This window comes from Mesoplodon bidens, assembly GCF_964165515.1.
Source record: "Mesoplodon bidens genome assembly, chromosome: 15".
In the NCBI taxonomy this organism is placed as follows: domain Eukaryota; kingdom Metazoa; phylum Chordata; class Mammalia; order Artiodactyla; family Ziphiidae; genus Mesoplodon; species Mesoplodon bidens.
Genome location: NC_138171.1, coordinates 8,819,888 through 8,891,976, shown reverse-complemented (window position 1 = coordinate 8,891,976; position 72,089 = coordinate 8,819,888). Strand labels below are relative to the sequence as shown.

General features: G+C 44.7%; 1 protein-coding gene across 5 annotated transcripts; it reads right to left on the bottom strand.

The window, feature by feature from the left end:
- Positions 1–32,052: 32,052 nt before the first annotated feature.
- Positions 32,053–70,947, bottom strand: ZNF217 (zinc finger protein 217). 5 transcript variants are annotated; one of them, XM_081256893.1, is made up of 7 exons: positions 70,860–70,947; positions 60,142–60,221; positions 44,122–45,889; positions 40,174–40,290; positions 37,741–39,279; positions 36,149–36,280; positions 32,053–34,251 (listed from the first exon to the last, which is right to left on the bottom strand). In XM_081256893.1, exons 3-6 carry the CDS (start codon positions 45,512–45,514, stop codon positions 36,171–36,173), a joined length of 3,159 nt encoding a protein of 1,052 aa, XP_081113019.1. In that variant the 5' UTR covers positions 45,515–45,889; positions 60,142–60,221; positions 70,860–70,947; the 3' UTR covers positions 32,053–34,251; positions 36,149–36,170. The 5 variants fall into 5 exon arrangements, with proteins under 5 accessions (XP_081113019.1, XP_081113020.1, XP_081113018.1 ...); XM_081256894.1 differs by lacking the exon at positions 70,860–70,947 and having other exon boundaries at positions 60,142–60,320; XM_081256892.1 differs by lacking the exons at positions 60,142–60,221; positions 70,860–70,947 and adding an exon at positions 56,647–56,827.
- Between the last annotated feature and the right edge of the window lie 1,142 nt (positions 70,948–72,089).

Below are 72,089 nucleotides of genomic sequence, written 5' to 3'. Positions count from 1 at the left end.
CAAGAAAGGAGTAAAGTGAAATACTTAAAGTCTTGAGAGAATAAAAAAACAACTAGAATTCCCTACCATGAGAAATTATCCTTCAAAAGTGAAGGAGAAATAAAGGCTTCCTCAGACAAACAAAATTGAGGAAATTTGTTATCCGTAGACCTGCCTTGTAAGAAATGTTAAAAGAAGTTCTTTAGAAGAAAATAAGTCAGAAACTCAGATCTAAGAAAGAAGAGAATCATACCAACAGAGGCAGGAAAAGCTTTTGACAAAATCCAAATTCTAACTATATGGCATTCTATGGACTTCCATGGTGGCGCAGTGGTTACGAATCCACCTGCCAATGCAGGGGACACAAGTTCGAGCCCTGGTCTAGGAACATCCCACATGCCACGGAGCAACTAAGCCCATGCGCCACAACTACTGAGCCTGCGTGCTACAACTACTGAAGCCCACGTGCCTAGGGCCCGTGCTCCACAACAAGGGAAGTCACCGCAATGAGAAGCCCACGCACAGCAACAAAGAGTAACCCCCGCTCACCGCAACTAGAGAGAGCCCACGTGCAGCAACAAAGACCCCCCAAAAAACCCAAAAAACTATATGGCATTCTAAAACAAGCAAAACAATGGAAACAACAAAAAGATCAGTGTTTGCTAGGGGTTGAGATGAATATGCAGCGCACAGAGGACTGATATCACCTCATACCTGTTAGAAAGTTATCAAAAAATACGTGCTGGTGATGATGTGGAGAAAAGGAAATCTTTGTACACCTTTGGTAGGAATGTAAATGGGTACAGCCATCACAGAAAACAGTATGGAGGTTCGTCAAAAAATTAAAAATAGAACTACCTTCCTATCCAGCAATCCCACTTCTGGGTATATATCCAAAGGAAATAGTATCAATCCCTCAAAAAGCCATCTACCCTCCCATGTTCACTGCTGCATCATTTCTAATGGCCAAGATGTGGAAACAATCCAAATGTCCATCAACAGATGAGTGGATAAAGAAAATGTGGTACACGTGTACAATGGAATATTATTCAGCCTTAAAAAAGAAGGAAATCTTGCCATTTGCAACAACTTGGATGGACCTTGAGAAAATCATGCTAAGTGAAATAAACCGAACACAGAAAGAGAAATACTGCATGATCTCACTTATATGGGCTGAGCTATGTTTTTTTTTAAAGAAACATCTTAATGTAGCATGACCACAATGTGTAAAAGAGACCAAAAAAGTGATTTAAAAAAATCATTTAGGGGGCTTCCCTGGTTGTGCAATGGTTGAGAATCTGCCTGCCAGTGCAGGGGACATGGGTTTGAGCCCTGGTCTGGGAAGATCCCACATGCTGTGGAGCGACTGGGCCCGTGAGCCACAACTATTGAGCCTGCGCGTCTGGAGCCTATGCTCCACAACAAGAGAGGCCCGTGCACTGCGATGAAGAGGGGCCCCCACTCGCTGCAACTAGAGAAAGCCCTTGCACAGAAACAAAGATCCAACACAGACAAAAATAAATTAATTAATTTATTTTAAAAAAAATCATTTAGGGCTTCCCTGGTGGCACGGTGTTTGAGAATCTGCCTGCCAATGCAGGGGACATGGGTTCGAGCCCTGGTCTGGGAAGATCCCACATGCCGCGGAGCAACTGGGCCCGTGAGCCACAACTACTGAGCCTGCACGTCTGGAGCTTGTGCTGCGCAACAAGAGAGGCTGCGACAGTGAGAGGCCCGCGCACGGCGATGAAGAGTGGCCCCCGCTCGCCGCAACTAGAGAAAGCCCTCGCACAGAAACGAAGACCCAACACAGCCAAAAATAAATAAATAAATAAATAAAAATCATTTAAATGACGTATCCACAGTAAGTGTTCTACCCAGGTGAGTAGGGGAAATTTCTCAGGGCACAGCTCAGCAACTGACCCCAATTAGCCAAAGTCCCCCAGGACCTGGTCAAGCAACACTTACAACACTTGTAATTTTACTCATTACATGATCGTAATTGATTAATGCCTACCTTCCTCGCTTATATAAAAATTAATAGCTAGCATTTGTAATGGGAGGCACCACATTTCAAATGCTGTACTAAGCACTTTACATACATTATTTTATGTAATCCTGATAAACAAACCTCAGAGGTAAGTACAATTGTCACCCCAATTTTGCAGATGAAGAAACTGAGAACAGAGAGGATAAGTAAGTTGCTCAAGATCAACCAGCTAGGAAGTGGGAGAGCTGAGGTTCAGCTAGGCTGACTGGCTCCAACATCTATGTTCTTGGATGTTCTCTACCAAGGGGTCAGCAGATTGCAGCCCACAGAGCAAATCCAGCCCTCACCTGTTGTTGTTGTTGTTGTTGTTGTTTTTTGGCTGCTTTGGATCTTCATTGCTGCATATGGGCTTTCTCTAGTTGCAGCGAGCAGGGGCCACTCTTCATTGCAGTGCACACGCTTCTCACTGCAGTGACTTCTCTTGTTGCAGAGCATGGGTTCTAGGCACGTGGGCTTCAGTAGTTGTGGCACACAGGCTCATTAGTTGTGGCTCGCGGGCTCTAGAGTGTAGACTTAGTAGTTGTGGCGCATGGGCTTAGTTGCTCCGCAGCATGTGGGATCCTCCCAGACCAGGGCTCGAACCCGTGTCCCCTACATTGGCAGGCGGATTCTCAACCACTGCGCCACCAGGGAAGCCCCATCACCTGTTTTGGTTTTTTTTAAATAAAGTTTTATTGGAACACAGCCACAACCATTTGTGTACTTACTGTGTGGCTGCTTTCACACTGAAACAGCCAAGTTCAGTAGCTAGGACAGAGACGTCTGTGAGGCCCTCTTCATTCCGCACTGCTGCCGTGCCCTTCAAGTCATAGTGACGTGGTTATAACTTGATTTTGCTCTTGGGCCCCCCAAAACCAAAAACATGTACTATCCGGCCTTTTACCAAAAACATTTGCCGGCCCCTGTTACACTGTCACTTGGTCGTAGACTCCATAAGGGTAGGGACCAGAGCCCGTTGGATTCACCGTTGTGCCCCCAAGTTCTAGGACAGCCCATCATGCCTCTCACATCACACATGCTCGAGACAATATTTGTTAAAAGAGCCAACAAATGTGTGAACGAGTCCTAGTTAATACCTCAACATGTGCTAGGTACTGATGCTTACCTAGTAGCCAGACCTGAAGCTAAGAAATGTCCCAGTCCTCACAACAACCCCACACTACCCGTACCCCGTTTTAGAGTTGAGAAGACCCAAGCTGCCCCATATTGCATCCCTCTTGACACGATGGACCTGGAATTCAGACCTAAGCTGTGGTGGGAAAGCCACACTCGTGTAAGCTCCTAGCACGGGGCTTGCCAGACAGCAGGTCCTTTAAAGATGATGGTTTAGTCACCACGTAATGGTCACTGGGCCTAAGTTCTGGGTACGAGCAGTAAGCATCCCTGGGCTTCCCGGGGCCAGCAGGGAGGCCTTGGAGGGATGCAGGATGAGTAACAGAGGAGACAGTTCACCACAAAAGCAAACGTGACAGCAAAGGTCTTTGAAATATGAACGGGTGTCTCATTATCCTCCTAGGTTATCCAGTCCCCTCCTGGTTTTGTTTTCCAGACTCCAGAACTAAGCTCCTCCCCTCCCAAGGAAAATGGAAAGAGTTTGGGAAAACACAGGAGGTTCTAAGATGTAAAAGTGAGTTGCACCCTCAGCCATCCTGCCCGCCCTCATCCTTTGACTGATTCCTTCTCCCGGCTCCCTGTGCCCTGGAGACAGACCCCGGCCTCAGCCGCCTGAGACCCTGCCTGGTCCAGCTCCCCGCCAGCCCAGGACACCCACATAGGCACATCCTCCGGCACATCGCACCCTCCAGCCAAATGGGGTCCTCTCAACGCCCATGTCGGCCTTTGCCGTGACCTGCCTTCTCCTCTGACCCTCAGGCTGGGACAAGCCCCCTGCCCTGTGGTCACCCCTGAGCGGCCCTTTTGCCCTCGTGGTGACTGATGCCACCCGCCTGGCCGCCCTGCTCTGCTGCACCCCCAGTCCCAGGCCCCAGGCCGGTGGATCCGCACAGCCCACCAAGGCCGTGATGGTCCTCCTCCCTCTGTTCTTGCATTGACTCTTGACAGCGTTCGAGAGAGGAGAAGTGTGTCATGTCCAGGGTAGAGATGAAGACACAGGGACCCAGAGGGTTAAACGACGCCTCTGAGATCACACGCCGTGTGAGGTGAGACCCAGGCCTGATCTCAGATCCAGGACTACTGTGTTACAGCTTGAGGTCACCTCAGCTTGCTTCTGTTTCTTTGCCTTCTTCTATCTTTGTCTTGCATTCCTACCTAATCTGTAGGTATTAGACTGAAGGAAAATATAATATGATGTAATATAATATAATGTGTAATATAACATAACATAATATAACATAACAATATATCGTATACAGTTGACCCCTGAATAGCCCTGGACTTTGGGGCGCTGGCCCTCCATATCCGAGGTTCTGCGTTTGTGGCTTCAACCAACCACGGACTCTGCCATACTACAGTATTCACTGTTGAAAAAAACTGTGTATAAGTGGATCCATGCAGTTCAAACCTGTGTTGTTCAAGGGTCAACAGTATATTGTATTAATAATACTATATTATCTTTAATATAGTTTATATAATACACACTAATACTTAACCATTATTGAGCACTTACCCTGTATCGGGTTCTTGACAGAAATTACCTCTCTTAGACTTTACCATTGCCCTAAAAGAAGCATTCTCAACAGGGTAACATCACTTCCAACGGGGGAAAAATCTTAGCTGCTACAACGCTTTGTGGTCCTCCACAAAGTACAAAAACAAATGTACTATGTGTCTGTGGCATTAAAGTTTCATGGAGAGGGAGGCAATTGATGCAGGGGAGTCTAAAAAAGTTGCTCAAAGAGGCAACTTCTTTTCAAAGGTTGAGTCACACTGCCCTAAAATGTAAGTGTTCTCATTAAGCCCATGGTGCCAGCTCAGAGAGGTGAGCTAACTTGCCCAAAGTCACACAGCTCGTGATACGTACATCAAGAATTCAAGCCCATGTCTGATACCAGAAGCCATGCCCTAAAAATGACTTCTGAAAGCCGTCTCTGGACACTAAGTTAGAGGCAACAGCAGGCAGGTCCTGCGAATCCAGCCACTCAACGTGTGGTCCTCAAACCGGCCGCTGCAGCATCACCTGGGAACTTGTTAGAAATGTAGAAATGCAGAGCCTCAGGCCCTGGCCCAGCCCTGCGGGCTGAGAATTCACGACACACCCAGATGATAGTCTGCAGGTTCATAAGCTAAGGGAGCTGGGGTTCCCACGCCCCAAGTGAGCGACCCTCATCCACCTTGAACAGCAGAGAGACAAAGACACCTACCTTGGGCTTCCCTGGTGGCGCAGTGGTTGAGAGTCCGCCTGCCGATGCAGGGGACACGGGTTCATGTCCCGGTCCGGGAAGATCCCACATGCCGCGGAGCGGCTGGGCCCGTGAGCCATGGCCGCTGAGCCTGCGAGTCCGGAGCCTGTGCTCCGCAACGGGAGAGGCCATGGCGGTGAGAGGCCCGCGTACCTCAAAAAAAAAAAAAAAAAGACACCTACCTACACTTGTTCCCGCATCCTAGGTCCCCAGTCCCGATCGGAAACTCCCTTGTCAGACTAATTATACTTAAGGGTGTTCTGTGACTTGCCGTATTCCCCGGAAAAGAAAGAGAAATGAAGTTCTCTTTCAGGTTTGCAGGGTAGATAATGTCAAATATTTACAGAGCAAACATCATTCTAGAGGCGTGCCATTCCCTTCCCGCTGATTAGGGGGCTGTCAATCACGCCTCGCCGAGAGGGCCCATCAGCTCTTCTCAGGAGAATCCACCTGTCAGCTTGGTTGAACTCTGCGTGCCTGCCGAGCTGGGGGGGCACGGGGAGAGGGTTCTGAAGGTGGGTCGTGGAAGTGGGGTTGCTCCAGGGCTGCAGAAGAATGGAATGGCTTGAGGCTGGCCATCCAGTGAAGCTGACGGCATGGGGGAGAGAGGCCTTTGGTGCAGAGGAGAGTGGACCTCTCGCAAACCAGGGGTTTTCAAACCCAAGCGTGCATCTGACCACCTGCAGAGCTTGACAGAACCCTGGCCGGCCCCAGGCTCAGAAGTTTGGGGATGGGAGCCTGAGAATAAGCATGTCTTCCCAGCTCCCAGGTGAGGCCACTGTCCTGAGGACCACTCTTTGAGAAGCAGGTCTGAACCTTCGCTACCCCAGGTGTGGGCCTCAGACCAGAAGCTTTGGTGTCACCCAGGAGCTTGCTCGGAATGCAGAATCTTGACACCTACCCCAGCTACTGAACCGAATCTGAGTCTCAGCAAGATCCGTGGGTGGTAACGATGCACATTAAACTCTGAAAAGCACTGGTTTGTACTTAATTTCACATCAGAATCATCTGTTAAATGCAGATTCCTGGGGCCAACTCTGGATGGAAATATTCAGGATATTTGAGAGACAGGGCCAGGGAAACTGTATTTTTAAGTATCGAGGAGAAGTCTCCTAAAGTCAGCACTGCTGGTCTAAACGGTGCTCTCCAAACTACTGGGGTGATGGCGCTTATACCTATCACCCCAATAGATCTTCACTTAGTCATGTAGAAACAATATACACATCCTATTGTACTAATTTCTTGTGTACACTATGAAGCACCCCAAAACACTTACAGCGTTTTATATATAAATATGAATATACATATGCTTATACATCATTTCCATATTTTTCTACCCACCGCCAGGGAGCTCTTGCCCACCCTCGTTGGAGACCATTGGGATTCACGGTGGAACATTTCCTCTGACCCCCTGCCAACCACTTTATCACACCCCCTCATTTAATCTTCACAACAACCCCACGTGATTGGGATCATCCTCCCCATTTTACAGATGAGAAATCTGCAACTCAGGGTGGGGAAGAGGGCTGCACGCAGTCACAACACTCACAGGTTGCTGCATCGGCGTTGAAACCTGTGTCCGACCGTGTCGTCCGAGAACTTAACCACGATGATCACCGCCCGGGTCCTACGCAGGGCCTCCTAAGACCCAGGTTCAAATGCAAGGGGCTCTTAGGGGCCCCCTTCAGCACCTGGAAGATACTAGATCCTGTGACAACTTTCAGAGGCATAAAGACAGTTCGAGGTTTGATATCTGCCTTCGAGGAGTTTTTCTCCAGATAAATAGACCATTTCAATAAAATAATTTATGATCACGTTTTAAGTCCTAAGACCAATGTATGCAGAGTACGCTGAGCAGAGAGGAGGGGCAGTTATAAGCTTTGTGGAAACCCCTCAGCTTTCCTCCATCATTTTTTTTTTGGAAATATAGTTGATTTACAATGTTGTGTTAGTTTCTGCTGTATGGCAAAGTGATTCAGATATATATATTCTTTTTCATATTCTTTTCCATTGTGGTTTATTATAGGATATTGAATATAGTTCCCTGTGCTCTACAGTAGGACCTTGCTCTTTACCTATTTTATATATAGTGTTGTGTGTCTGCTAATCCCAAACTCCACATTCCTTCCCCGCCCCCTTTGGTAACCGTAGCTTGTTTTCTATGTCTGTGAGTCTGCTTTCCTCCATCATTACCACCACGTCCGTCTCTCATTCTGACTCATGACTGGTTGCTTCACTCCCCCCTCACCACCTTGGAGTCTTTCATGACAAAGCAGCCTGTGTAATCCTTTCAAAACAAAGAATCAGATCACATAGACCTCTGCTCAGAACCATCCTGTGGGGACTTCCCTGGCGGTCCAGTGGTTAGGGCTCCACACTTCCACTGCAGGGGACACAGGTTCAATCCCTGCTTGGGGAACTAAGATCCCACATGCCCTGGGGCGTAGCCAAAAAAAAATGAACAAAATCCACCCCAGTTAGTTAAAACAGAAAAAAATTAAAAGGAGGAAAACAAACAAAACAAAACAAAACAAAACCCTCCTGTGGCCCCCATCTCACTCAGAGGAAAACCCTAAGACCTTACCATGGGCTGCCTGAGCCATCCCTCAGCTGCTACCTCATCTCCCACCACACCCCTCCTCCCCTCTCTAACCATTCGGGCTCCCTGCCCTTCCTCCCTCATGCCCAAGTCACCTCACCACAGGACCTTTGCACTGACTGCTGACTGTTCCCTCTGTCCAGAACACTCTTTCCCAGGGCATGGCTCATTCGTATATATCACTTACATCTCTGCTTAAGTGATACCTTGTCAGTGATGCTTTCCCTCTCTATCCCCTTAACCCACTTTACATGTTTCTTCACAGGACACATTGCCACCTGATGTGATATAATATAGGTATCTGTTTATATCAATGACAATTCTTCCCTTAACCCCAGAAAACACTGGGTAATGTCCAGAGATATTTTTGATTGTCAGGACTGGGGAGTGTTGTTACTGGCATCTGATGGGTGGAGGTCAGGGAGGCTGCTAAACTTCCTGCAGTGCGCAGGACAGCCCCCAGCAGAGAATGACCCAGCCTCACGTGTCAGAAGTGCTGAGGTTGAGAACCATGGTTTACATGCTGATTGTCTCCATGCAGTAAGGGACAGTGCCTGCCACACAGTAGATGCTCAGGAACTATTTGTTGGATGGATGGATGGATGGATGGATGAACAGTGGTTCAGTCTAAGAGCTCAGAAAAGACATTACTCATCTCTAACCTCCTTACCTCCAGCTTCATCCATTCTTCAGCTCTCAGCTTATATGAGCCTTCCTTGATTCACCTACACACACACACACACACACACACACACACACACACACACACACGGTGAGCTTCTACTGGAGGACCTTGTGAGAACACTTCTACTGTCCCCAGTAGCACTGATCCAGAAGGTGATAATTTTTTGTTTGGATGCCTGCTTCACACTGTCTCCTCCACTCAACTGTAAATTCCACGGGAAGAGGGTGGTGTCTGCCCGTTCACCAATTAATCCCCATAGGGCCTAGCAGAGTAACCGCTCCCTACATTTGTTGAATAAATGAAAATAATTCAAGGAAAAGAGCTTTGAAATACAGCAATAAATATATCTGTTGAGCAAATGAATTTGTGGAAGGATTATTTATTGAAACATTAATTCGCCTTGTTCATCCTGAGATATAGAAATAGGGGAAGATATTTCCATTGCCCCCATGCTCTGAGAGCAGCCTGGACCTCTGTGTTTCTTTTCCCTGGGGGGAACGAGTAGGCCTTTGTTTCCAAACAGAAGATGCTACAAGGATCTGGATAGTCCCAGGAAAGAGGAGCTCCAAGGGAGGTGCGTGAGGGGTTGGGGGGGAAGGAGATGAGTGGTCTCTCAGTAGCCCAGCCCTAAGGACCAAGGAATGGAGAGCAGATGGAGGAGATGCAGTGATGCAACATTTCCCCATCACTCCCAGAGGAGCTGATCATCTAGTCAGGGTGCCGGCATGGAAACCTGGGGCTCCCTACAGCAGGATGAAAGGCATCATGTCTTGGTGACTTTAGGAAAGGGCCCCTGTGTTCAATCTCGGGATGGTGAGCCAGTTGGATTTGAAGGAGTAAAGCTACCTTGAGAATATCTCACTTTTAATCACAATGCAATCAAGACGAGAGACCCATTTCCCCAGTTTTGTAGAGCTCCGAAGCTTTGTTTAACTCTAAGGGGGGAAGGAATTCCCCTTAAATAGGACAGAATAGAAATATCCCAACCTCTAGGGAAACAACACCTAACAGATGTATCATGCAAGCCATATATGCTTAATGTTACATTTTCTAGTAGCCACATTTAAAAAAAATAAAACAGGTGGAATTAAATTTAATAATACATTTCATTTAACACAGTATATCCAAAATATTATTTTAACATAAAATCAATATAAAAGCTTATTAATAAATATATATTTTTATTCTAAGTCTTCAAATTCTGGTGTGTATTTTGTACTCACAGCACATCTCAGCTGGGACCAGTCACATCTCAAGTGCCCAAGGGCCACATGTGCCTGGTGACAACTGTATTAGATGCCTCAGTGTTACCGGATGGGAACTTCTAATATATATTGAGGTCTTTTTTATAGTGTAGCATCTGTTTTTCTCTTTCTTCTAATAATACTGCCCACGTTCCTTTTTAGGAAACAACTCTCTATGTTAGTTATTTAATTGCTGGTTGTTTGGTTGGATTGTGTCCCCACCAAAAAAAAAATATGAGGGCTTCCCTGGTGGTGCAGTGGTTGAGAGTCCGCCTGCCGATGCAGGGGACGCGGGTTCGTGCCCCGGTCCGGGAAGATCCCACATGCCGTGGAGCGGCTGGGCCTGTGAGCCAAGGCTGCTGAGCCTGCGCGTCCAGAGCCTGTGCTCCGCAACGGGAGAGGCCACAACAGTGAGAGGCCCGCGTACCGCAAAAAAAAAAAAAAAAAAAAGAAGTTCTAACCCCCAGTCCTTATAAATGTGATCTTACTTGGAAATAGTCTCTGCCAATGTAATCAAGTTAAGATGAGGTCATTGAGTGGACCCTAATGCAATATGACTGGTACCCTCATATAAAAGGGGGAATTTGGACACAGAGACAGACAAGCACAAAGGGAAGATTATGTGAAGAGACACAGAAAGAAGATGGTCATCCATAAGCCAAGGGATGCCTGAGGCGACCAGAAGCCAGGAGGAGGGGCAAGAACAGGTCTTTCCCTAGGGCTTCCAGGGGGAGTGTGGACCTGCTGACATTTTGATTTTGGACTTCTGGTCTCCAGCACCACGAGAAAATTAATTTCTATGGTTCTAAATGACCCAGTTCATGGTACTTTGTGATGGCTTCCCTAGCAAACTAATACACCACATAACAAATTGTCCCAAAATTTAGCAACTGAAAACCACAGGCATGTATGACCTCACAGTTTCTGTGGGCCAGGAATCTAGGTGTGGCTTAGCTGGGTCCCTCTGGTTTAGGATCTCTCACAGGCTACGATCAAGGTACCAACCAGGGCTGTGGTCTCATCTCAAGGTTCAACTGGGGCAGGATCCACTTCCAGGTAAAATCAGTGGCTGTGGGCAGGATTAGTTCCTCGTGGGCTGTGGGATTGAAGACCTCAGTTCTTCACTGGCTGTTGGCCAGAGGCCTCAGTCAGTTCATTGCCATGTGGGATTCTCTTTATGTGGCCCACACATGGCAGCTGCTTCATCACAGTAAGCAAGACAGGGCAATGAGACAGAAGTCAGACTCGTTTGTAACCTAATCATCAGTGTGATATCCCCTCATTTTTGCCTCATTCTATCCATTAGAAGCAAGCCGTTAGATCCAGCCAAATTCAAGGGGAGGGGGTCACACAAGGGCATGAATACCAGGAGGTGGGGATCAGTGGGGCTGTCTCAGAGGCGGCCTACCACGCTCTCCCAGACTGTGCCGAGGCATGGGCAGGTGTGCAGGCCTATCACTTTCTTTCTCAGCCAGGAGAGACTCAATTCACTCCTAGTCCCTGGAACCCCAGAGCTGCCCTGTGTCCTGCCCTCCCCAAGCCCAGTCCTTCAGCTGGTAGTTTGTCGGCTACCCTGTACCATTTCAAAACTGAAGAGTCAAGTTTGTTTCTTGCATCCATCAAATTCTAACGGATAAAGAGTAGAACAAATTTTCCTAATTTACAAAAATAATGAATTATAAACCTTGAGCCCAACCATTGTAAAGCAAATGCCCACCTGCTCAAATGGATGGATGGATGGACGGATGAATGGATGGATTGATTTGAATCTCTATGTGACATGCCCACCAATCCTAATCACTTTCATCTGCCCAAGAAATTTAAGAGCAAGGTCATGATAACATCAAGTTTCCTATTTCAGTTACATTTCTTGGCTTTTATCTACTTGAAGCAGAGTGGCAACAGTGGATGTGTGTGTGTGTGTGAGTGTGTGCGTGTGTGTGTGTGTGTGTACATCCTAGTTTGTTCACATTTATTGGCTTTCTTAGGTATTCTGAAATTAACCAGGCCTGCTAAGGGACATTAGTAAATATTTGGTCATAAAGTGTCTTCAGAGAACCATTTTCTGAGTTAACCACACCCAATAAACTCCTCTTGCATCACTGAAAGCCTTGTCTGGCTGTCAGGCAATGAGATGGTTTTATTGAAAAGACTCACGATGTAGTGAACAAAAGCTTAGGAAATAAACTCTAATCCCCAAAGGAAGACTCAATACAACTCTACTCACAGTAAAATATTCAATTTATGGCTTATATTGAATCCTATGTCTATAATTTACTGCCCTAACTACAAAGGAGTTTTTTTTAATACAAACCAATTTCAATTTATTTTACTATTTTCCTTGCCTCTGTTAAAGCAGAAATAACAAATTTTGCTGAAAGATTCAGAGACAAATGCAATAGACATTTCCAGGGATGCATCTTACAATCACCTGGTTTTCATCAGACTCTGAGTACCTAGGACTGTGTCGGATGCCCTGGGCACCCAAATGGGTACTCTCTTTTTTCACTGGCTTCCCAGGGAGTCCTGATATACACCAAAGACAATAGCTCTTAGGAAAACAATGGTGTGTTTATTCAATAAATATTTTAGGGTACCTACTGTGTGCAAGAATCATTCTAGATGCTGGGGACACAAGAGTCAACAAACTAGACAGCAAAGTCCCTTTCTTTACAGAGCTGTCATTTTAGAAGAGAGAGAGAAAGTAAATAGACATGTAAATATATACACTATAGAAACTGCTCAGGAGCCAGAAAAGTCCTCATTAAGTAAGAAGGTGCTTTGGGGGGAAAGATCTAAAGAAAGTGAAAGGAGGGAGCCATTCACAGATATGGAGGAAGAGTAATCGTGAGGGTTTTGGAGCAGAGTAGTTGATAGTCCAGCTTATAGTTTTAAAGGATCCTTCCGGCTACTGTATATAGAACTGACTCTACGAGTATGAGAGATAAAGAAAATTTAGGTAGATGGCAATTGCAGCCAACCTAGTGAGAGATGATGGTGGTGGACCAGGATGGTAACTGAGGATATGAGAAGACATGACTGGATTTGGGATACAGTTTAAAGTTAGAACAATGGGGATTTGCTCTTACATTAGATTTGGGATGTGACATGAAGACAGGTTTTGAGGATATCTTCAACGTTTTACCCTTAGTAACAAGAATCATGACATTGCCATTTTCTGAATAGAGAAGACAGAGGGAAAATTATGTTTGCAGGATGAAGATTATGAGTTCAGTTTTTCACGTGTCATGTTTGAGATGCTGTATTGATTATCTATTGCCACATAATAAATTTTCCCAAAACTTAGCATCTTAAAACAACAAATATTTATTATCTCACAGTTTCTGTGAGTCAGGAATTTGGGAGCACCTTAGCTGGTGGTTCTGGCTCAGGATCTGTCATGAGGTAGGGGTCAAAATATCAGCCAGGGCTGCGCTCATCTGAAGGCTTGACTAGGGCTGGAGGAGCTGATTTCAAGATGGCACACTCAACATGGCTGTTGGCAGGAGGCTTCAGTTCCTTATTGACTGTTGGCCGGAAGCTGCACTTCCTCACCACATGGGTCTCTCCATAGGACTTGTTGAGTGTGTTCCCACGATGGCAGCTGGCTGCCCCCAGAATGAGTGATTCAAGAGAGCAAGGCAGAAGTCACCATGCCTTTTATGACCTAGCCTCAGAAATCATACGTTGTCATTCCCATAATATTCTGTTAGAAGAAAGTCATCAATTCAACTCACACTCAAGGAGAGAGAAATTAAGCTTCACTCCTTAAGGACATTGTATCAAAGATTCATGAACATTTTTTTAAAACCATCACAAATGCCTATTAGACATTCAAGTGGAGATATTGTACATGCAGCTGGTTATACAAATCTGAAGCTCAGTGGAGAGGTCTGGAATGGAGATACAGCCTGGGAGTTGATAAATGTTCATTATCATTATTATTATATCCTTATGCCATAGCAGTTATGAGCACAAGCTTTGGTGTTAGATCTGAGTTCAAATTCCAAATCATGCACTCACTAGCTACTTGACCTTGATGGCCGTATGCAAACCTCTTGCAGTCACACTCTTCTTCTTTATAAAATACCTAGCTAGTCTTATCTCCAGGGAGCCTTGGTCCACCCAAAAACCCGAAAGCGAGGTAGGCTGGTTTCCCAAAGAAAATACAAATTGCAGCACCAGGATAAAGAGGAAGGAAACTAGACAAAACCAACAGACCCCCATATAGACATTTCAAGTAAAGCAATGCCAACGGATCCCTTTAAAAGATATTTGCACATTGGGATGTGAAACCCTTCTCTGTCCAAAGAAGTTGGTCAAGAGTGTCCTTGATACCCATGAAATAATTGATCTGAGTGGATTTTTATAGTTTTAAACAAAGGAGAGACAGAATTTTAGGGAGGCAGGGAGGAGAAATAGGCATCACACTCAGCCACCAGACCCCGAGAGAGAGAGAGACTACCCCACATTCCCTAAATCCCCACAAGAAGCAGCAGACATCTGTGGGAAAGCTTCAGAACAGCACAAGCTTAGAGAATGAGGATTTCAAGGCGTTTTTACCCAGATATCAAAGGCAGTTCTCCAGCTGTCATCCAAGCCACCATTATAATATTGATCATAATTTTCAAACTATCTCCACCACCGTACCCAGTGGAGATTAGGAAAATTCACAATGGTACTCGAATCCAATGGGTGGGAAATGGGGAAGAAAAGTCACGACTCCAAGAAAACAAAGAAGCTAGTGAGATGCGAGACGGATGATGAGTCCCCGTTTTAGAAAAGTTTAAGATCGCTAAATCTGTAGACACAAAGCTATTCTTTGATTCATTTGAATATAATGGTTGATTCATTTTTTATAATGATTTTATGAATGGGTACTTTTTAATGACGTTTCAGATTTATAAAAAGGTGTTGGAGAGTAATAGAGCGAACACCTCTGTTCCCACCCAGTTAAAGAAAAAGAAAAAAATTTATATAGTTAACAAACCATGTATATTGATTCAAGTCTTTAAAGTATGGCTGTGATAAACATAAAAAAATGAAAACAAGTTATTAAAAAATAAACAGTAGGGCTTCCCTGGTGGTGCAGTGGTTGAGAGTCCGCCTGCCGATGCAGGGGACGCGGGTTCGTGCCCCGGTCCAGGAAGATCCCACATGCCACGGAGCGGCTGGGCCCGTGAGCCATGGCCGCTGAGCCTGCGCGTCCGGAGCCTGTGCTCCGCAACGGGAGAGGCCACAACAGTGAGAGGCCCGCGTACCGCAAAAAAAAAGAAGGCAACGGACCTCATTGAGGTCACATGATTTAATAGCATCATTAGAGGCAAGTGGCCGACCCAGGACCTCAGTTCTCCCTGACCCCAAAGGCCATGTGTTTCATTGTCAGCTGGATAGCAATGCTCCGTAAAATGGTCAGATGCTTAGCTCTCAGACTGGAAAGAATTGAGAAGACTGAGGAGATTCAACTTTGGCAAGAGTGTGGAAAGTGTGGGATTGTCAGACCCTGCTGGTGCACATGTAAATCTGTGCCTCTATGTTGGAAGTGAATTCAGCAATAAAAATTCAAAGGGGATATGCACATATGCAATAACCCGGCAACTCCACCTCTTGGTACCTACCCAAGAGAAACACCGTCATGTGTGCCCTAGTGGACAAAGTGAGGCTGTTTACAGCAGCATGGTGCAAGCTGGCAACAACCTCCAGATCCCTTCGTGGAAGAAGGGCTCACGTGTTATGAATGCAACCACTGGCCGGCTTCGAGGCTGGATGTAAACACGGAATAAGTCTAGGGTACTGACATGAACAATCTCCTCTACGTAATGCTAAAAGTGAAAAATAAGCAAATTACACACACAATAGAGGAGAACAAAGCTATCTGTATTTTTAAAAACCTTACACGTCTATGTAATGCATGGGAAAACATCATGAAAGATACACATCCAACTGCTGGCAGGGATTATCTCTGAGGAGAGGAGTGGATGGGGGAGGGCAGAGAGCTCAAGAGTGACTAGGTTTTTCTGCATTATTTGAATAGTTTACAAGACTATGCATGTTTTCTTGGGAAATGTTTGCAGAGCACTGGGATTAGATAAGGCTCAGTAAAAAGGAGGACCACCATGCAGTGATTCAGAATCCTCCTGACAGCTCATCTCGCTGGAAAAAAAAATGCACATTTTGCACATCTGTACAAAACCTCATTCAGGGGGTTCACTGAAAAAAATGTCCATGAGACCTACTGACCCCTGGTTTAACGGACCTGCAATGAAGGGAAAGCTTATGGTGGATGAACGTGCCACGAGGCCTTTGTTGCCCCTTCCTGGAGAGGTGGGATCTGATTCTACCCCACCTGGAATCTGAGCGGCCTCAGTGACTTGCTTGACTAGTAGGATGCACCAGAAGTGGTGCCCTGGAACCTCCGAGGCTACTCCTAAGAAGCCTGGCTTGCAGCTCTGCCCTTGGGACACTCGCTCTGGGGGAATCCAGCCTCCATGTAAGGACTCTGGCTCCCCGAGATCACCGTGCTGCAGAGGCCACATGGAACAGACGGTGCCAGCAGGGCCCAGCCTTGCAGCCATCTTTGCCAGAACACCAGACACAGAGTGAAGCCACTTTCACTTCCAGACCAGCCCATCCACCAGCCTTCAGGGGATCCCATTCAACACCATGGGGGACAGGAAAACTGCCCAGGTGAGCCCTGCCCGCATGCCTGACCCACAAAATCAGGAGACGTAACATACTGCTTGTGGCTTTAAGCCACTAAGTTTTGGGGTATTTGTCACTTGGCAATAACACGAAGGGGATGCATTCCTATGATCTGGAGTGAAAGTGGGGACCCCAGCTATCCAGGGACCCTGGGAGGGTTCTTCCCGTCAGACCTGATATCTTAAAGTGTGTCCTGACCTTCCACTGAAATAATTTCCTCCCTTCCCTCTTTCCTGCCTTCCCTCTTGTTTCCTTTCCCAATCATTAACTGAGCACTTACTAAATAAGTACAAAGCATGGGACAGACTCTGGGGAAACAAAGATCGGTTAGATTGGGTCCCTATTCTCAAGGGACCATTTCAGTGTGAAATAGATAGACATGCAAATGGTGACAATACATTTCAAAATCATAATAACTACAATGCTACTATTTAGCATGAATTGGCTTTAAATGGATGAACCCGTTTAATCCTCTAAGATGGGTCTGGGTCCCATTATTATTTCCAGCCATCAGATGAGGAGACTGAGACACACAGACATGAAGAGACGCGTCCAAAATCTCATGAATCAGGAGTAACAGAGTCCAAATGTGAACCCAAGCTGCCTGGTTCCAAAGCCACCAAAACTGTTGGGGAGAGAACAGGCTGTAGGGCCCCGAGGGAAGCAGGGAGCCCCTCGAAGATACGATGGTGCCGGCTCAGGTCCAGGTCAAGGTGTTTTGCACGTTTAGGACTGAAGGGCTGGCCAGCAGGTTAGAGATGTAGGCGGAATGTTGACTTGATGGGGTTGGCTGCTGGCTGCGTCCCTCCCGCACAATCTAATGAAAGCACGTGAGGTTTGGGGTGTGAGAGAGAGAGAGAGAGGTCAAAGATGGAGCAAGATTTGCTGGGAAAATCGAGAGTTCAGTTCGGTGAAGTACGTTGGAAATCCACGGATACCTTTCGGTGGCCTGTGGTAAACGAGTCCACTTTTTCAAAGGAGGAGATTTCACTCTTGAAAAAACACCTGCTCGGGAATTCCCTGGATGTCCAATGGTTAGGACTCCAAGCTCTCACTGCCCAGGGCTTGGGTTCAATCCCTGGTCGGGGAACTAAGATCCCACAGGCCACACGGTGTGGCCAAAAACAACAACAACAAAAACACCTGCTCAAACTCATAGGGACAGAAAGTCGATGGGGGCTGGGTTGCCAGGGGCTGGAGAAGGGGAGACAGGGAGTTAGCGTTTAGCGGGCACGGGACTTCAGCATGGGAAGATGAAAAGTTCTGGAGATGCAGGGTGGCAATGGCTGCACAATGATGTGAAAGGACTTAATGTAACAGATGTGTGCCCTAAAAATGGGTAAAACGGTACATTTTATGTTATGTATATTTTACCACCAAGAAAAAAAAAAAACCTGGATTTTTGGAGTCTCTGGAAAAGTTGGAAAGTCTGGCAAGACTGTGGTGCCCCTCCAGGTCCCCACTCACATGTCAGGACCCTCGGACACCCAGGTTTTTGGCTCCGTGGAAGGCCCAGACCAGCTTTCCAGGCAACCTTCCTCCTTCTGGGTGATTCCTTTGCTCCATCCCGTTCCCGAGGCCCAGGAAGTGTCAAGGAGAGAGTCAGGTCTCTGGGGCAGAGGAGGACAGCCGGGCTGGGACCTCAGGCTTCTAGTCTGTCTCTAAGTATGATGATTGTTGTTGCCCCGTGATTAGCCGGCTCTGAGCCAGCATTAACTAGTCACTCATCAATTCCTGAAGCACCTTCAAGCGTGGCCCCACCCTGCACTTGGCAAACAGGCCCCACCAGTCCCCCCTCGGCGGCGTGGGGCTGGGGCTCCTGGCCTGAAAGGAAGAGTGGAAGCAAGGCCACGGGCACAGGGAGCTCTGCGCGTGGCCGGTGTGTGTCTGTGTGCTGTGTGTGTGCGCACACGTGTGTGTCTGTCACCACCACCATCACCACCACCATCATCATCATCATCATCATCATCATCTGAGCTGCACAGACCAGAACACACAAGTCGGAAGCTTGCAAATCTGTTTCATCTGTCCTACATGTGTCTTTTACATTGTGAACCAGTATTTTTTATAAAGGGAGATGTCACGTAAATACCCTGGTTTCTGGCTTCTTTTTAAAAATCTGAAGATTTGGTGACATTGGACTTGCATTCCCACCTGGCACCGGTCAGCCAGAGCTAAGTAGCCACTGCTCCCTTTAAATGGGTCCAGGTCCCCAGGCCGCCCTCCCCAATTCACAGGTACACATGTCCACTCACATCTGAGCCACCTACTGGCCTTAATGGCCTTGGAGTTTGTCACCTCTGCTCTAATCCAATCCCTCCATCTCCCCGGGGATGACCAGAGAGGTTGTGTGGCCCACCCGAAGTCACCCAGCAAGTTGCAATGGAGTTGGGACTGGACCCCAGGCCTCTTGACTTTCAGCTTTCTTGTTGTCACTAGGTATTTATAACTGTGGGGCTTCCAGCATCCAGGACTGTGAGAAATAAACATTTGTCATCTATACCCTCCAGTCCATGGTGTTTTTGTTATAGCGGCCCAAATGGACCTGGACAATCCATTTTAGGATGCTGGGACCTTGAGAAATAAGCCTCCTCTTTACATTCAGATTTTTTTCCTGAAAAATGAAATATAATTTTAAAAAGATGTTTCTGATTAAACAGACTCCAGAAATGACTAAATAGAAAGAGATACTTTCTCTTCCCTCATAAGAAAATTTACGATGATATTTCTATGTATATTGGATTAAATCACATGGCCTTTTATTATGACATTTAAAAATTTATACTCGGCCTCATTTCACAAAGGAGTTAAAACAGAAAGTTGGACATATTTTATGGAAATAATTATTTAACTCAGACTCTGCTTTGTTACTGTAATACTCAAAAAGTTTCTAGGAGAATTATATCTTTAGGGGAACTCACAGGCAGTCTAAAGAGACGCCAGACGTATCTAAAGCAAACAAAAACACTAATTTGGAAAGCTACACACACCTCAATGTCCATAGCAGCATTATTTACAATTGCCAAGATTGGGAAGCAACTTAAGTGTCCATCAACAGATGAATGGATAAAGACATGGTATATATATACAATGGAACACCACTCGGCCATAAAAAAAAAATGAGGGGCTTCCCTGGTGGTGCAGTGGTTGAGAATCTGCCTGCCAATGCAGGGGACACGGGTTCGAGCCCTGGTCTGGGAAGATACCACATGCCGCGGAGCAACTGGGCCCATGAGCCACAACTACTGAGCCTGCGCATCTGGAGCCTGTGCTCCGCAACAAGAGAGGCCACGACAGTGAGAGGCCCGCGCACCGCGATGAAGGGTGGCCCCCACTCGCCGCAACTAGAGAAAGCCCTGGCACAGAAACGAAGACCCAACACAGCCATAAATAAATACCTAAATAAATAAATAAACTTAAAAAAAAGAATGAGATTTGGCCATTTGCAACAACGTGGATGGACCTGGAGGGTATCATGCTTAGTGAAATAAGTCCGGTGACAAATACTGTATGTATGTTATCATTTAGCTGTGGAATCTAAAAAATAAAACAAATGAACGAATAATATGAAACAGAAACAGACTCACAGATACAGGTTACCGGTGGGAAGAGGGAAGGGGAAGGGAAGGGAAGGGAAGGGAAGGGAAGGGGCAAAGTAGGGGGAGGGGATTAAGATGTGCAAACTACTATGTATAACATAAATAAGCTACAAGGGTATATTATACAGCACAGGAAATATAGCTAGTATTTTATAATTATAAATGGAGTATAATCTATAAAAACATTGAATCACTATATTGTACACCTGAAACTAATACAATAAATCAACTGTACATCAAGAAAAATTAATTAATTAATTAATTAATTAATTAAAGAGATGCTAGATCGGGATCAGCAAACTATTTCTGTGAAGGTCCAGATAGTAAATGTTTTAGGCTTTGCCAGCTATAACCGTCCACGTTGCCACTACTCAGCTCTGCTATTGTTAACACAAAAACCACAGACAACATGTAAACAAGTGAGAGTATTGTGTTCTGTTGAAACTTTATTGCAACTAGATGAGAAGATGGATTCAAACCATCATGCTGTAGCCCTTAAACTTATACAGTGATGTCTGTCAATTGTTTCTCAATAAAACTGGGGGAAAAAATTAATAAATAGTCTAGCCTTTGACCCAATAATTCTGCTTCCAAAAAATCTAGCCAGAAGGAAATCTGAAATGTGAAAAAAGCTAAATGCACAAAGATATCCAATGCAATCTTTTTTATAAGCAACGAACACTTGAATCAACTTAATGTAAGTGCTGTGGTCCATATGCTTGTGTTCTTCCAAAATTCATATGTGGAAATCCTAATGCCCAGTGTGATGATTTTAGAAGATGGGGCCTTTGGGAGGTGATTTGTCATGTGGGTGAAGACTTCCAGAGTGGGAGGGTGCCTTATCAAGGAGACCCTAGCCCCTTCCACCATGTGAGGACACAGCGAGAAGTCTGCCACCCAGGAGAGGGCCCTCACCCTGCCACGCTGACCCCCGATCGCAGGCCTCCAGCCTCCAGAACTGTGGGAAATAAAGTTCTGTTGTTTATAAGCCACCCAGTTTGTGGTGTTTTGTTACAGCAGCACAAACAGACCAAGACACTAAGTACAGGGCAGTAGCATCAAAATACACATTTCATTCATCAATGGGAGATGTTACAACCTTCAAAAATTATGGTATGGAGGATATTGATAACTGGGGAAAATGCTTTATTTTATACTTTTAAGTGAGCCAAGGAGGATGCAAATTCGTTTATAAAGTTCAACCTCAAAACGTAACAATTTTTTTTAAAATAATGAAAAGAATCATGGTCACACATTAGCTGCCTCGAAACTGGGAAAGTACGGGTGATTTTCCTTTTTGATGGTCTACTGGGGTGGTGGTTGTTTTTTAATTTATCAGGAAACCCACGTCTTTTCTTTCCAGAGCAACCTGGAGCAACCAGAGAACAGCAAAGCTCTGTGGCCCAGTGGTTAGGTGCGGTGGTGGGGAGGGGATGCTAGTTCCATATTCTGGGTTCAAATCTCAGCACCTCCGCCTCACCAGCTGTCTGCCGGTCACATAAACGCCTCAAGGTCTAGTTTCCTTCCCTGTAAAATGGGAATGATATCAAGTTCCTGTCTCAAAGGGGAGTCACGAGAATTAAATGTCAGTACATAAAAAACAAAAATATGGACTTACATAAAAAACAAAAATATGGAATTACCATGTTGTATACCTAAAACTAATATCATACTGTGTCAACTATACTTCTATTTGAAAAGAAAGAAAGAAGAAAGAAAGGAAAGAAAGAAAGGAAGAAAGAAAGAAAGGAAGAAAGAAAGAAAGAAAGGAAAGAAAGAAAATGCACAGTCCGTTGCAAATGCTCAGGAAAGGTGAACTCTCCTCCAGTCTGGTAGAAACAAGCAATGCACTTAGGGAAATTCAGATGAGTTACTTGCTCTTCGAATCTTGATTTCCTTAACAAGTTTCTCTCAAGCCAAAAGAATTAACACCCTTAGAAGAATGCCTCCTCGAGTCTTAATGAAGTTTTCGCAGATTTGTTTTTCATGAAATTTTCTTTTCTATCCAATTTAAAGGATTACCCTTTAGTCTTCAATCATATTTTTCCAACTGTCTTGCCCTGTCTTTTATGAAATCATGGCAATAGTAAACGCCAACTGTATTTTTTTATCTCCTTAACTGGCAAGATCAAGACTTGATATCCACCCCTATGATGACACCAGTTTTCCAGTGTTATTGGTTAACGAAATTCCAAAAATCTGAGCACTCTGGCCTCCTCAACCCAATGGAAGGTCTTCTTGGACAGTCGCTTTCAGCTGCTTTTGAGATGTTTGTCGTGCACTTGGCTGCCCTCGAGTTAGAAAGCTCTTCCTCGGGGAAGCAGTGCCCTTTCTTTGGGTCCTCATTTGTCTGTGACAACCAGCACAGGGGGAGTAAACCAGGTACCACGCTTGGGCAGCTCTGATGCAGTCGTCAGGCAGACAAGTGGGAGCGTGTGCTGTGAGCCCTTTCCCTCCCATGGAAGAGGTGAGAATCCGCGCTGTGGTTTTCGGAGCTGATGCCTGGTCTGTTTTATATTTGTTGACCCAGCGATCTACAGTCGTTGATTAATTTCCTAAAGTTGGCCTAGAAACCCAGCAGCCAGCCCACTGTTGGTGACTGCGGCCTTTGTTCCCTTACGATTGCTATTCTGAGCGAATACTGCCCCCGTGTGGACAGAGGCTGCATTACCATTGCCTGGGAAATAACCTTTCCGGGGGCCACCGTTTAAGGAAGTGGCTCTAATGGGCTTTCCCTAATAAAACTCAAGTTCCCTCTCTACCTGTCCTCGTGTCTATGTTCTGAGTGTTCCAGAGAAAGTAGTCCAATTAAGTAGAGACTGCTCTAAGATAAGGGTGTGAATTTAGGCTCCACTGCTAAGTGGACACCCCCTCCCAGGTTCAGTTTTCCTTCTTTTTTTTTTTAACATCTTTATTGGAGTATAATTGCCTTACAATGGTGCATTAGTTTCTGCTTTATAACAAAGTGAATCAGCTATACATATACATATATCCCCATATCTCCTCCCCCTTGCGTCTCCCTCTCACCCTCCCTATCCCACCCCTCTAGGTGGTCACAAAGCACCGAGCTGATCTCCCTGTGCTATGCGGCTGCTTCCCACTAGCTATCTATTTTACATGTGGTAGTGTATATATGTCCATGCCACTCTCTCACTTTGTCCCATTTACCCTTCCCCCTCCCCGTATCCTCAAGTCCATTCTCTAGTAGGTCTGCGTCTTTATTCCCATCTTGCCCCTAGGTCCTTCATGACCTTTTTCTTTCTTTTTTTTTTTTTTTTTTAGATTCCATATATATGCGTTAGCATACGGTATTTGTTTTTCTCTTTCTGACTTACTTCACTCTGTATGACAGACTCTAGGTCCATCCACCTCACTACAAATAACTCAACCTCGTTTCTTTTTATGGCTGCAGGCTAAGTTTTCTAATCAATAAAATGGACCCGAAGGCACCACACAAAACTTGTGAGACTGAGATAGAAAAAACAGAAACTAAAACCAAAATACAGCCTATGCTCCTTGGCATGAATAAGGAGTCAATAAACATTCACTATAATCAGTTCTCATAGAGAATTTTATGCCCATATTATATAACAATTTTTAAAATGTTGTAATTAATAGGGTACCAATTCACTGACTAGCACAACAGAAGTCTTGGTGGGTTTTGCCATGAAGGGTTGCCTCAGTGACTATCATTCATTCATTTACTCATTAAATATATATTTAACAATATTTAAAATAAAATATATTTCTTTAGCAACCCCTGTTTATCACTGTTCCAGGCATTCAAGACTCAATCGTAAAGTGCAATTACTATTGTTTAGACCAGAAGTCTGGGGGAAAGTAACACACTAAGAATGGGTTTTCCTATTGAAAAATAAAAGAAAAAAAAGTGTATGTGATATAATAACCCATATGACTAAACAATTCCACTCCTAGGTATATACTCAAAAGAACTGAAAACAGATATTCAAACAGAAACGTGTACGTGCAAGTTCCTAGCAGCACTATTCCCAACAGCCAAAAGGCAGAAACGACCCAAACGCCTATCAACAAATGGAAGATAAACAAATGTGCCGTATCCATACGATGGAATATTATTCAGCCATGAAAAGGAACAAAGCACCGATTCCTGCTATCACATGGGTAAACTTTCAAAACATGATGCTGAGTGAAAAAGCCAGGCACAAAAAGTTCCATATTGTATGATTCCATTTGTATGAAATATCCAGAATAGGTAAAGGCATAGAGACACTTGCATAGTTATAACTACTGATTTTTCAGCTTTTAGAATCAAACTAGATAAGTATGGACAACGTGCTTATGGTTCTTATGGTTCCAGAACCCAGATCAAGTGTCACCAGTCTTGAACACGGAACAGAAAAAGTACAAGTAACATAAATTGAGAAGTGGAAGCAGAGATGTGATGAGACGGGGCAGACACCATCATTATCATCATTTCACAAGAGGGGAGGCAGAAGGTCCGCAGTAGAGCGGCTGTTCTCAACTGAGGGAGGTGCTGCCCACCCCAAGGACACTTGAGAAACATTCTTCTCACGTAACAGGCAGATCCTCCACTTTGGGTAGGGGTGTGGGCAGGAATGCTGACGTTCCGTCTTGCAATAAATGGTCTGTCCCACGCAACACAACTCTGTCCCCCCCAAAATGCCAACAGTGCCCCCACTGAGAAACACTGCAACGGGCAAGCTAAAAATCCTGGCCCAGTGGAATGGAGAGGATTCAAGAGACAAGAGCTAGTCGCCGTATCGCTGGTAATGCCAGTAGAAGCTTGGAAAAACGGTCTTGCATCAGAAGAGCAGCACTGAGGGAGTAGGGAGGTAATGCAAAACCCTCGTTTTTCACTATAAACACTATTTGGCTGTTTTAACCATTTGCATGTGTGATGTTGTTTATTTTTACATAAATGGCCATTTCAACAGTATGGAAAGGGCTATGACATAAGGAAACGCTATCAGCTACAACATTTCACTTGAATTTTTAAATGTTTTCTTATGTCACGTGCCCTTTGGTTTCAAAGACAAATCCAGCTTGGAACTACAGAGCAGCTGCTTGTTTTTCAAGGGAAGAAAATGCATCATTTGAAGCCACATAATTCACATCTCATCTCAACAAAGGAGCACCCACGTTTCTGTTTACCTGACGACGGGCGCCACCATGTGGCAATGATGTGTCCCCAACCTTCAGTCCACACTGCCTGAATGAAGATTCTCAGAGAATTTCTAATTTTGCAGCATTCACACTATTACAAATTTGGTACGTACCACGGAATGGCTAACATGTATCTAATTCACAATTTCAAATTTGCATACAGTAAGACCTCGCTGTGTCAGCTGGGGTCCAGTCAGGCAGATGCTACTTCTGAAAATCTGTAAATTTCTCAACCCCAGGCGTCGTTTGTATTGTAGATGAAAGGAAGCCATCGAGCTGGCTGTGATTTACGATTATTTGCTTTATATTAAGGATCAGCAAAAGGCAATAAAAAGTCATTAGAGGATTCCATTTTCCAATTTGCTACACTTGCCTGCTCACCTTCAAAACTAACCGATAATAATGAGGGAGAGTTAATACAAGTTCAACCAAAAGTTCAAGTCTTGCTGTTGATTTTTGACATTGCCTTACTGCTTCTGGTCGATAAAACCATAGATCTTGTCGTTCTGCAGCTTTGCACCCTGCATCTGTTGGCCACATGATAATGGAAACTCCTTAACCGGCTAACCAGCACCTCTGCAGCCTCTTCAAACCCTGCCCTGGCAGAAAATTCTCTTACTCAAGTGGATCCCACCTACGGATGATCCCTGAAGTGGGTCTTTCTGCCTTCAACCTCCAGAGGGAAGTTGAAAGGGAACAGCAGGCGCAAACCCTCTCAGATCCATGTGCAAGTCTCAGATTAGGTGACACTTCCAGGAAGCCCTCCCGACCTTCCTCATGGGGTTCAGATGCACCGACAGGTGGGGTCTTCCAGGAATGGGAATCAAGTTCAACATGGTGGGATAAGCAGCCCCACAGGGTCTCTACTGTATGAAAGTTCAACTCCACTTGGAGGTAGCCTCAGTGACTCAATGACCATGTCTCAGCATGGAGCTGGAAGTCCAATCATGTTAATCCTCTGCTCAAAGCCCTCAGTAGCTCCCCATCACGCTCAGAGCAAAAGTCAAATCCTTCCAACAGCCAAGCAGGTCTCCATCTCCTCTCTCTTCAGCCACCTGGCCAGCCGGCCACCTGTGCCTTCTTACTGGTCTTGAGTAACCCAGGACCTTTGCACGAGCCACACTAAGCCAGATCTACTTCCGGAAGTTCTTGATGGAGTCACCTTAGAAGGGGGGAGGGGGTGGAGGGAAGAGAAGCAGGGAGACAGGAAAGCAGGATGGGTTCGTAGAGAAAGAGAAGAGGGCGGGAGGGCACAGACTCAATCCGCTCCCCCTGGAGCCAAGAGGCTCCTTCCTCCAGGACTAGATTTCCTTTAATGTTGGGACTTCACCACACCCTCCCCCCACTCTCCAGGATCACTGATTTGAACCTGTACCTTCCTGCCCCACATCCTCCCTGTAAACTAGAAGACAGAGGCATCTCCATCCTGCCCCTGGCTCTCTCTGAAGCCAGCATCTGAGGCAAAGAGGAGAAGACGATGGTGACCAGTTTCTTCTTTTTTTTTTTTTTTTAAATTAAACTGGGTTTGGGGCACTCCTGGAAACAAACATCAAAATAGAAGTGGTGGGCTTCCCTGGTGGCGCAGTGATTGAGAGTCCACCTGCCGATGCAGAGGACGCGGGTTCGTGCCCCGGTCCGGGAAGATCCCACATGCCGCGGAGCGGCTGGGCCCATGAGCCATGGCCGCTGAGCCTGCGCGTCCGGAGCCTGTGCTCCGCGACGGGGGAGGCCACAACAGTGAGAGGCCTGCGCACCACCAAAAAAAAAAAAACCCATATAAGTGGTGTCATTCTACTGCCGAGTTACAGTCACTGAGTAATGAACATAAAGGCTAGCTCGTGGGATGTTGAACTACAAAAATGTTAAATATTTCAATAAAATCACATTAATAGAATCTCATAGTCCCTGCAGCATTTGCAATAACACAAATCACTATTGCTCTGTCTTAGGAAATTTTGTCCCAAATAGTTGAATAGCAAAGCTGGTTGGACAAGTAAACGAAGCTTGTTTACAACAGCGCCACCTGGTGGTGTAGTTTATTTAGCACTTTCCAGGGTTAAAATATCTGGGATCTTGGTCAGTTCCATGGGGAAAATAGTCTTGAATTAATTCAAAGTGTTCGATTATTGACTGTCTTTAAGCACGCACCTCTCAAATGCAATTTGGCAAAAGTGAATTGTGCTCATCGCCTTCCTCATGACTAGAGACTGGTTTGGTCCCAAATGCAATCAAATCCCAGTAACTGCTTTAGCTTACTTAATTCACAGAAATAGTCACACTTCACAAAAACTCACGTAGAAACTATAGCCAGCTACCCATCTCTATGTTAAAAGTACAGACCTAGCTCAACTCCTTTACCAGCCATGGACAGGTTACTTAAATTCTCTGGGCCTCGGCTTCCTCATCTGTCAAATGGTGAGAATAAATTCTCTGCCTTAAGATAATGCATGTAAAGTCCCTTCATGCTTTTCTATTAAGTAAATGCTCAACGAAAAATCAGAAGACATGGATTCTGAACTACTAAAGGTGGTTATTTTAGAGGAGGAAGTTTCACTTTCTACCTTATAGATTTACACGAAGCTTGCTTCTTCATAAAGACATATTGTGCTTGTAGTTTTAAATTAACGGGTTTTTTGTACTGTGGTAAAATACACATAACACAAAATTTACCATTTTAACCGTTTTCAAGTGTAAAACTCAGTGGCATTAAGCACATTTACATTGTTGTGCTTCTATAACCACCCTCCATCTCCAGAACATTTTCATCTTCCCAAACTGACACTCTATCCCCGTTAAACTCTTCATCTTCCTCTCCTACCCCTCACTCCTGGCAGCCACCATTCTACTTTCTGTCTCTGTGGACTGGACTATTCTAAGTGGAATCATGCAGTATTTGCTATTTTGTGCAAAATCAGGGTTTTTTAATGGAGTATACAGAGGGGGCCAACCAACACCTCTGTCTTCTATAAAGCCCTCAGTCAACTGTATTATTCCAAAAGTCCTAACAGTGTGGTCCAGGGACCACCTATGGGTCCAAAAGACCCTTCAGGGGGTCCAAGGGTCAAAAGATCTAATACCAGGAAATTATTTGATTTTCACACTCTCTCTTGAGTGGAGTTTTCCAGAGGCCACATGGTGTGGGATGTCCCCAAAGACTGAATGCAGGGGCAATAAGACACTAGTGACGGTGACAAAAAAAGTGAAACAATGCTATTCTTCTCATAAAATGCTTTTGCCTTGGAAATTTTGCTATCTACCATGAAAAGATGTTATTTATATTAACATGTAGTGGGTTTGGTTTTCCTCATGAATTAAAGTTTTAATTCCGTTTTAAGCTAGAATATGGTAAACATCAATAGGCATAACCCACATAAAAAAAAACTTTCGAGGACCCTGAAGAACTTTTAAGAGTGTAAAGGGATTCTGAAGCCAAAAGTCTTCAGAATGGCCGAATTCTGTCAACCTTTCCTACAATAAATGCTTGGATTGGCATAGACCTATGAAAACTTTTTCTGCATATATAGGTGATTTGTGAATGGCTAAACTTCTCAGATGTGAATAATACCCTTCTCCAGGCACTATCTCTGCTCTCCTGCCACCTATCAAATTCTGCCCTCAAGCCACCTCCACATCCTCACCCTCACAAACACACACACCCAGTAAAAAAGCAATCATTCAAGTACTCCAGACCAAAGCTCTCTCAATCCTAGCTACCGTTTATTCCTCTAAAATACCAGTCCAACCCACAATCAACCTCTCGGTAAAACTCCTCTCACTTTGTATACTGCTGTATAAGCAAAAATAAACTAAGCAGTTGTGAGTGCAAACTAATTTGCTGCCATGGAAATGCTTATGTCAAGGAACTCAGTAATTCATTTCAAAGGTATGAGGTTATTCTGACATAATTCTAGGCAAACACCTCTCCGTCTTTAATGAATTGCCGGGCTAGAATAAACCACATATATTATCCATCCTTCCATCCATCCATCCATTCTGCCAACAAATGTTAAGAGTGCCAAGCTCTGCATAGGCCTGGGGATACGTTGATAACAAATTTCTGCCCTCAGGGAGTTCACCTTCAACTGGGGGGAGACCAACCAAACAAATGGACATTATAATGGCAGGTGGTGCTGAATGCTAGGAAGAAAAATAATGCCAGATCCAGAGACGGAGAGGGCTGGAGAGACTTGGGGGCTGGTGACGTATGAGCACTTGAACGTGGATTATCCAAGGTAAAGGAGGTACCAGGCATGAAACAGCAAGGGCATCACTGCTGAAAGAGGAAGGTGCCTAAGGTGTTCCAGAAGGACAACCAAGTCCCCTGTGGTTGCCGTAATCAATGAGAGGAGGGGATGGGGGAAACCAGGGGTCAGGCCTGGTGAGCAAAGCCATGGCCAGGATTGGGTTTTATACTGCGAGTCATGTAAGATCAGTGCAGGGTTTGAGCAAGGATGGGGTAAAATGAACTCTATTGTAAAAGATAGTTCTGGCAGCCATGTGATTAGCTGGAAGAAGAGATTAAAGAGGGAAGAGGAGAGACTGAAAAGGTGAAGTCATCAAGGTGAAGTTCGTGTCTTGGTCTAGGGTGATGGCAATGGAGGTGATGGGAAACGTCCATATGTCCGGAGATGTTTTGAAGGAAGAGGGAACAAGTTTGCTTAGCTTGGACAGGAAATGAGGAAGAGGAGTCCAGGGTGACTGAAAGGGTTTGGTCCATTCCACAGAGGGAGGAAGACGGGCTGTCATGGGCTGCCATCATTCCGGGCGTGTTGAGCTCAGATGCCAGCTGGGGACCCGGGTGCAGATGTGCAAGAGGCAGCTGTGAGCGACACATCTGGGCTCAGGGGCAGGGCCAGGGCGTGGACAGTCCTGAGGCTGGACCAACGTGGACAGAGCCCTGAACCCTGGGTCCTGCCGGGTCCTGCCATGTCAAGAGGCATGGAAGGCAAAGATCCACCTGTTCCTAAAATCCCTGCTGGGGCTGCTGCGGGTTAAAGTGAAAATCCCTGGGGTGCTGAGGATGGCAATCAGTCCACTGACGATGATGCTTGTGAGGCACGAAGCTCAGGGACACTTTAACCATCATTATGATGAGATTACAGCTGCCCAAACAGAATGTCCAGGAACCTTAGGTAACTTCTCATTCTCACTCTTTGGAGTAAGTGAGAATCACCTGGTGTGCTTGGTAGGCATTCAGGTTTCTTAACCCTGCTCCAGACCTGCCAACCAGAATCCAGGGGAGGTCCGGCTGGGAGACATGCGAGGTGATTCTGATGCTATGGCTACAGTCCATAGGAGCCATAGACGTTCGGGAGTTTGATGTGTGCGTAAAAGTGAGGATGCAATTTCACTGTGACGAATAAGGGTAAAAGGCAGAAAAGAAATGTGATTTTTTTTCTTCTTTGGTATAACTTTTCATAAACTCACGGAAATCTTTTGTCACATGAGTATGTCCCATTCATACTAGGAAGTAGAATCTCACTGAAAGGCTGTACAATTGGATTAGCATCAGGTGCCCAAGTCCCAGACACTGGCACAGAGATGTCACCCAGGCACCACAAACGGCCAAGTTCTGAAAAAGGAAGGGCAGACTTAGGTCTAACCAAGTCTGAAAATGAACCTGAGATTCTGCACTTCTCTCTGACCCTTAGAAAGAGAGCCGAGTGTAACAGAAGAGATGCCTCCCTCGTAACGCCCAGCAAAGCTGTCTGGCCTTGGGATCACATGTGGCCTTCTGGGGACCTCGGGCTCCTCGTCTGTCCAAGGAGGGGGTCGAGTGCAGCCTCTGGAAGTTCAGCTCTCTCACCCTCTTGACATTACACAGCCACGGAGGGCTCTTGCCTTCTTTTTTTTTCAGCACTTGCCTGAGCCGGGCTAAGATATGGTCAGCCTATCCATGCAAAAATTTTGAACTTTAGCTATTTGAGAAACTGTGCAGAAAAAAAGGGTTGAATACATGAAAGTAGTTAACAGTCACACATTGTACGTGTCCAGAGGTGATGCAGTTGAAGTGCGATGAGATGAAGAAGCCCCCACCTCCCCAAAATTGAGATCTACTTTAAACCTCTAGACTTTTACTTACCCGTTTATAGGACTACATATAGAGGCTGGAGACACAGGTTAGATGAAACCACAAATATGCAATAAACCCAAACAAGAAAGTGAGAACTTCTATAGGACAAATGACCCAGTTTCTTCAATAAATAAAATGTCATGGTGTGTGTGTGGGGGGGGGGGGGGGTAGAAGGTTAAGATGAAAATCGGGTTAAGAAACCTATCAACTAAACCAAGTAAGTGGATCTTGTTTGGATCCTGACTGCAACTTACCAGTTGTCAGAAGATGTTTCTGAGACAACCAGGGAATGCAGACAGACATGGAGGTCAGTTATGAGAAATCGTTTTCCGTTTACTTAGGTGTGATCAGGAAAAGCCCTTATCTGTTAGAGATACTTAGAAGTATCTGAGGAATGAAATTAAATCATGTCTAAGATTTGCTTTAAAATACTCAGGAAAGGGGTGGGGAATCACAAAGAGACTGGCAAAGTGTCGCTGGCGAGCACATGGGGACTCATTATACTAATCTATTATTGTGTATGTCTAAAATTACATTTATAAAAAGTTAAAACAAAATCAGAAAGCAGGGACACAATAAAGACCAAAGCCCAAGACTGCAAAACACCAAATCTATATTTACATCCACATATAATAACATAACTTTAAGCTGAAATATATCATAAATAAAACAAGTAATGTCTACGGTTTGACAACTTAAGTATCAACAATTAAAATAAATCAAACTGGAATGAAATAAATACATAAACAAAACTCCAACAGATTGTACCTCTATGATATGTACTGTTGTCTCCAAGAAAAAAAACACACAAAACCAGTAGTATCCCAATAGTTAATACTGATGGACCAAAAAAAAAAAAAAAAAAAAAAAAACATATTTTGGAATACAAGGGCTGTGGAAAGAAAAAAAACTGATATTTTTATGCACTCAGAAATGTGGTTAAAAAGGAGAAGTCTGAAAGCCCCCCAAAATTTCAGCATAACACGAATTGACTTGTTTTCAAATAGATTTGGTGATTTTTTTTTTTAAATACAGATTTAAATTTCAGCCCTCTATCATCATGTATCCCGTTTTAAGATTTATATTTATCATCACAGCAAGCTTTCTGTAACACTCATTGGATTAGGTAAGGATCAGGTCAATCATCTTGCAAATGTGTTAATCTTCAAAAGTAGGCTATAAAAGTGCAAAACTATGAAAACAAAAATCTAGATTATGTACATATGGCTCAGCTTGTGAACAGGAAGAAAGGTAAATAGTGTACACTTTCCTGATACAAAGCACTTCATGATGCCAGCAGACTGATCTCAAACCAGGTCTCCCTTTTCACCTGGGAGTTAAGACTTTTCTATCGAGTAGGTGTCATGTTGCATAATGAAAACAAACAAAAAAACATCAGGATTCTTTGAGGACATTACCCTTGCTCTAATGGAGAAGGGCAGGGCAAGAAAAATTAACAGTGCAAATTTATTTTTGAAACAGTTTTGTTAATGAAGTATTTTGTGGTCGCTAAACCCAGGTACTGCAGAATACACTCAGCCATGGACGGCGGATTAAGAGAACAGAAGTTTAAAACATCTAGTAAGCCAGCTGGTGGCTAGCCTCTCATTAAAACCCAAATTGCATGTACACTGAGAAAAACGCCGCTGCTTCAAAACAACCAAAAATGGGAAGACAACTGAGGTCTCAAAACAGATCACCTCTCCCCTGAGTACCAGAAAACTTGGCCAGCACACACTCCTGCAAAATCCATGTGTCTGTAATTAACCTGAGTGTGTCCACAGTTAACCCAAATGCCAGACACACCAAGACTTCCAAATGCAAACCTAAAATTTACCCCGAAACTTTCATTTCTTTTAAAATTGTTTCCAATATACATATAATTCACATGTACAATTCAGTGTTTATATTTTTATATATAAATTTAGGCAAATGCCAGAAAAACCCAGGAACTGTCCAACAAAAATGATAAATTTGATAGAAAACAAATTTAAGTAACTCCACATACGATTTGGTATGCTTATTCAATGTGTGGCTGGCCTACAGAGGAAATGTTTCCCTGTAGATACACACACTTAAAAATCCCACAAACCATGCCATTCCCTCAGAAAAGGACTGTGGATCTGCATCTTTCTCAGATGACATACTGAAATTTGCAGTAAAAGGGCACCAAATTCAGAATGGCTGATCTCCATACATGCAGCACATATTCATAGGGGGTCAATGCTTCTGTTAACAATTCTGTTAAGACAACAGACTGTGGAGGATTTAACATAATACAAATCATTGAGAAATTCTTTTTTAAAAAACATACATTTTAAATGAAAGAGGACAAGTAGCAGAAACATGCTCAAAGTGATGAGCAACATTAGAGAAAAGAATACACACAGTTTTAAACAAGCAGGTTTACAACATATATTTACAGTTTTACCTGAGGTGCAAGCGTTATATACTTTCTCCCCATCCCACCCCCCAGCCCAAATGATTTCTTTTCAGCAGCGCTCAAGTATGCAAAAAAACTCCACTTCTTATTTGGTCAATTCTAAAAAAAATATTATTCAGGGCAAAATAGAGATGTCCGGTCTCCATTTGTGTACAACCCAACTGTTCCAACTATAGTTTTTATTGCTATTTGGTACAAAAGTTAACAGAACAACTTTACAAAACCGTAGTGTTCTTTATATGTTATATGTACAGTACAATCACAGCTTATTTCAGTAGCTTTCACCATCTGCTTTTTCAAAAGATGAACTAATTCAATTTCATGGAGAGTACACATTTATATCCATCAAGACCTAAGGAGGGGTGGGGGGGAAAGGTTTAAAAATGATTAGGATAAAACTAAATACAGTTTACAAAAACCTTAAAAAAAAAAGTATAATAAATAAATAGAGCTAAAGGGATCTAGAAATGCAATGGGTTCCATTTAAGCTTAAATTTTGTGACCAAAGTCTCGGGAGTCTAAATAAATAAAAGCTGCACTATTTAGGGGGTGCTAATATATACTTAACAGTGATTTAATGAAGATGAGTTAACCAAGAACCAGAATTTGTATCTGACACAGTTGCCAAAGGCAACTGCCACCTATAAGAAACTCTGGAAGTTTATACCCTATGAAAGGGAAAATCATGGCACAGAGTGTAACAGTATTTGTTCAGCCAACACCTATCAAGTTGTATGGCTGAAATTCCCAGCGATGGGCCAGCCACTGAATGAAGGAGACTCCTCCTCAGCTTAGCTTGGAGTGGAAGCCCGATGCACAGGTAAGATGGGCACAAACGGGTAAGAACCACAGCTCAGACGGAACACAAACAGGGAAGCCCCAGTTCCCGGCAAACATTCTGCAGAGATGATATGTGAGCTGGTCCTGAAGTCTCAGAACGAGGTTGTTTGGCAAAGAGGGTGCAGGAAGGATGTTCCCGGGAAGACAGAAATGCAAGCAGAGTAGCCCAGAGGCTGCAGGAAGAGGCCGGAGCTAGATCAACAGGACGGTTCCCACCTGCTGTTACACGCAGTGCAAACAATCTGTTGCTTACAACCTATAAATTTGCTGTTTTCATGTTTTAAGGCAGAGTGTATCTAATCTCATTCCTGTGATGACACCAGTCTCACACCACTGGCATCACCTGAGCGGGAGAGAAGGATGTAGAGCTGCAGAGGCTGACGGGCCCCATGTGTCCCAGTGAAAACAGAAGGAGAAATTCTGCCCTGGTCCGTAAGTCTTTATCTCTGTACCTAGATCTAGCAGGCACTCAGTCAAAAGTCTGCTCCATGGGGATATGGTGGTGGTTTGACAGGACAAGAGTTATCTGGGAGGGAACTACATCAGTCCATGAGCCCCAGTCTTTCCACTCAATTTATTGTTAAAAGCGTCCTAGTGTGACTCTCACACAGACATCATGCCCTCTGCCCAAACTTGGAAGTAACTAAACTAACACGTGTACAGCTCCAAGAACACTGAGGCTTTGGGGTAGCTACCGTTAGATACATTTGCCATGTGAACCAACAAGTCGAAATAAACCTACTTGCTCTGTCCCACTCCCCACCCCCAACAGATAAGGATTTATAAAGGCTTTGAACAAGCTCTTAAACTGGAGGGTTGGGGCACAGGCCTTGGACCGTGCAGACCTACAACCAAAAGTAGGCAGAGTAAGGCGCTGGGCAAGTTACATAATCCAAGTCTCAGTCTCCACATCTGTAAAGTGGGCACAGGACCTCCTAACCCAGGGATCGGCAAACTTTTTCTGTAAAGGGCCAGACAGTTAATATTCTCAGCTTTGCAGGCCATGAAGTCCCTGTCACAACTACCCACCTCTGCTGCTGTGGCACCAAGCAGTCACAGACAATACGTAAAGGAATGGATGTGGCTGTGTGCCAATAAAACTTTATTGACAAAAACAGGTGGCGGGCAGTTGGCTAACCCCTGACCTGATGCTGTAAGAAGGATTAAATGAGCTGATGGCGATAAAACACTTCACTCAACGCCTGGCATGGAACAAATGCTTAGTAACTTCCAGTTGCTATTGTTGTTTTTACCATTATCATCGCCGCTGATATGCAGAGACCGGGAGGACTCTGTTTTAAGACACTTCAAAAGTCAAATTCAAAGCAGTTTTACTTTTTATTATTATACTGGATAAGCTAGATGGTTTATTTTCAATTAAGTAAAATCAATACATTATATGTGCTCACCTTTCATCCCCAAAATAGGAAATCAAGTTTTTTTGTCATTTGGTCGATAATGTGCGTTCCCAATAAAATTCTCATAGTTCCTTTTCTGTAGCATGCTGCTAGATAAGTGTTGATAGGACACAGGCCTTTTTCCTGATTGAAAAAAAAAGCATAAAAGGGCATTTAGAATTAAGTTCAACAGTTAGGTAAGATGTGTGTGGGATGTTAGAAGTCAATTTTCAAAATTCCTAACTGATAATGTGACCAGAACACGTAAGATGCATACATGTTATAAAGTTACTTACAAGGTGAAATGTTTTTAAATGCCATGAGGACATTTCTTAGCACAGAATTTTAAGTCACTAAAGCTAAAATTATCTAAGTGCTAGGTGGTCATTAGTAAAAATTAAAAAGCTAAAAGGAAACAGCAGCATAAGGATTTTAAACCTTTGTGTATCATGAACCAAAACTGTGTGGAGGAGGAGGGAAAAAAAGACTGATTTACTTGCAACACAGAGCCTTTTCTCTTCAAGTAAAGACACAGTTATGACTCATGTCCATTTTAAGTGCCAAGGAGGGGGAAAAAAAGGGACGCTTCTAATCAAAAGGCAGCAAAAATTATCTCTTCATCAGAATTTTTATAAAAGTCACTGGACTGTATGAAAGCAATTGTTTTTTAATTTGCTGTCCCTACCTGATCAACTGGCATCAAGCCATCCTTGTTGACAGAGCATTGTCACCACACAGAATCTTTAATTTGAAATAAATACAAACTGAGAGGTTCAAAATGGATTTGTCCCTTTGGGGCGGACAAACCTGCAGAGTTTATATCCGACTAAAGAAGGCATGTTGGTTTCATCACGTTTTCCAAGGGGGACAGGTCCCCACGACACTCTGATCTACTTTTTTGCAGGCACAGGTATGTGTCAGACACCTCTATGAAACTGTCATGGGTTAGCAAGGGCATTAAAGACACCAAAGTATCTATCAGCGTCATGGACAATATGGGGAAAAACTGTGCTTTTTACAATTCACTTAAATATTTAACAAAGGCTAAAGGCGGCAGTACAGTTCTGTAAGTCTGAACATCAAGCTGTTCAAAAGATGGTTTAACCAGCAGTTCTTAGCCTTCTGCTCTGGTGGATCAAGGACCCTCATGGGTATTTACTGAGCACCCCTGGCACCGCCCTGTGCCGGGCACCTGACAGGGTTACATATCAAAGTTACATAAAACGCATTTTCTGCCCTGAGTGAGTTCACAGTCTAGTAGGGGTGGTGAGACCTGGACAGAAGTACCCCACCTCCGGGCTCCCACCTCCCAGGCTGGGCTGGGCTGGGCTGGAGCGCTGGACGCAACACACACGCGCAAAGGAGAAAACTAGACCACGATGAAGTCAGGTGAGCGGGCGTAAATGACACCTGACATCAGACTCCTGGGTCCTCAAGCGCTTTCCACCATCCTCCCAACCAGGGAGAAAATTAAATTAAAAGAGCGAAATGAAACACTGGGGAATAAGCTTTCGTCCTGCAGGGCTGAGCTTGGGGGCCCCGAACCACTGCCCTGTCTCGGAACGTCTCGCCCTCCCGGAAGCCCCCACCTCCAGGACACCCACCTTCCAGCGCCGACCCGGCCGCAGGGGCCGCGGGGCCGCAGGGGAACAGAGCTCCGGCCGCAGCGAAGGGCTTCTGCGCGGGCAGCACGGCCGCGTCCGCCTCACCGGTGGCCAAGAAGCGGGGCCGCGCAGGCAGCGCGGTGGGCGGCGGGCACGCGCACTCGGGGGGCAGCAGCGACGTGAGGCCACGCACCACATGGAACTTGGGGAGGTCGAAAGGCCGCCGGTAGTGGGGGCCGGGTTGGTCCCCGTCGAGGGCCGGCGCCCCGACCCTCGCCCGTTTGGGGAGCGGCTCGTCCGGCTCGGCGCCGCGGCCGCAGAAGTAGTCCCGGGCCGGCGGCGCCCAGAGGCCGTCATTCCTGGGGGTGTGGTCGCTATAGCCATTGAGGGCGGCGCCCGAGGCGGACTGGGCCGGGGCCCCGGCAGGAGGCTGAGGCTTGGGCTTGGGCTCCAGCCGCTTGGCTTTATCCACGGCTGGGGCCGGGGCCGGGGCCGGGGCCGGGGTTGCGCTGGCTTTGGCGAACATCTCGGAAGGCGGCTGCCGGGCCGCGGCCCCCGGCCCCCCGAGGCTCTGCGGCGACCGGTGGGACTTCAGGTTGCTGGGGGCTAAAGTGCTGGAGTCGATCCCTGAAGTCAGAGGGGCTTTGCCGGGCCCCGGGGGGGTGGGCTTCGCTTTCTCGGACGACACGGGTCTGGGCTGCGCTGGGAAGGCGGGCCTGGGCTTGGGCTTGTAGGGATTCGACAGGGGAGGCACATCTTTCCCCAGTAAAGCTGGGGGGCATCCGGTCCGTCGACTTCGAAGCAGAGACTTGTTCCGACAGTTCCTGTGGCTGTCTGGGTTGTACTTATGCTCTAGTCTCTGGTGCATCGTTAGAACCTCTGGATAAAATGTCTTGAAGGTGCAGAACGGGCAGGTGGTACTCGTGGTCACACTTTTACCCAAAGAAGCTGCCGGGCAGCAGTGGGAAGCCCCGAGGGATAAGTTTAAGGGCTTTTCCTGACAGTCGGCATCGACCTCCACTTTCTTCTCTCTGTGGCCGACCTGGACGTGATGGGCCGCCCGGCCGTCTGGGTGAGGGGCCACGTCCACTTCTGTTCTGCAAGTGAGGTTGTGTGCCTGAGGTTCAACTGCTGATCTCTTTTTTAACACGTCCAAATAAGCAGAGGCAGGATTTTTGCTCAGTTTATCGGCACTGTCATCAGCTGCGTTTTTACTGAAATCCTGAGTATCTTTGTGTACTGCTACGAGGACAGCACTGCCCAGAATGTTCTGAAAGGCAGGGGCCATCCCCTTCAGTTGCTTTGAAGATGGGCTGCCTTTAACATCTTTGGCACCATCAGAACATCTTTTCAGATTTTTGGTTTGCGCACTGTCAGCGGTTAGAAGTGCATCTTCCGTCTCCTGGTTCTTCCCCTCGTTCCTGACTTCAGCAGCAGCATCAGTCTGCTTGTCCTTGTGATGTCTCTCCAGGTGATACCGCAGAGAGGTCTTCTGGGCTGCAGCATAGTCACAAAATTCACATTTGTATGGTTTTTCACCTAAAACAAGAAATGTCACTCTATTACAGAAGTTTATGAAAGGCATCGAAACAAATAAGACAGAGAAAATGGGGTCCTTTCCTTTTCCCTTCTTGTCTATTAATCTTCACATCCAGGATCTGTCATGAGTTGTTTGCTTCATCACCCTTTCTACCCCAAATATTTGAAAATGTGAACACGTCTTTAATTTAAAAAAGTTAAAAGCACACTTTAAAATTATCTCATTTAATCTTCATAACAGCCCTACGGGAGTGAATATTATCCCACTTCTACAGCTAAGAAAATGGGAGCGCAGAAGAGTTAAGTAATTTGCCTAAGGTTGTACGCCAGTGAGCAGAAGAGATGCAAATTCAAGTCCACACAGCCTCCTAAACCATTATGTTACAGCTGCTTCTACAGCCTAAAGAAAAGATTACTGGGAATTCCCTGGCGGTCCAGTGGTTAGGACTCCGCGCTTTCACCGCCGAGGCCGCATGTTCAATCCCTGGTCGGGGAACTAAGATCCCACAAGACGTGTGGCACGGCCCCCCAAAAATTAATTAATTAAAATAAACTTAAAAATAAATTAATGATTGTTAAATATATTCATTGCATTCTAAATCATAAAAATTAATGCGAAAGAGCTGTGGCATTAAAAAATGTTAAAGAGGTTTTAATGAGAGTTAGGATAAAGGAGAAATTAACTTCACAACAAGAACAGTTCAAGTTACAATGACACTAAAGGAATCAAAATGACAGCTACAATCAACAGACTACACATATATCCTTAAGCTAGTCCAAGGATCTAGCAGAATATCTGAATAACACAACAAGAAAAAAAAAAATCAGACACAGAACTACATCATAATCCTCTGAACTAATACATGCTGTAAACAAATCTAAGAAGTTCCTTACCTGTATGTGTTCTGAGATGAATATTGAGGTAATAATTTGAACGGAAAAACTTTCCACAATAACTACATTCTCTTGAGGATGTAAGATGCTTTATTTTTCCTCCATCATCATTTTTATCTTAAAACAGAAACAAAAATAATTCATGTAAGAAGATGGCTCAAGTATGTGAACAGGGCGAGCTGACTCTTAAAGATTCTTGATAGAAGCATTTTTGGAAAGTATAAAATAATTTTTATATGCGGTATTGGCTAAAAACATGCCAAATGTTGCTTTGAGGTTGCCTGCAGTATTAAAGCACGTGTGCATCAGATTTTTTTCTGAGCACAGCAGAGTTCACTGTTAAAGATTCAGTTCTTCATCTACCTCGATCACAGGACCATTTAATAGACTGAAACCAACGGGCAGCTGTCCGCTCTCCCAACAAGTCTGAGACACGCAGAACCTGGCAAACTCAAGCTGGACCTGCACACAGGCTGGAATAACCAGCTTCTTCAGAATAAATAATTTGGAAAACCAAGCCAACACAAATCACCGACTTTCCCAACCACCAGAGGAAAAACTTTTTATCTTAAGCTTAAGCAAGTTACCACTAGAGGGCAGTGAGCACAACTTAATCTTTACAGAAAATAAAAAAGCTTGGCCCTGGGCAAACACCTAGGAAAGTTTGTCAAAATTCAGCAACGTTTTTGGAAAGCAGGTTGTATTATCCACAAGCACTCACACGGGCAAAATGTACCTGACAACTCAAAATCTGTCCCCAAATGACACGGGGTTGAACTTTAAACTTCACTCTCTGCGGCCTGATCAGGACAGGGGAGTAAAGGAAGGTCCTGGGGGGGCCACTAATGAGAGGAGGACACAGCAGCCCTCCCAGATAGTCGTGCTGCAGTTAAAGTACCGGCTCGCCATATATGGGCCTAAGTTCTAGATGAACCTCCTCTTACATTATTAAATTATGTCATATTACATACATCACAATATGACTACAACATAAGTCGGGTCATCTCTTTAAATTTAGCATAACTTGTCCTTTTGCCTTGAAAAACTGTAATTCCCTACTAAATGGCCTCTTCCTGGCTCCTTCCACATTCTGCAGTCTAGATTATAGATTTCACTGATTTTAAAAAGCAACTTATAAGTAAACCACGGTGAGCCTCCAGGTACAATAAAGACAGGACTATATAGGGAATTCCTTGGCGGTCCGGTGGTTAGGACTCCACATTTTCACTGCCGAGGGCCCAGGTTCAATCCCTAGTCGGGGAACAAGGCACGGCCAAAAAAAAAAAGACAGGACTATAAAATCTCTGTCACCCCTAAACTTCCCTGAAGACAATGTAGCCACCTCTAAACCTCCGGACACTCTAAGACAGCAGAGACAACCCTTGATCTAAAAAGGTGTCATGAAGACTTTTAAAAATAATTTACATGAACTATTATTAAAGCTATTTAAAGCTTAAAGTTGAAAACAATAAAGATAAATTATTTACTCTGCTCTTCGATCTTAAAAGTAAATCTAAAGAAAGCCAGGCTGATAGTACATAACAATAAAATAAATCTAGACTAGAAGACCACATCATAATATTAATTCATGAAAGTCCATTCCCTAACGTGGAATGCCCAGCTCTCTGACAATCACACCCAACTCTGTAGCTGAGCTTGCACCCCACTGCAATTTCCTACTTCCAGCTATGTGCCAGGATTTACGGTATGTTGCATCATATCCCCAACGTTATGAAACGCCTTTATTCTAACACAAAGGGCATGAAACATCCACATCTACCTGGTTCCTGCTCCTTCGGCACCACCTGTGATTTTGCTGTGCTGCCCTTTAAAGGACTTTTTATAAATAGGCAGTTGAAATCATCCTTGGGAGGTGGAAGACAAGGGTCAATGAACCAATTTTGTAAACAGGGAAATCAGGGCAAAGAAAGGTTAAGCAACACGAAATGGGTCCCAGAACAAGGCAGTGGGAGAACCAGACTCAACGCAAGTCCTGGCGCTCCCGACTCTCACGGGCTATTCTATCTGCCTGCCGACTGGGCCCAAGCTTTCCACCCAGTTCCGCCCACACCACCTACTGGCAGGATGTGACCGGCTAGCTCATTTCTTTCAGGGCACCGGGACATCTATCTCACAGGCTTCGTTATCTCCCCATTACTGCAGGCCCACGAACAGCACTGCCACTAAGAGGAATCACTTAGAAAACTGGAGGGCTGGTTTAAAGTCGCGTTTATGATGTCATTAAGACACCATGATGCGTTTTCTAGATTTCTGAAAAATGAAGATGATAATAAGCATGCTAAGTGCTCGGTTTCCTGTCTCCCAGGAAACTCTAAACATGCTGAACATTTGACATGAAAACTGCTCCTCTCACATCCATCCTGTGATCAGAAAAAGAACTGGGCACCGGCTTCAGAGAAGATGTATTCTCTGGTCACATTCACCCTGGATCTCACACACGGGGTTCTTAGAGACATCAACACACAGTCAAGTTACAATGCAAGAGGCCAGCATATGTTTAAACCCAAGACCAGTCTGTAAATGATACCGTTTCCCTCAGACTAATTCATGTTCTCATCATTCCTGTGCTGATTATGCAGGGGTTTATTCCGTGTTCTCCAGCAGCAGAATCCTCTGTTCAAACAAAATATTATTAAATGGATAGAGAAGCTGTGGTTTACGTGAAGACGGGCGCAACCTGAACCACAGGTGGAGTCCTCTGCCCTAGATGACGCCCACTGGGACTCAAGAGATAGGTCAACAGGCCCTCAGCGATGGCTTCCGTTTCCCATAAATGCCATCAGTACATTAAAATTTTGACTGAGCAAGTGAGATCTTTAAATCATCTTTGGTGTGTTCACATTCTCTTTACTTTACAAATTGTTTCAGTGAATGAGCTGACTGTGAATGAATACTTGCCCCCAGACACAAAGGACAGGGGACCAGGCAGCACCAAATGGCCTAATACTCTTTCTCTGGTTGACAACCATTCCCAGTACTGATCTATGCCCACAGATATCCGTTTGGAATAAACGTGTGAAAGCTGGCCCTTGATAGAAAGGGAAGTGCACTGCATATAAGGATAACTTGTTTTTATAGATTAAGACCAGAAATGCTGGGAAACTGTAAGGGAAGGCCAGCATCTCTCAACCCTGACACTACTGGCACGGGGGGGCCTGCCCTGTGCCTGGGAGGATGTGTAGCGCATCCCAGGCCTCCACTCACCGGGTGCCAGTGGCACACACACCAACACAGTGGTGACGACCAACACTGTCTCCAGACAGTGCCAGATGTCCACTGGGGGCAAAATCGCCCCAGCGAAGCAGCGCCGATGCACAAGGTAAAATCACGTGTGTCCTGGGACTTCCCTGGTGGCACAGTGGTTAAGAATCCACCTTCCAGTGCAGGACGCACAGGTCCGAGCCCCGGTCCAGGAAGATCCCACATGCCATGGAGCAGCTAAGCCCGCGAACTACAACTACTGAGCCTGCACTCTAGAGCCCGTGAGCCACAACTACTGAGCCCGCACGCCTAGAGCCCGTGCTCCACAACAAGAGAAGCCACCATGATGAGAAGCCAGCGCACTGCAACCAAGAGTAGCCTCCTCTCGCCCAACTAAAGAAAGCCCCAACACAGCCAAAAATAAATTAATTAATTAATTTAAAAGTAAAGATTGGTTTAAAAAAAAATAAAATAATGTGTGTCTCTTGTTAGCAAAGTATGAAATCACATCACTTTTAGAACAGGAAGAAACCTCAATAAGCCTTTTAACTCCACCCTATTGTTACAGAAATGAGAAAGTGAAGGCCCCCGAGAGGCTAAGGGACTTACAACAGTGGGATGACACCAGAAACAGCCAGGACTCAAACCCACCTCCCCACCCTGATAACCAGCTAGTGTCCTCCGGCACCGAGCAGAGGAGGGGCAGTGCACCACCCAGCAGCTTACCCAGGTGGAGCCCTTCTGGAAGCCCATCCTCGGACCCGTCTTCAGAGCCACCTTCTCGATCGATGGCTCCATTGTCCTCCAGGGTGGGGGGCAGGTCCAGAGAGCAGGTCCTCGGCTGCCTGCCGTCCACTGACATGGGCAGCGACTCGGCTTCGGCCCTGCGGTCCTTCTTGTGCACCCGGGAGTGCAGGACCAGCTGGTGGTAGGTTCTGAAGGCTTTGCCACACTCGGAGCAATGTGTCGGCTTCTCTTTGTTACTGGCTAACTTGGGGTCTGCGTCCACAGAAGGCACTTCACCGGTGGGGTGTCTGGGCTTCTCCTTATCTTGTGAGAGACCTGGACAACCGCTTTTACTTGTCTTGGACTTTCCGGAACCTTCGGGATGGCTTTTATTCGCGTTCCAAATTTCCCCCAGCTCTTCTTTGTCTGAACAGGACTCATCGTTGTCAGTGCTCCCCTCCTGGCCCGGCTGCTCCTTCACCTCTCGGCACACGGCGACCTTCCCTTTGGTGGCCAGCTGCCAGGCTTGGTAGGTGGTGAACGGGTCCAGCTGAGGTATCCATTTGGCCGGCTTCTTCGCGACCTCAGGGTGAGACCTGGGTCTTAGGTTTAAGAACTGCAGCAACTCTTCCCCCGGAGACAGCATTCCCTCCTGCTGCGTGTCTGTCTGTGAGCTGCGGGTACCGGAAGCAGTGTCTTTGGTGTGCATCTTCCTGTGATCAATGAGACTTTCTTTATTTGGAAACAGAAAGCCACAAACCATGCAGATCTTGTAAGGAGATGAGACGCTCTCAGCCGCGTGTTCCTGCACCACCTCGTTGATGGTCGCCGGGCTCTCCAGGCCTGGCTGCGGTCTGCTCTTGGCCCCCGATTTGCCAGTGTGCGTTCGCATGTGATTCTTCAGAAACCAGGGCTCCTTGAATCTTCTGCCACACACATTACACCCGTAAGTGAAAGAGTCCTTGTGTTTCTTCATGTGGATCTCGACGTCGAAGGCGACTCGAAACGTCTGCCCACACACTTCACAGCTAAGTTCTTCGTTTTCCTTGCAATTCTTATCCTTTGGAGGTTCTGTTCTCACCTGAACTTTATCAAGAGGACTCAGATACTCCGCTTCAACACGCAAAACGGCGGGCTCACAGAGGATAGGCCGATGTTGCATTAAGACGTGTTTATTGAGGTCTTCCGAATGTGTGAAGGTCTGACTGCAAAACATGCAGTCCAAGGGCATATACCCTTCTATTTGGATTATGTTTTTCTCCTGCGTGGCTCTGAAAGGAACAGCGGTGGTCCCTTTTATTGTCATGGCATCATCGATCTCCATTTGGGTGCCAAGAGAATTGCCAATAACTTCTGGTCCATCCATATACATCAAGAGGGATTGAGTTGGCATGTTTCCTGTCTCTTGAGGATTGTATATAAAATTAGAATCTGGGTGAGGAATCTCTGGAGTTGGAATAAGGCCACTTGTAAAGACTTGTCACTCACACGCCCAGCAGCCCGAGGCTTCAAAACTAGAGCAAGTATGTTATGAAAATTCAAAAGAAAGTGTATATTCCTCTGACTTCTTATCTTCAGAAGTCTCAGGAAGCTCAGTGATAAAAACAATCACTGGATCTTTCCACAAACCAGGCAGACAGACTCCCCAGTGCTTGGATTCAGAGATGAGTCAGCACAAAGCATTAGTTCTCTTTGTCTTCATCAAGTGAGTGATTCAGTTGAGCAAGAAGTCAATTCCAGCAACCTGGAGACAAGGGATTTCCAAAACCTAGAGGAAAAAAAAATAGAAACGGCTAGCTCCAGTCAGAGAAAAGAGAAGGCTGGCTGGTGACTCACAGTGGTCCTTCCCACGAAGCAGAGAATGTACCTAATTCAGCTGCTTCACTTTTAACTAATACAGCGCATCCTGTTAAAGTGCTCGTTAATTAAATCATTAGCATTTTATCCAGTCAGTACCCTTATCAAACTGCCAGAAATTCATGCAGTTAAACTGAAAACCTGGTGTTTTAATGGTTTACATCGAAAATGTAAAGTTTCAGGACAGAAACTGTAAATTTCAGCTGAGTAAGTTTTAACTGCCATTAAAATGCACATGTGTATCCTTACAAACAACCTGTATAAGTAGAGAGACTACAAGAATTGTAAAAAAATAACAATAAAAGCACTTTAGGTAAAATTTCAAAAGCCAGAGTTTCAAACTGTCTTACAGGCAAAACATACAAGAAACACAAATGCCTAAAAGCACACTCAAAGATTACCCATACATAAGTCAACAAGATAAGCACAAGAAAATGGGACCCTTTCCTAAAATCCCCATTCAAGAAACACACCTCAGAACCATTGCTCCTCCTGGCCAAGCAGAACCTTGATATTGATGTATTTTGGTTCACTGGATATTCTGGCCCTCATTCCACTGCCCAAATCCCAGTGTGCTTTTAACAGCGTCAGGCAGGGTAGGGCTTCCTTGTCCAAACAACAAATATACACAAAGCTACTCTGTGAATGTACACATTTAAAATAAAATCCTCAACATAGCTGGTTCAACATGGCTTAGTGTTTCATCAGAAAATAGATCCTCTCATTTCTAATCCACCTTTCACATATGCACTAGCCAGGTAAAAAATGCATGAGATGATTTAACTCTACAGGGTCCAATTTAGAAGCTAATTTTCGCTCTTGGAGAAGAATTAACCTCTAAAGCCAACACCCTCCACCTTTACAGCAAGCACAGGAATTGTTTTTAAATAGTCCCACTCCTTTAACTGAAGTCAGTTAATTCTACCCAAGAAAACAAAAAGACATGCAAACTATTCCCACCACAGTCAACGTTATATTAAAAAAAACACACAACCTTCCTCCTCTCCACTTCCTCAAAGAGCAAGGGCCTGTAGGCTCAGAAGAGGAGGAAACATTTCTTCCACTTCTTTACGCTCAGAGAAAGAAAATTCTCATACTCCCTGTTATCTTTAGTTTTGAGTAAACTAGATCTTTAACATTAAGCTTTTCTAAACAAGACTGCAGATCAAAGTTTAGGGTACAGAAAGAATGGACTAAAGTATTTTATCTTAATTTCTTAGTCTTATTGCAATCACAGTGGAGGATAAACACACGGGCTGGCTACCGGCTGCTGGGTACGACAGAACACTCCAGAGACCTGAGTTCCAGTCCTGGCCAAGTCACAATCTTAAAGCTGGCACCACCACGTACCTCACCTTTCTCTGTCTACTTAACGAGGGTGGTTAAATTACAGGACCACTTGCCAGGTTCCAAAACTCTGTGGTCCTGGGGTTAGATCTACATTTATGGATAGACATACTCAAAAGAATAGTTAATGGGTATGCTAATCAAGATGTTAAATGATATTTGGATCTGTGATTGATAATTCGGGTTTCTGTGTAGTCATTTACTCATTCAACAAATATTTACTGAGTGCTAGTGTCCCAGGTAATATTTTAACTGAAGAAAGTAACAGCACACACTCTAGGAAAAGCAGTTCTCAAACCCAACAACACTGTTTTCACTGGCCAACAGCTGAATGAGAAATAGAAAAACTGCTCAATGAGCTCTACACAAAGCTATGTGAATTAATTCCAATTTGAATAAAGATTGTCCTTTATTTGAGGTCCTTTCTACTTTTTGATGCCAAAATACCCTTTTCATAAAACGAAAGAGTGGCAATAGCAGGCTTTTTTTTTTTTTAATGTCCTAATTTGGCAAAATCAAAGTCCCCCAGGTCAGACCTCAACATAATTTTTTTTTATAAGAAATTTGACTAGTCTGTGACATTTTTAAGTTGGGGGAACTCCACTTTTCTATAAATAATCTTTCCCCAAAAGACACCAATCCTAAACTCAGTATCTGGATCAAACATGATGTGGGTACATCCCTATTATTTCCCACGTGGGGTAACAGCATATACTGGAAATTCCTGTCTTAGAAAGACAGTTTAGTTTCAACTCTACCACTGAAATGTTAAATATCTGGGTTAAGTAAGTCATCATCAGCTTCCAACACAAGACCTAAAGGATTGGTAAAGGAGGGTAGTGGGAAAAACCTTAGGAGAAAGAAGAGCTTCAGTTTTGCCCAAGAGGGTGAACAGGAGGGAGGGAAGGATGTCCCAGGCCAGGGAATCTTCGGGTGCAGTCAGCTGGGGAAGAAGACCCTCCCAGGCAAAACCCAAGGACTTCTTCCTCCAGGGAAGCTTCTGGGACAGATTCTGATGGTCATTAACTGTGCCCAGCTGTCCCCAGCACTAGGGTCACAAGCAATCCTTACTATTCTCCCAAAAGATATGAAAACTATGGGCCACTCCTTTAAAGTAAGATCCCAGGGGCAGAGACCCTGTCGGCCTGGCTCACTGCTGCCCCCCAGTGCCTAGAAAGGGTCCCTGGCACAGGGTGAGGCTCTCAAGAAACACCACATAATCAGTACAGGTAGAGAATGAGTACGTGTTTTTTTGGCCACAGTCACCAACCGTAACTGACTTGATATTAAAATTAACTTGAATGTTCATCAAGACTTCTACATGGCTATCTGTGGCTGCCATCTAATTGCCATTTTCTGCAATGTTAAGAGTATAATAAAAAATGAATCATATATAATCATACCATAAAGTTAACTAGTAGAAGTAAAACTGCATCACTTGGCTTTATAACCACTCTCCTTATTGACCTACCAAACCCAAAATGCAGGGCCTGCTAGGAACATCTCTCTGAGCAAATACCCTCAACTCGACTTAGAAAACTAAATGCAGACAAAACACTTCCTTAAACTATAAATCAATAATTACACTCAAAATCAGTCTGCTCAACAAAAATCAAAAATCTTTATAGAGTGCCCGTAATAACAAAGACTTTAATAATAACAGAACTTAAGGAAACTAGACATCGTAACCTAATTACTGGTAACAGCAACAGATCACCATTCCAACTGAGGGAAGTGTGCACACACAGGCTCCCCAGCACTTTCGGCATTTCCACCTATGGAGCACACGGACGCCAACAGTACGCCAGTGGCACTGCTGATAAAATGAATTGTCTGTCTCGACAAAGAACTGGAGATGGAGGGGACGGGGTAGGGAAGACGTTATAAACCAACACTTACAGTCTAACTGCTTTTAGTTTGAAGGAAAGTGAGCATTCTGAACACACTAAGCTTATTGAAAGGCGCTCAGCAAAAATGTTTTTCAACGTCTAAAACAAGTTTTCTTAACCTTTACTCAGGTTAATGACAGCACTTGACCATCAGCCAGACACACCTAAGGCACCTAAGGCAAGAGGTTATTCAGTATAACCTAATATTTTGAGCGACTACTAGGGTTTAATTTATATTGTGATCACTTAAGTAGATACTTTTTTTTAATTCACCACAACATAAGCTTTGAAAAGAATAGAAACCATACTGCTACAACCACCTGAAATATAAGTCTGGTGTTCTTTAGATCATTTATCTCTTTTTAAAGCAGATATTCATCTGTGAGTAAATTTACTATGAATTCTGCCAATACCTATCGACCTTGAAATTAGCAAATATTGATACTACCCAGTATACAACGCTTAATGAAAAGCACCATAATTTGTGCTTAAGCACAGTAAATTAGAGGTGAATGCCACCTTGCTGACAATGTAACTTGGAAATACTGTTCTTAATGTACAGCTGTACGCAAACTGTCGCCTTTAGAGACCCCACAACCCTACTTCGGCTGAACAGGTTATCTGACATGTCTTGGCATGGAATATTTATTACCATATTATGGGGCAATAAGGTATTCAAGGCCCTCAAAACCTGTCAAAAACACTTAAAAATTCTATTTATAGTCAAGTAATTTGCAGTATTCCTACAAATCTACTCCCCCTACCACCACCCAAGTTACCTAAGCGTCCAAATAAATGATCACTAAAACATTCAGTCTAAACAAACTACTAGTCTCCGGTCAATTCATTTGTATCCTTTAAACTTCAAAATTATCTCCAAGATGTGGTTAGGAAACTGCCGGTTTTTCCATAGGTTTCCCTTCTCTATTTTGCACATACTATTTTTCCCTTAATCTGACAAGTGAAGAGAACTCTACACAGTAATCTACAGTGGCAATCAAAACCTACAACTTTAAATCCTTCAACACTATTGCAAAGAAATCACCAAGGTCACACCCACTGAGCAGATGGCCAACCCAACTTTCCTAACATAGCTGTGGAAAGATGTTTAAAAGTTAAGCGAGAGAGAAAGACTAAAATATTCAAAGTTTACATTCAACATTACAATCTATTCGAAAGCAAAAGACTGTTCAAACGCAAAGCTTGGGAAGATCCGATGGGATAAAGGCTCATTTTCTTGAAATTCTGTGTAGGTGCTCGGTGCTACATGGGATTAGAGACCAAAGTAGGATAAAAATATATTCCTACTAGCATATTTCAGCGTCATGATTAAGAACTCTGCCTGATTCCTCCTAAATTAATTAAGCTCGATAAACGATCTTAGTATGAACTTAAAGCACCACATATTAAGTTTTAGTTTCAGTATTATCAATATTAACAGATACTGTGGCCTGTAAACTGGCTTTTAAAAATTCCATCTTGACGTGAAAAAAAGAACTATAAGGGAAATTAACTGTTTTAATTTTCACTTAAGCAAGATTAAGCACTGCTATCGTGAGTTTCTATTATTACCACTTAACCAGTACTACCTTAAGTATTTTGCAAAGATTTTGGACAGGAGTAACTTCAGAGAGATTTCAACGAACTAAAAAAAAAAACTACCTGCATTCTTTAACTCTCTACAAAGAAAACACTGCACACACACACACACACACACACGTGTGTGTGTGTATATGTATTTGTATATCTGTGTGCATATACACACAGATATACAAATCACTATAACCATCATATTACCCATTACCCTACACAACTACACCTCTTTTTCCACAGTGCCTAATGGTGAGTGTTCTCAATTATAGCCAATTTAACCAACTTCAGATTATATATAAACAAGGGCAATGCCTTTTAAGGCATGAGATCTTTCTTTAGCCACATTTAAATATTCCCCTCCCCATCTCTGTTGAGTAAATACTAAAGCTGTATGTCTGGCTCTTTCAAATCACCTATTTGCTCTCAAAAATAAGAAAAAAAAGTCTCCCTTCAATTAACACAATCACTGCTCAGTAGACTTATATACTGAACTGAAAAGAACGTATCCACTAATTTAAAAAACACAGAAACACTTCTTCTGGTATAACTGAACTGTTCTGAGGTTATCCTGATTTGTTACAGGTAGGAAATATAAAAACAAGTGTTCTTCCTGATGCTGACTCAGGAACAAAACATATGTGGACTCTCAATTTCCAGTCCACAGAACTATATTTTAAATTCAGAAGGTTCCTGACACACTAGAAACTAATGAACACCAACACACAAAACATTACACGAACCCATTAAAAACCTAGCAGCTCACGCCAGGGTTGCTCTCCCATAGCAAGTGGAGGACCGCGCAGGCCAAGAGCAACTCTGGTAAGGCTCGAGGACAAAGGCTAAAGAATTAAACTAATTCTCCCGTACAACTTATTCAGCTGTCTTTTCGGGTTTAGTAATTTTATTTCTCAACTTTATCACAAAATTACCAAACTGGCCCCAAATTTCCAGTAACTCAGTTATGTTGTTACCCTGGGCAGGAAGTTATGAGGATGTTCAGAAGAGTCCGTCAACAAATGTTCAAATATAAAGTGTTCTAATGAGCATTCCAACCCGAAGCGTCAATGAGCAACGTGTGGTGGCACCTGGCTGACAGGGGCTGCCCCTCTATTTATTGGGAAGATAGATTTATACAAGAATTGAGCTTACTTATCAATAGCTGCCAATTTTAGGAAAGGATGGTCCCTGTCCTCCCACTTCCTCAAAGTCAGATTTCTATCTGCCCTCATGGTCTCAATTCCCAATCCTTTGCCCTACATACCACTGCAAATTTGCCTAACCATAGTTATCAGTCGGAGAAAAATAATCCAGATCACCTTACTGCCAAAAGTCAACATTTTACCAACATTTCAGAAGGTTTTATACTGCCCCCAAATGAGGCCATTCAGCTATGATGATCAAGCTTCCCTCCCACAGATTTAAGAAATTTCCTGCTGTCTTTGTGTAACTCATTCTTTCTTCCACGTGCATTTAAACTAGTCAGCACCCCTCCCCCAAAGATCTCAAGATGAGGCATACAAATCAAGACTCTTCCACTATCACGACTTTCATTTACATGCTGTAACTAAACTCTTCACTATTCAGAATATTTAATATGATTGGATTCCTCTAATTCCACTTCAGTGGTTGTTCTGTAAATACCTTCCAGGTTTTTTTTTTTTTTATTTTGCAGCACACCTCAGCAATTTGAAAACTACTCAGTATATTCCAAATAAAGTCATTTAACTTAAAATCTCCTTACATTTATTTTATTCTACAGGAATGAATACTCATCAGTTTATCCAACTGTCTCACGTGTTTCATTCTTACTGTGTAATTCTTAAGCTTGAAAATACATAGCCATTGTTCAGTTCTTTGACTTCACCTTTCCAATTCATCTATTAAACACACTATTACACAATTAAACTGAAATTAGAAATAAACCATTTAAAACAAGTCATACCCAGCAACCTAGAAAACGCTTACAGGCCATAGTGGCATCTGTGAGCTGGAATGATCTGAATTGACTTTTCTTTTTTTTTTTTTTTTTTTTTGAGCAAATGGAAACAAAGCTTCATGTAAAACATAAAAAAGGTCCGATCGTTTATAGTCTTAAGAGAGATAAAAGTCTCTCTTTTTTTAAAGTAGTAGACTGTAAGCAGTAAAGAGTCATTAAAACTACTCAAAAGTTCTTATCAATCAATATCATGTTTGCAACAACTGTGAGAAAAGAATGTAATTTTACAAAGTGGGAAAACAGCACATCTTTTGGGACCCCTGAGGCTCTAATCAAGCGTATCAGAATTAAGAGTGCTCTGGGTTGGCAAAGCAACCCTGCTGTGGCAAAAACAGGCCATTTCATCATAAATGTTGTTAAAAGAGAGAGAAGTGATTAGCATTTATCTGAAATGAGACAGAGGGACTCTGTCCTTGCCAGGCCATTATATTCCTTAATTATTTCATCAGTTTGTAAGTGACTTGATGACTGAGTCTTATTTCCAGATTTCCTCTTGAAAAGGACCACTGGAAGGGGTTTTTATTAAAACAGGGGCTGCTATTCCTCCCTGAAGTTCCACTGCCAAAAATGGAGGATTATTAAGAGAACGCAGACCGACCTCCACCTTAAACCTTTACTGGGAAAGTCAAAACCTTCACCCCTCCCTCTTCCTCCCCTACTTGGAAAAAAAAAAAAAACACACAAAAACAAAAAACCCAAGCTGTTATCTAAATCGATTCTCCAGGACAAAGGAGCAAAACATTTTCTACAAGTTTTATCTGAGTGGTGTATTAGTTCCTTTTTTTGATTAAGAAGTGAAAGGGAATAATATGAACCCAAGACAACTACTAAACTTCGATCTCACAAGTTATTAAAAACACACAGCAAAGGTCAAATGGTGTTGTGAAGATAAAAGGACTGAAAGAAGTTGGACACGAAAGAAAAAAGTCTGTGTCCTTTACCTAGAAAAGTCATAATCTTCCCCTACTCCCTCCTTCAGCATGCAAATCAATGTGCAATTCTAAAGAAGCAGCCTCCCTCATCTCACCAAATAATTAAAATTCCAAACAATCGGATTATTAACCCTATTCTACCAAACAAGCCAAATAAATGATAAATTTGGCCTGTAGCTATTGACAACTGAATCTTTAAGTAAGTCCCTGCCTCTGGAATTCAGGACTTATATAACTGATTTAAAATGGCAGCAATGGGGGGTGGGGGTCGACTTCCACTAAAACACCAGGATTAAACACACACACACACACACAGGCACTCACACGCACTACTATAGTCTTTAGAATACTAAACAAAACAGTATCTAAAATAAACAGGACTTCTCAGAAAAAGTCATCTACCATTAAGGACACACCTTAAAAGTTCTTAGCACACATTAACTAAGCAAGCACAAACTAGTGGTTTGACTTATATTTTTCAGACAAAAAGCAATTAGGTTATTGCTCTACACTTGTCACTACTGCGCTAAAGTCTTTTCAGATAATCTAGATCTATTACTCATTCTCAAAGTATTACAAAATTCACTATTTTAAGTCTTATTTGGTATCAATCAAGACGGTCCATCCATTCCAGGGGGGAAAAAGTAGTCAAAAACATTTTAAATGTACTTCTTGACACATACAAAAGAGAAGGTAAAGGCCTCCTAAGGACCCCTACCTAGTGGCCAGGCCTGGCTGGCAGCTGCTGTTACCCTGCCTTTTCTTTTGTTGGGCTTAATCTCATGTCAACTCATTCAACCAACTCAAAAGCGATGAAGACATAATTGAATCAACCTGAACTAAATCAGACCTAGGCTTCTTAAAACATACACCTTAATGATTCCAAACGATCTAGAAAACTAGGAAACCTGCTCGTTTGCACGGCGGTCAATAACATAGGACCCCAGACTGGCCAAAGAACCACTGCACCCGTCTGTCTTTAATACACGTGAAGGAATGTTCAAGCTTAACGCTCCAAGCCCTATAGGCTGATCCAGAAAGATAAATTGAGGCTCAAGGAATTTCAAAGGGGAACAACACAGCAAAGCCTCAAACTCTGAAGTGACTATCCTTTTCTTGGAAAAAACAACAAAATGAGAGAAAAGAAAGTTTACACTGCTCCAAGTGTGAACAGGCTGCTTGGGGTCCCAGAAGTGGCCACTGGTGGCCCTCTCCTGCTCTCTTTACTAAGCCCTGGGGGGAAACTGCCTCCCCCCGCCCACCCCACCCCCACCCACCCGCCCAAGAATGCGGCTTCCCGTCCTCGGTGGCCCTACCCTGAATCCTAAAATGTGGGCTCCAACCCGGGACTTGAACTTCTGTTCCGATCCCCGGGGCGCAGGTACCGCGGCCTGCGCACCCCGCAGGCCAGGTCTGGCCCCCTCGGAGCAAGACCGCCCGGGCCATCCCAAATCCAGCCTCCCGGGGCCCCCAGCAGCGCCCTCCTCCCCCTCTCCCTCCCCATCCCGTGCGGCTCGCATTTTGGGGCCAAATCAAGAGTGAAGAGGGCTCTACATCTGAAACTGAGCGGTCTCGCCACTCAGCGCCTCCTGGCAGAAACTTCCCTTTTTAAAAAAAAAAAAAAAACACTTTTAGGCTAACATTTCAATCCCTCCTGCCCTTTAGAGTTCCTAGTTCTGCTTCCAGCTGGCTTTGCGTCTCCCACTAGAATTGAGTGATAAAGATATTCTTAAAGCATTTAAGGGTTATTTAAAAAAAAAAGTTTAAAAAAATATTTTAAAATTAAAGGGGGAAAAAAAAAAAAAAACCTTATCACACATCCAGGAAACGCAGCCCGGTGCACCGCCTGCTCAGGGATGGGCAGAGGACTGGGGCTCCCGGGGACGGATTTGGGGGCGCCCGGGGGGCTGGCTGGGGTGCGCGGCCGGGTCCGCGGCGAGGCCAAGCCCCTCCCTCGGCCCCTGTAGACGCGCCCTCCGCCCGGCCCGTGCGGACGGTCCCGGCCATTGTTTGCGGGGGATGCCTGTTAGGACGCATTGTTTTGGCTGTTTCCAACTTGCCCCGGCCCCTCTCGGGCCATAGCAGGGGACCCCGCGCCGGCCCGCTCCCCTCCGCCCGCGCCCCACGGCAGAGTGGGCAAACGGGGAGACCTGCCCGGCGGAGCCACCCAACTTTTCAGAAACAGCCCCCCACGCAGCCCCCGAGCTCCCTCCGGCGGGCCCCTGGCTCCCAACCCAGGGAAGGGGGCACTCCTCCGCCCCCAAGCCATCTAGACTGTTTCCCAGAGTGAGTGTGATGGTCAACCCAGTCTGTGCACACCGGGGGCTCGCCAGACACCTTCTCGCCAGTGGAATCGCTCAGAAGCCGGGAGGGGAGGGGGCGCCCTAGAGGAGCGAAATAGAGAGTAGGAATGGCGGGGGGGCGGCGGGGCGGGGGAACCGTCCGGGGAAGGGGCGAGATAACGAGCACGGGAAACTCGAGGGCGGGCTCGGGGGACGCCGGCGGGGCGAGACGAGGAGCCCCCTGGGGCCCCGCGCGGGCGGGGGGCGCGCCCCCTTTACCTGCGGCTCCGGCTCCTCGGCCATTTCCTCGCTCGGCGGCGGCCGGGACTGAACTGACACCACACGAGCGAGCCGAGGTTTGAATGAGGAGGGAGCAGGCGAGGAGGGGAGGGGGCGGGGAAGGCAAGAGGGAGGGGAGGCGACGGGGAGTTTCTCTCGGCCTTTTGTGCGGACACCTCCCGGATTCCGCGCCCGCACCGGCCCCCCAAAAGAGACTGGGGGCCACTGCGCGAGAGGCGAGGCCATCCCCCAGGGCGCCTCGGGGCTTCGCGCCTTGAAGACCCCCCCAAAAGGAGCGTCCCCCACCCCCACCCCCACCCCCGCCTGGAGGATTTGGGGGCCGGGCTCACCTCAGGCGCGGGGCTAAGGTGAGAGGGGCGGGGGTGCTCACGGGGGTCAAAGGCGCGGGCGCCCCCTACTCGTCCGTGCGAGGACAGTGCAGGCGCGGGGGGTCCCTAGAGCCGCCGGGGCGCGGCGCGTCAGGCGCAGGGGGACTGTTAGGTCATAAAGTGCTCAGGGAGCAGCTGTTGCGCCCTCCCTCGGCCCGGTCGCTCGGAGACGCCCCGCCTCCTGCCTTCACCGGCCGCCCGGCCACGCCCCCGGCCACGCCCCCACATCCACGTGATCTGCGCAGGCGCGCCCCTGCCCCGCCCACCGCCACGGACCCCCGCCTCCCGGACGCGAGCGAGCGGTCGAGCGCGCGCACTCCCTGTTCTCGCCCTGCCACTCCCGCGCACGCGCGCGCCTTTCACCACCCCCACAACCCCCGCCTCCCGCCATCCGGCTTAACGTGGCCCGCGCGCGCCCCAGCGGTTCCAGTGACAGGTACGCGGGGAGGGGGCCACGAGGGCAGCGCGCAAGCGCAGTTCCAGGCCTCTGCCTCGCCGCTTCCCCCTCCCATGCAAGGTGTGCCCAGGAGAGGGGAGGGGCTGGCTGGTCGCCCGAACTCCTGGGTCATCCAGCATTACCACCAAACGAAGAGCCTTTACCCCCATTTGGGTAGGTTAGAAGGCAACTGTGCACAAACAACATTTTTTCAAATTTTCTTCAAGCATGAGAAAGGTCGATGAGATAAGATGATTAAAATATTTTTTAAATTAGTATCTTCGTAAAGCTACTTTTAGTTGTTCCTATTTTTCTGAAAGGGCTGAGCTTGCGCTGCTATAACTTGAGGTTTCTAAACTTGGCCTAGATGCCAAGAATCCACTTGGCTTTGATAGAAATCCACGTGGATGAAACCAAGCTTAAAACTGGGAGAAAAAAAAAAAAAAAAAACTAGCCTTCCCCTTCCCCTTAATTGAAAGCGTTTCCCAACTATTCTTTTTATTTGCTCACTAAAAAAGAAAAGGTTATGCTTCCGAAGGCCAGTGATATTCCCCCATTTTAAGTAAGCCCCAAGGAGGAACCAAAGAAGCAACAATCATATCCACCAAGTTCTCTGCCCCAAGATGCAAACGAATGCAAAAGTAAAGGGTGCTACGTTAAGTCACCACAAAATAGCCAAGTTTGTTTTGTTGTGTTTTTTTTTTTTATTGGCCTTCGGTGTATCCACAATGGAAAAACTTAAAACATATCAAGAAAGGCCCTTAAAGTATATATTTAATAAATCAGGACGAAAAAAGCCCTACATAAATGCTCCGCTGGTGAGCAGTGCAATCCTTAATAAGTAGGAAATGGAACTTGAGAGACAGTTTCTCAGCAAAGGGGAAGAATTTGCCAAGTGTGATGTTTTGCTGTCATTTTATATATAACTACTAACCCCACATATGGTCTGGTTAGTCTTTTTTAAAAAGGAAGTGAACCAATTACTTACTCACACTTAATTAATTAGCAGTTCCAGAAGTAGATTCTTAAGCCAGAACTCTTTTTTTTCCTCACTCAAGTACACTGATATTGATCACTTCTAGTACTAGAGTTCCTTTTCTCAGGGAAGATGAATATCTTTCTTTAAAATATTTTTTAAAGTCTTATAGTCACATACCAAAATACAGTCCATAGACACACTCTTCCTAAACAAGAAACTTCATTTAACTTACCAAAACAAATGACTTCGGGCACTGCTACAAAACAAAGAAACTATGAACAAGTGAAACCAAATTGAGTCTTCACATAAGTGTAGCCTCACTCTACATGTTAATAGATAACCTTTGAACTCTGAAACCTTGAAAGCTGTAAACACAATAGCACTGATAGTTAAAAATCCTAGTGTCAAAATTGAGCAAAAAGAAAAGTCCAAACTTTTCAGTAGGAATAGGGAAACAATCAAATGTTTTGACAAATAATCGTTTCACTAAGAACAATGAGGCTCCTGGCTCTCAGACCTTGTTGCTACTGAATTATTTTCTGAGCAAAAAATGGTACTTTTTTCCCTATGCCCTCACAAAACTACCACTTTGTGAGCATAATAGCATCATATGGTTTGTTAGTTACTGTTTCTCTCTCCTCCCCCCCACGCCCGGCAAAAAATAAAAAATAGAACAACAACAAAAAAACCGTATTACCTTGTAGATTTTCAAATTGAAAGTAATTTTATTAACTGATCTATCCGCTAAGCGTTTTATAGGCGATCTTACGTTTGAGCAAAGAATTACAAAGAACCTTATTCCTGGAGACGTGCCAACAAAACTGGGAAGTCGTTGAAAAATTCTGCCAATGGCTGAGTGCTGGGTTGCAAACACATACTGTGTTTTTAAATGGACCTAGAGTGATCTGAATGCGCTGTAAGGGCGTCTGTGGGACACATTCCGGCCCCTTAGAAGGTGGAGACTCACACTTAAGATTTGCTTGGAAAGCGTGTATAGTTAAAACAATTAAGAATGAAAACTCCAAAAGCAACAGGAGGACACCAGGAACATTCGGTTTTGTAGTAAAGCCAGGAACTCATTATTATCGTATGAAATGAAAATCGAAAATCAAACGTTGGTCTCCATATACTTAGCTCCGCCCACGCATAATCCTGTTTCGCCCCCCCCCGCCCCCCTACCCCAGCTAGACTATCTCTAAAGGAGTCAGGTGCTGCAGAGACGCAAGCGACACAAACAATGGAACCAGAAATGTCCCTTCAAATGTGAGCTGATGCTCGGCACACGTTATTCGGGGAGAGAGCGAAAGACCCCACTTCACCTCTTTTTAATGCGACGCACATCACCTACACCTCATTTTTCACAATTATCCAAACAGACCAGCCCTCCTTAAGATCTGTTTCCCAGTGTATGCTTATAAAATCGCACCATTATCTCTGATCTAATCCCAGTGATAGGAGCCCTCTGGCTTTAGTTAACTTCTGATTTTCTCTCCAGCTCCTGCCTGCCACCGCATTCTCAGATCTAACAACAAAAAACCCTTCTAATTTGCTGTATTTAACATTCATTGGAATCATCCTTTGAGAGTTAGCCTTCATTAGCAGAGGAGAATGCCGTTATGATCTTCTTATTTTCGCAAGTATTTATTTTACTGTGGAACTATTATAGAGAAACGATTTGGAAACTGTATGTAAATCCCTGGAGCTGAAACGGAGCCAACACAGACTTAAAAGAATTCAGTGTTCAGAGCAGGAAAACCTGAAAAACTGCAGTGAGGAGTTAGCAGGAAAAGAAAATGAAAAAGTTAGGCAAACCTGCCAGCTCTGCAAACTACAAGGGACACTTGAGAAGGAAATGAAGAAGGGCAACTCTTTTAACAGGACAGAATGCCCTACACGAAGTAGGGATCACCGGCGACGCCAGGAACACCAAACTTCTCTCCTTCCTGTTAAGTTTCTTCATCCCATTCAAGTCATCTCACAATTTTAAACGCCCTATAAAACATCATCATAATACATGATAAAACTAAATAGCAGAAATTACCTTGCAGAAGTGGAGGCAGGGTCTGGAACCAGGAGGCTTTCTCTCCCTGAGTTGGCCGGTCCACCTGACTCGGAACAATACTGGAAGAGATGTGATTGCTGGTTTTTATAAGCAAACCAAAAAAGGGAGGGGCCAAGAATAAGGCTCAGTATAAATAGAGGTTTAGATGCAATCCCAGCTTGACTAACCAATCATGGCTGTATCTGTCCCATTGGCAAGTTTGGTGAGTACCCTGCCCCACTTTACAAGCACAACTTCTATGCATCTTCCCAATATCCTGGATGGTTTTCCAAGGGTGACTCCACTCAAAATGTCAGTGTAAACTTTCTTTAAAAATTACACGGGTCACAAATAAAACAAACTAGAGAATATAACAAAAAAAGAAACACTCAGATATAGAGAACAAACTAGTGGTTACCAGTAGGCAAAGGGAAGAGGGGGAGGGGCAAGATGGGGGAGGGGATTAACAGATACAAACTACTATGTATAAAATAAATAAGCTACAAGGATATATTGTAAACACAGGGAATAGAGCCAGTATTTTATAGTAACTGTAAATGGACCTTTAAAATTTTTGAATCACTATGTTGTACACCTGAAACTTATATAACACTGTACATCAATTATACCTCAATTAAAAAATATATATATATAAAGTACTAGGGATGCAATATGCAACATGATTAGTATAGTCAACACCACTGTATGTTATATATGAAAGTTAAGAGAGTAAATCCTGAGTACTCATCACAAGGAGAAAAAGTTGTTCTTTGTGTGTGTGTGTGTCTATATGAGATGATGGATGTTCACTCAACTTACTATGGTCACCATTTCGTGATTGTGAAAAGTCAATCATTATGCCGTACGCCCTAACCTTACGCAATGGCATATGTTGAATACATCGCAATAAAACTAGAAGAAAAATAAATTACGTGGGTCATGTAACTTTTGGAGTACCTCTTTAAAGCTTTTGTACTCATCTAATATTCCAAATGGGGAGCTGTTGGGTGAGGGGGAGGTGATGGAAGAGGAAAGTAACTAACATCTATTGAAATGCAATTTTCATCATCATCTCAATAAATGGAACCATCTTCCATCCACCCACGTAAGCCAAAACCTGGAAGTCAAACTATGATATTTCATCTCCAGCCCCACCCCCGTCTCTCTCTCTCTCTCTCTCTCTCTCTCTCTCTCTCTCACACACACACACACACACACACACACCCCTTTAATCCATCAGCAGGGCCTATAATTTCTATCTTAATATATCTCAAATCTCTAACACAAGGCTACTCCACAGGACCACGATCTCTCACTCCTCCAAATATACCAAGGTGTCTCCAAGCTTCTTCCTTTCTAGGTTTGCCTTAGTTATGTTCTTCACCCATAGCCCAAGAGATCTTTTACAGTGTAAATCAGATCGTGTCACCACCCTGCTTAATGGCTTCCTATTGCCTCAGGAAAAAGAACAAACTCCAGAGCCTGCCTGCCAACCCTGTAGATCTGGCCCCTGCCTAAGTCTCCAGCCTCAAGTCTTGGCAAGCCCTCTGCTTAGCGCTCTAAGCTCCAGCCACAAGGCCTTCTCTCTGACCCAGAGGCTCCAGCCCTGTGTTTCCCTTTGCCTAGTTCTATCGCTCCAGTCTTTCAGGAAATCAGCTTCTATTCCTCCTGAGAGGTTTAAACTCCGGGCTCTCTGGGGGGAGGCCCTCTGACAAGGTGTCGGAAAGTCTTCTCTCCAATAATCCAATCTTGGGCCCAAACATTCCTGCTCCAACCTCTTGACAGCTGCATTAATCCTAGAATACTATTTAATCTCCATGGGTTTCAATTCCTGATCCATAAAATGGTGTGATAAAGAAGAAAAAGAAGAAGAAGAAGATGGAGGAGGCGGGGAAGGGTGAGGTACATTTTTTTTTTAATTTTTTTAATTGAAGTATAGTTGATTTAGAGACTTCCTTGGCGGTCCAGTGGTTAAGACTCTGTGCTTCCAATGCAGTGGGCACGGGTTCCATCCCTGGTGAGGGAACTAAGATCCCATGCCGTGTGGAGTGGCCAAAAAAATTTTTTTAATTTTTAAATTAAAAAAAATTTATTATATTGTTGGCTATATTCCCTGTGCTGTATAATATCAATATATTCTTGTAGAAGAAAGTAGATCTTAAAAGTTCTCATCACAAGGAAAAAAAATATTTGTAACTATGTGAAATGATTCATGTTAATTAAATGTATTATGGTCATCATTTCGAAATGTATACATATACCAAATTATACATCGTATACCTTAAACTTATACAATGCTATATGTGAATCATATCTCAATAAAACTGGAAGAACTATATAATAATATAATTATATTATTTATATAAATAGTATTTCTGTTTTCATAAGACTCTTGGGAAAATTGAGGCACACTGTGTAAAGCTTGTAAGCCCAGAGTTTTGCAGGCCTGGCACTGTTCTAGGCACCAGAGCTACAGCTTACAGTAAGCAAAGCAAACGAAGTTCTTTCTGTTTTGGAGCTTACCTTCTAGAGGGAGGCAGACAACACACAGGCTCAGTGGAGAGGGGAAGGTGCCTGCTGTTTTTTGGACTGGGGCTCCCTGAGGAGCAGAGACCTCCAGGAAGTCCGGTGGCAAAGCATACTAAGGCAGGAAGCAGAAGGTGAGAAGGCTAAGGGTAGAAGACAGGCTGACCTGGGGAAAGCACTACAAGGAGGCCAGTGCATCGGGGCCCAGCGGGTGAGGACAGGGGAGCAAGGAAATAATAAGGCAGGACCTTGTAAAGACAGAGGCAAGGACTGGGTTTTTTTTGCTTGTTTTTATTGGCCGCATCACAAGGCATGCGGTATCTCAGTTCCCGGACTAGGGATAGAATCCGTGCCCCCTGCAGTGGAAGCGCAGAGTCTTAACCACTGGACCGCCAGGGAAGTCCCAAGGACTGGTTTTTGACCCTGGTGGCAGTAGGATATCAAAGATGGTCAGGGACTTCCCTGGTGGCGCAGTGGTTAAGAATCTGCCTGCCAATGCAGGGCACCCGGGTTCGAGCCCTGGTCCAGGAGGATCCCACATGCCATGGAGCAACTAAGCCCCTGCGCCACAACTACTGAGCCTGCAGTCTAGAGCCCGCGAGACACAACTACTGAGCCCACGTGCCACACTAAAGCCCACGCGACTAGGGCCCGTGCTCCGCAACAAAGAGAAGCCACCACAATGAGAAGCCCGCGCACCACAGCGAAGAGTAGCCCCCGCTCGCCGCAACCAGAGAAAGCCCGTGTGCACAGCAACGAAGACCCAACACAGCCAAAATTAAATAAGTGAATAAATAAATTAATTAAAAAAAAAAAAGATGGTCAATTCTCTGCTCTCATTTTATTTGCCGTATCTGCAGCCCTCGATAGAGTAAACCCTTTCCTCTTCCTTGAAACACATTTCCCCAGATTTGGGACGCCTTGCTTTCCTGATTTCCACCAGTCCTCACTGGCTGCTCCTCCCTCCCCTCTGCTGGTCCTTTTCCCCCCGGATCTCCAGGCTCTAGAGTGCCCCAGGGCCCAGTGCTGGAGCCTGGTCTTTTTCCTACTCATTCCCTAAGTATTTCATCCAGTCCAATGGCTCAAAATACCATCTATAAGGCTCCTAAATTTATATATTTCCCACCCAGACCTCTCCCCTCAAACCCCAAAATATATTTCCAGCTCCATTTAGATGTCCGGAAATTATTTCTAGATTTCAACCTCAGACCTTCTCCCACAGTCCTCCACCACGAATGAATACATAAGATCCTAGAATTGCAGGAGACTCTCCAGGAAGGGACTGTAGATGGAGAAGAAAGAGCGGGCAGAGAGCTGGGTCAGCCGCCGACATTGGATCATGCACCCCTGCCAGGTACCCCCCGAGCTCAAACCAATGCAATTATGCTCATCACACATTATAGTAATTATTCCTGCCTGTCCTCCTCCCACTAGAGTCTAAACTCCATAGAAATACATGATACTGTGATTTGTTCTCTGCTGTATCTCCAAGTCTTAGTATGATGCCTGTCTATAGCAGGGATCAATAAATGTGTTCAAGACAAATGAATATAGAAATAAAACTAATGCATAGAACTCAGCCGCAGTGAGATCCAGCCAACACTGGGTGTTCAGGCCTGAACACTGGGTGTTCAGGCCAGTCACTGGGGTCTTGGCTCAGTTTTCTCATCTGTAAAATGGGGCTTCTAACCTCTGTTCGACCTGCCTCATTGGATAGTGGGGTTGCCCCCATCATACCATGGGGAAGCTCCATGCTGTATAACAGCAAAGGGTCATTTTTACCGTGACTCTTGTCTTAACTGCTGAGTGTCAACTCGGCAGGGGGCTCCGCTTGTGTCTGGACTCAGCTCCCCTGATGACCTTTACATAAGACCTGAAACCCAAGAGGTCCCGCACTTTGCTGAAAGAGCATTCAGAGTCTTTGAACTCACTTTTCTCTCCCTTTTGGATGAGATAACTGGTGTAGTGAATGGTTTATATAGTTGGTTGGTTAGGAATTTTATTTTCTTTCAGTTTTTGGTCTGAATCAGACTGTTACCTCCATCAAGAGTGGGGACTTGTCCAAACTCACACCCGGCAGAGCCTCCCGCATTTCTCTGCCTTGGGATGGGTTGGGTGGACCAAACCACTGACAGTTCAAAAAACTTCTATGCCAGAAACAGGGCCAGCTTGCCCGGAGGCTTAGCTGATAAGCTCTAACGTTGACTGAGTTCATGTGTGCTTTTCATTTGGTAACTCATTTAATCCACCTAACGACCCTGCGAGGCAGGGCCTATATTTTTCCATCTTTATAGACAAAGAACATGAGCACAAAGAGATTAAGTAGCTGGCAATAAGCAGCAGAGCCAGGCGTCTAAATCCAGCACCTGCCTCTAGGGCCTCTGTCCTTACCTACAGATACACGACCTTCCTCACACCCAGGTCCCCTGCCTAGGTCTCCACCTCGGCTCCTCTCCCCCCCTTCCCCCCTCCCTCACTGTCCTTCATCACAATGGCCTCCTTTCCTGTGCAGACACCGGCCAAGCCTCACCCCAACACCCCATGGTGTATCCCCAGGACCTTGAACCATGCCTGGCATATAGTAGCTGCTCATTAAAATACCGGATGCAAAATGAGGATGAATGCTGTGCGCCACGTGCCTGCTATCTACTATCTCATTACATCCCCCTAGTAATGGGCCCAGCATGTTTCCCACATACCAGGGATACAGCTGTGAGGAAAGTGGACTCTGAGCTTGCAGAGCTGCCAATCCAGGAGAGATGCAGACAATCAGAAATCTGTCACACTGAGCTCTTCACAATCTGCACTGATCTTTTCAAAAGTCAAATCTGATCACATCAGGGCCCTGCCCCAAACTCCCAATGTGTCTTAAAATAAAGACAAAATTTCTGGCAGGATCTGGTGGGCCCTGTGAAGACTTTGGACTTTATTCCAAAAGCACTGGGATACCAACGGGAAAAAAATAGTAGTAAAACCGAAAGAAGTATTGAACTTCAAGTGTTTCTTCCTTGAGAGATTATCTGCTGAAGGATCTCATCCTGGTTAAACAAAGAGGCCACAGCAAACATGAAGAAGTTACACTCCTCTTACTTCAAGCCCCCATTTGTGCCAAGGGTAGGATCACAGAATCACAGCAGTCACTGATCGCCGAGCCTGGCGCCAGCTGTATGTAATCTGATCAATCGTCACCCCTGAGTTATTACTGCCTTTCCTTAAAAAAGAGGAAACTGAGGCTCAGAAGAGTTAAGTAGGCTGACTGAGTTCACACAGCTAACAGTCTGATTCCCTATCTTCCAGACTAAGGCCAATGGGCCATTTGAACCCAACGTCAAACCTCAACTCTGTCACCTCTAAAAATCAACACTGGGGCTTCCCTGGTGGCGCAGTGGTTAAGAATCTGCCTGCCAATGCAGGGGACACGGATTCGAGCTCTGGTCCGGGAAGATCCCACAGGCCGCAGAGCAACTAAGCCCGGGAGCCACAACCTCTGAGCCTGCACGCCTAGAGCCCGTGCTCTGCAACAAGAGAAGCCACCGCATGAGAAGCCCGCGCACCGCAACAAAGAGTAGACCCTGCCCACCGCCACTAGAGAAAGCCCCCCGCGCAGCAACGAAGACCCAATGCGGTCAAAAATAAATAAAATAAATAAATTATAAATAAATAAATAAAAATCAGCACTGATGCACATGGCTTGACACCCTATTTCCTGAATGTTCACCAGTCAGCTGTGTGTGGCTCCGGGGCAAAGTTGAAACCTCCTCACCCAATGTGCCTCCCCTCCCCCCATTCTGGAACAGCCATATTTTACTCCATTGCCCCGGGGCTAGTCCCCTCCCACCTCAGTCACTCCCTGGCGTTCCTGGTGTCCCTGTGAACTCGGCCTGTCTTCCCCAACAGTCTGCAAATCTCCTTTGAAGGTAGGGGAGAAAGGTCATGCAAAGTATATCCCAACAGCAATTAGCAGAGTGCTTTTCACAGAGTTGGGAAGCAATATAGGTTTGTAAGACGAAAATATCCTAGACGAGGTCTCAAACATCCATGCCTTCCTTCACACTGCCTGTCAGAGCTCAGCAGCTAGCAAATCTTACAGATGCTATCCTCTCAGAATCTCTCAGTGCACCCTTTTCCTTCTTATTTCCACAGTCCTTGTTTCTTGTTTCATTCTGATCTGTGTAGTAATCTCATAACCGGTCCTCCTGTACCTGTCTTCTTCCTAAACCAGAATACTTCTTCCCGAACCCCACAAATAACCATCCTGCCACTGTCCCGTGCAAAGATCTCCAATTTTACCAAAAGAAGCCATACCTCCCTCTCTTAGGATGCAAAACTACGGCCCCAGCCAAGCTTTCAGCCAGATTCATTCCATAAGTATTTATTTGGGAGCACTCCTCTGTCCTGGGCACTTGGCTAGATAGTAACTAAAGAATGAGATACCAAATTGGATTGCTACCTTCATGGAGCTTACATTTTAATAGGAGAAATAGACATTAAACAAATTAAAACATAAATAAACAGAAAAGCATATAATTACACTACCTACCCTGGAGAAATAATCACTCGGGTACTTAAAGAAGCATACGCAAGGATGTTCATTGCAGCATTTTATAACAGTGAAAAATTAGAAACAACCTATGTGTTCATCAAAAGGAAAATGGCCACATAAACTACAGTACATCTGAATGGAAGAATACAGACAGCAGTTGGAAAGGATAAAGTGGTGTGGCTAGATCATCAAGACATTGTGGAGTAAAAAAACAAAGCTGCAAAAACGTATATGCCGTTTTTGTTTAAAAAGACACACACAGGGCTTCCCTGGTGGCACAGTGGTTGAGAGTCCGCCTGACGATGCAGGGGACATGGGTTCATGCCCCGGTCGGGGAAGATCCCACATGCCGCGGAGCGGCTGGGCCCGTGGGCCATGGCCGCTGAGCCTGCGCGTCCGGAGCCTGTGCTCCGCAACGGGAGAGGCCACAACGGTGAGAGGCCCGCGTACGGCAAAAAAAAAAAAAAAAAAAAGACACACACAATAATATATTTTCCAAAGGAAATACATGTATATGTATATAACATTTATGTGTGTATATTATATATAAATATATTTATATATACATATACATGTACACATATATTTACATTAATACACACATACATGTGTTTATGTATACATATATGTATGTATACATATGTATATTAATGTAAATATATGTACACACACATCATACGAAATATATGCTGATCATTTCTCAATATATACAAATACTGAATCATTATATTGTACCACCTGAAACTAATATAATGTTATATGTCAGTTATATCTCAATAAGTAAATAAGAAATGTATATATGGAAATACACAAATAAAAGCTGGTTAAATTCTCAAGTGTGGGCAAGGATCCAGGACAGTTTGGTGATAGCTAAATATTTTAATTTCTTTACATGTAAAGCATACTCATATGCCTACTAAAAAGAAATTCCAAACTGTGTTGAATACACCGGGAAATAAAAAAAAAAACAGGGAATAAAATGTTTAGTATCTCCATCTACTGCCTTCTGATAAACATTTGATAAACCATTCTCTGCTTACCTATCTCCTTGCACTGCAATGGCTTCCTGTCCCACTGTCACTTTGAATCTCTCCAAATACATGTGCCATGTATGTGCAAAAGTCAATCTGTAGCCATCCTGCCCACTCCCCAAGGAACACTCCAAACGCCACCACCCTCTCTTTGTTCAGTCACTGTTTGTTCACTCCTCCTTTGTGACATTTGCTGGATTATGCTTAGCCCACCTGAATAAATCACAGGCTCCTTGAAGGGAAGGCCAGTTTCCTCCATGTCACAGTTGCTGGCACACAGGAAGTATCTCAATATTCAGCTGTTCTATTTAATTAAATAAATATGCTCCCTGAATTCTTTCATTCACTCATGCATTTACTCTTACTCAACGAACATTTATTAAGCACCTACTGTGTACCAGGCACTGTTCTAGGTGCTGGGAATGCCGCAGGAAAGCAAACCGATCAAAACGCCTATCCTCACAAAGTTAACATTTACTATTCTAGTGTGTTAAGTAAGTACTATGGAGAAAAATAAGGGGAGCGAAGGGGTCAGGAAAAGGAAGGGGTAGGTGTGGGAGGCGGGGGGGATATTAAATAGGCTAGTCCAGGCCTTCCCTGGCAGACCAGTGGTTAAGACGGCACTTCCTCTGCAGGGGGCGCGGGTTCGATACCTGGTCAGGGAAGTTCCGCATGCCAAGAAGTGGCCAAAAGAAAAAAAAAAAAAAAAAGTCTACTGCAGGTTGACTTCATAGGTGGAGACATCTGAGTGAAGATCTGAATAGGGTTGCAGTGGGAGCCATGTGGGGTTCTGGGGAAAGAGGCTAAAAGGTTGGCCTGCAAAGACCTTGAAGTGTGTATCCAGTGACTCAAGGAACTACAAGGCAGCTAGCATGGTGGCCTAGTGGCTGGCGTGAAGTAAGAAGAGACAACTCAGACAATGAGAATGGAGGGGATGCATATAAATTGCCTGGGGCCTTTGGGACTTTGTAAAGATAGGATTTTATCTGAATGAGCCTGAGGGCCACTGAATGGTTTGAGCAGAGGAATGATGACCTGGCTGGGGTATTAAGAGGCTTATTAAGCAGATGATAAAATTAAGAGCACTTCTAAAGTAGTAAAGCAGATAGTCTCCTTTGCTGAAATCACTCAGATATTTAAGCGTGTTCGTATTTTCAGGCTACTTTTACAATAACAACAACATAACATGGACAATAGCAATAGAAGAGATAAAAAGGATAAGAAGGGAGAAATAAAAGAATTTACTGAGCCCCTGCTATGTGCCAGAGTCTTGACTCCACATCTAATGTATCCAATCAAGCTGTTACTTAGTTCTCCTGATAACCTATCTATATTTATGTAAATATACAGAAATGTAAATGTATATAGAAATTAAGTATATTTAAATTCATTTGTCAGATGAGGAAACTATAGCCATCAGAGGTTAACTTGCTTTCTGACTTACTAACTTCTCTAACTTCCTTGAGGTGCTACAACAAAAATAAAGTGGGGGCTTCCCTGGTGGCGCAGTGGTTGAGAGTCCACCTGCCGATGCAGGGGACACGAGTTCGTGCCCCGGTCCAGGAAGATCCCACATGCCATGGAGCGGCTGGGCCCGTGAGCCATGGCCGCTGAGCCTGCGCGTCTGGAGCCTTGCTCCACAACTGGAGAGGCCACAACAGTGAGGCCCGCGTACAGCAAAAATAAATGAATGAATGAATGAATGAAGAAAGAAAGAAAGAAAGAAAGTGGGGCTTCCCTGGTGGCGCAGTGGTTGAGAGTCTGCCTGCTGATGCAGGGGACACGGGTTCATGCCCTGGTCCGGGACGATCCCATATGCCGCGGAGCGGCTGGGCCCGTAAGCCATGGCCGCTGAGCCTGCGCATCCGGAGCCTGTGCTCCGCAACGGGAGAGGCCACAAAAGTGAGAGGGCTGCGTACCGCAAAAAAAAAAAATTAAGAAAAATAAAGTGAAATTCTCGCCCCATCTAATTCCAAACCCCATGTTGCCACATGCCATTCTTCTTTACCCTAAGTTGTTGACCTTGGCCTTCGGAGACTAGAGGGTAATAATGGGGATCATTGATTAAGTACTTATTATAGGCCAAGCACATTGTATGCACCATTACTGGATACCCAGGCAGAGTCAGTACCCCCTTCGCCCAGATTAGAAACCTGCAACTCCGAGCAGTCACACGGATAGTGGTTAAAGGGCTGAGCTCATAAAACTGGGTTCAAACCAAGACTCCGGACTACCCAGCTGTGCCGCCTTTGCCACCTCACTTGAGCTCTCTTTGCCTCTGTTCTCCCCATTTTACAGATGGAGGTAAGAATACTCACTGACAAGTGTATTTAAGAGGAATAAATAAATCCTCACCTGTAAAATGTTTTGCAGAGAATTTGGCACATGGTAAACATTTAATTAAGACACACTATTATTATGAAGATTATTGCCCACGGTCACAGAAGTTCACCCACTGCAGGACCCTGCCAGGGTACTTATTCATGGGCTGGAGAAGAGAAGTGTGTTTATAGAGGTGAGGGATTTGTCCTCTACAGAACTGAGTCACTTTCAATCATCTGAGCGCCCACCCAACGTAGACTAAGTACGTGGAATTCCCTGGAAAAAAAGATACATACCTCAATCTGGGTGATCCTCCAGGAAGTTCGGAGACAACCCACCTTTCACTGTTCCTTGGGCGTCTTCTCCAAAATGAAGGTCAAGCAAGGCCTGAGCGACCCCTGAAAGAGGAGGTCAGAGGTGAGTGGCCGCAGGAAAGGATGTGGAACAGAAGAATCTCCTGACTTTAGGTGTGCCCTCTCAAGCCACGCCCAATAGGATACTGGGATTTGCGAGAAGTGCTGGAGAGGAGATTAAGGTCAGAGCCATAGCCTTGACAGGCACAGAGTGACCAAAAAAATCCCTGGGTCTAGACTAAAGATCAGACAGTTGCCCTAAATTTCTGGAGCATAGTTAATCCCAAACCAGCTACTTCACCACTTCACTTGCAGCAGCTCCCAACACTACCACAGCAAGTTTTCCCAGAAACCGGAACTGAATAAAATACAGTCTCCAGAGGCTTCCTGGATCCAAATCCTGACTCCACTGCTCAGCTGCTGGGGGACCTCAGCCCGATGATTTAGCCTCTCTACCTCACCTGTAAAATGGGAATAATAGTCCCCAATGCATCAGGCGCCTTTAAGGGTTAAATGGGCTGATGGTGATGAGACCTTAAAAACCTTAAAACTGACTCAGTAAATGTCAGCCAAAACGACATCAGCCATCCGTCTCCCTGTCCTAAACCAGCCCTTCTACTTAACTAATCTCCTTGGCCTCTTTGACAACTTTTTTTCAAACGTCCTTAGCACATTTTGTTGACATATTTTTACAAATACCAAGCCTGCATGTCCTCTTAAAAATATTTTAAGAGATTATGTTTTGTTCCCACTTGCTTTGAGGAACAGCTTCAGCGCCGTTGAGTGGGATGAAAACAGTATAAAAGCAAATGAGGATAATAGGACCATCTTTCCTGAACTTTAAAAAAAAAAAAAAAGAAAGAAAGAAAAGAAAAAGCAAAGAATTAAAGATTCAGATCCTGGGCTTTTAAAGACCATCTTGCTAAGTATTTTCTTACCAAGTTCCTTCTTTTTTTTTTTTCCTCACCCATAAACACAACAGTAACGAGATAGTTTTCCTTTCTCCCTACTTTCAAAAAAAAAAAACAAAAAACTGTCAAATAAATTTCTCCAATTGAATTTGCTATAATGATTTGTAACTGATATGCTATGTCCTTTAAAGAAAAGAAGTCTATGAACAGAAATAAACAGTTTCTGAAGCAGTTATATCTGAAGTCAAGGAATAAGAACAAC

What these genes read in the sequence shown, in the direction of transcription:
- ZNF217 (XM_081256893.1), bottom strand. Translation starts at nt 45,514, where the DNA reads ATGCCAACTCAATCCCTCTTGATGTATATGGATGGACCAGAAGTTATT. An exon ending in TCATCTCAGAACACATACAG is followed by an intron (nt 39,280 to 40,173) that starts GTAAGGAACTTC and finishes TTCTTGTTTTAG; the next exon opens with GTGAAAAACCATACAAATGT. An exon ending in GGCCGGGTCGGCGCTGGAAG is followed by an intron (nt 36,281 to 37,740) that starts GTGGGTGTCCTG and finishes TTTTTCAATCAG; the next exon opens with GAAAAAGGCCTGTGTCCTAT.